Here is a 71,279-nt window from a genome sequence, read left to right as displayed (position 1 = left end):
GTGAGCCCATGTCAATTTTTAAAATATTTCCCGAACTATCTGCTAATAATGACACTACATTGAGCTGAAGACAACAAAAACATCTACCATTTGAAATATATAGCCTTACCCTTAAGTTAACATCACCAGTAATTAACCTCATCAGCAATACTAACTAATCACATCATGTGTTTCTAGTAAGATGCACCGGAAAGGCCACAATAGCTCTCAGATAGGACTCCTTCCAAAAAAAGCACGACCTGAATCCAGTCGTGAGGAAATCACCGATAAGCCCAAGCTGGAGAACATTCTACAAATAAATGGGTTGTACTCTTGGAAAATGACAGTCATGAAAGAAAAAAAGGAGAAACTGATCCAGATTAAAGAAAACTGCAGAGATGTGGAAAAAACTCCGTGCAACGTGTGATCCTGGATTGGATCTAGAACCAGGGGGAAAACTTGCTATATAGAACATTACTGGGACAACTGGTGGAATTTGCGTAAGGTGTACAGGTTAGATAATAATAATGTATCAATGTAATGTTCCCTGATTTTGATGATTGTACACGGTTGTGTAAGTGGATGTCCTTCTTCTTAGGAAATATAAAGTATTTAGGGGTAAAGGGCAATGTACTCAAGTGATTCAGAAAGAATACATAATTTTCATGTGTAGGGGGAGAGAGAATGTGCAAACATAGCAGATGTTAACAACTGGTGGATCTGACTGAAGAGTTTGTCAAAGTCCTTTGGATCATTCTTGCAACTTTTCTATCAGTTTGAAATTGTTTCAAAAATAAAAGGTAATCCATTAAAAAATGGTAGCCAGAAAGTCGTTCCAGGCTAAGATCCAGTCAAGTAATTTTTACTTATTCTTTTCTTAATGAAACAACATGTACCAAGACAAAAAAGAAAAAAAAGCATATTTACAAAGAAAGTAAAATCACCCACAATCCGCCTCCCTACCCTGCAGGCATCTCCATGAAGACAGTCCTCCTCCCCTGTCCTCACTGTCATGCATCTGCTGTCCCCTCTGTGTGGCTACCGTCACCTGTTCCAAGACTCCATCATCTGCTGGCCAAAGACTGGGGCTCCCCGCCTCTACCTGTCACCTCCCCATCTATTCTCACCAGAGCAGCTGAGGTGTGCCTTTTGTGTTTGGCACTTTCAACAAAGTGGTGCACATTCGCCAAAAAAACCTCACAGGAGGAGAGATCTGGGCGGCACACATCATGAAGTGTCTGGCTGAATATTCGTGCATTTGAAGACATCCAAGCTTTGTTTAATCCTAGTAAAATCCGTTCTCCTGTCACCCATCCCTAGAGCGCACCTTCTACCCAGTTGAAAAGAAGACCAAATGTCCCCAACTCCACTTTGTTGGTTTTTTTTTTTTTTTTTGCAGTACGCGGGCCTCTCACTGTCGCGGCCTCTCCCGTTGCGGAGCACAGGCTCCGGACGCGCAGGCTCAGCGGCCACGGCTCACGGGCCCAGCCGCCCCGCGGCACGTGGGATCCTCCCGGACCGGGGCACGAACCCGTGTCCCCCGCATCGGCAGGCGGACTCTTAACCACTGCGCCACCAGGGAAGCCCCCCAACTCCACTTTGGTTCTCCACCCTCCCCCCCCTGCATTTATCTCACACTATGGCTCTCTACCTGGGCATTTCCGAGGCCAGGTGGCGGTGTCCAAACCTCTCAAATTAGATCAGATTTTGGGCTCTGGACTCCGAGTGAACCAGAACCTCCTGGGTCTCACCGAAATCAGCAGGGCAAGGGTTAAGCGTCTGATCCTGAGTTTTAGGCCTGTGGCAAATTGTATAATCTTTCCTGTTCCCAATTTTCAATTAAGTAAAACAAAGGCAGGGTTAAATAACTTCTAAAATCACGCTTAATTCTGAAAGACTATGATCTATGATTCTATAGCCAGGAAAAGTAGAAATAATCAGATAGAAAATCAGGAGTAGAAAGATTTAGAAACGCAGCAGAATGGAAGATGATTATGAACAACACAGGTTTACTTTAGGACCTAGATGCAGAGAATGGAAGAAAAAGACTCTCCTTACACATACTGGTGGAATAGAATTAGAGACTGGGAATTGTACAATGAGATGATTCATGATTTAATAAAACAGTTGACCATGACTCTTACCAGCTATGGATGAATGACACATCTCCAAACGCTGTAATTAAATATCTCTGAAACCAAATTCTAGCGATGAGTAAGCTTTGCTTCCTTTATACTATCAGTAGCTTAGGAAGGAAATAGAGTCAGTTTTTTAGGTTATGAGATCAATGGTTCTCCAAGCATGGTCTATGAATTTAGACCAGAGATCAGAGCATTTCAGAGGGAGAAGGGTTGATGACCGCCAGCCCGACTTTTCAGTTACTGCACAAGGAGAGTAAAGACCAGGCTGGTTGAGTGACTTGTCCAAGGTCACACCGAACGGTGGTTCTCTCCCAAAACGCCTGATGGGCAGGGTGTCCTACGGCCACACGACCTCGTCCGGGAAACACTTCTCACTAGTCAGTATCAGACTGGCCTCTGGTGCTCTTATTGAAACCACGCCAGGCTTCACCTCTAGCGCTGCTTCACACGCTTCACCCCTCAGACTGTCAGGTTAGGCAGGTCGTGTACAAGGGGACCTTTTGCAGTACTGGGGTCCCCACCGCTCTGGGGTGGCATCCAAGATGCACACCTTCTGCCTGCCTCCCTGATGTGGGTCCCTCTGGCAACCGTCCAGGTGTTTTCAATTTTTGCGACGGCAGTAGGTGAAGGGCTCCACACTGCTCCAGGGGCATGTATCTCCAACAACGTGTCCTCTAGAAATTTGGTAAAGTTTGACAGCCAGTACATGTTCTGAACTCAAACGGACATGTTCAAGAAAAAAGCCAAGTCCACTTATAGGAACACCCAACAGTATGTCTCTTCTCCGGTTTTGCCCAAAACGTAAAGATAGAGTTAAGGGGGACTCCACGATAGAAGCTAATTCCTTGCATTACCGCTATTGGCAATAGTAAAGATAGTTTTCATTACTTGACATGGTGATGGTGGTTTCCACTGTGGGATAGGATGGAACAAAACAAGCAAGCGTCGTGCCTTTTGCTGGCCTTGCGGTGAGCTTTCCACAGCACCTCTTGTGTTAATCCCTAGACCCTGGCAAGGCTAGATGAGAGCGATGCTTTTGCAGTTCACCTTCCTCTGGGCAGGGACCGATCTCTGCAAAGCCTTGGGATCCGGAGAGATGGAGCTCCTGCCATCACACGTCGCCTTGCAACGTTTTCTCGTGAAAACAGACATAACGTTTTTTATCTGGTAGAAAGCATCTTCAGTACAGAAAAGAACGTCGTTCCTTGAATCTGTCAATAAAACCTCCCTAATCACCTGGAAGGTGTTTTTCTACACCTTTCCAGGTCTCTCAAGTTCTTTTGTAATCTGTAATATTCCAGAGGAATGAAAGTGATTCCTCACCAATTCAAAAGTTTGAGAATTCCTAGCCCAGAAACTTGGATTTCAAAGGACATGGATCCGAGGTCCTCGTTTGAGAGAATCTACACCTACAATTTAATTGGTGAGAGCATTCCCAGGAAGGGGAAGTGGTAGAACTATGGGATTCCATTTCCCTGTTTTTGTCAATCAGCCTGCCTGAATCTGAATCTCTATTCTTTAACTTACTGGCTGTGGGAACTCGGGCAGATCACTTCACCTCTTCAGATCTCATTTAGGTCATTTGTAAAAACAAGTTTGATGATAAACAACCAACGCATTTCAGATGTTACGGTTGTTATTATCATTACTATTAATTATTAGTTGTTCGGAAGGGAATGTCACATAAAATTTTGGGTTGTGGGTTCTGAAATTACATTGCCTAAGTAACAATCCTGGCTCCATCCCGTGTTAATTATGTGACGATGAGCGAATTACTTAACCTTTCAAGTCACAGGTTTTTCTTCTCCGGGGATGAAGGTTGTTATGAGGAATCAACGAGGAAAAAATGCAACATATCCACAAAAGTACACGCACAGCACTTGGTGTGTAGTAAGCATTTAAAAAAGATTAGTTATTGTTATTATTCGTGGAAATGCAGCAGCAGCAATGGCAGCAGGAGTGGTAGTAATACTGCTTTATTTGGGAGACAACTTGTAATTATTAACAATGGAATATCTCTGAAAATTGTTCTTGGCAGAATACATACTTCCATCTTTGACTGGAGCTCATTACAAATACCCATCTTCTCTGAACAGCGCAAGAAGCTTTGAAAGAATGTTCCGGATGAATTGGGAGTGCACGGCATCCAGTAATGTGTAGACAGGGAAACAGTTTTTTCCCCTCCTGAACTTTTCCATTGGACTTATTAAAAATCTTTCATGTGTTACTTTAATAGTTGGGATACTAATAAAAACAATAACAATTCCTGCCGATATTTATAATATAAAATTTTTCACCGGTCTGACACTCTGAGTATTTTAAGTATTTACCTGAAGTCCAATTTATTCTCGAGAGGCACTATTACATGAGACGTGCCCTGGATTTTAAGTTGAAACAAAACCGAACATACTGTGTATGTGAAATGCTCCTCCAGGTACTGTCTTGGGTAGAATATTCTGGGCCTGGACCATCGTCGAATATTTTTTCATCTTTTTCCTCCTCTTTAGTAGCTGCCCCTCCTGTCTTCCAAGGTGGTTATTGCAGATGGAATGAGGAAAACCTTGGATCCAATTGTAATTGAAGTTGTACAAATTTAAGTTGTTCTTATTTCGAGATGTGAGCTCACTGCACTCCCCCCCCACACACACACACACACTGGCTCCCGGATTCTGTTTGCACTCGCTGAAAAACAACTCATTTGGTTGGTACATTTCCTCCACCGTCGGGGCCTGAATTTGGCTCCCAGAAAGGAGGACAGGCTGTCTCAGAACTTGCTGGAAGGTATTTGGATGCACACCTATCTGTACTGGAAACAGGGAGGCCATGCTTCTGCGGCAGGAGCCTTTCCGAGACTCCTTTAAGGAATGTTACCAGGCCTTCTCAGAGCTGTGTGCCAGCCAAAATATATATTGACATGATAGACCACAATGGATTTAAGTGTTTAAAGTCAAAAATACACTTTTAAAAATAAGTACTTAAGTTGGCTGCTTGAGCAATACCTGGGTGCCAAAGTGAATTTGTTTAGAATAAACCACCAAGTATACTTTTTTTTTTTTTACATTTTTGCACGGAAGCAAGGAAAACCAAAGGGGAAAAAACACAATTCCGTGGAACACTTCCTTGTTTCTACATTATGGAACAATTGCAACTTGTAGCAGAGTTCTATCGTGAGGCCAGCAAATTCTGACAGTCTCTATAAAAATGTTTAGCTTCAAGTGAAAATTAAAGATGCTTCTATGCCCCCGGCTCTGTGCCCTTCTCACTTGTCTCACACGTGTCCCTTACACTTCCTGTAATCCCCTTCCTGACGGCCAGAAAATCTGCTGCAAAAGAATCTCCCAAACTTGGGAAAAAATTGCAAAAATGCCGGCTGCCTGTTTTCCACTGACGTGCCTGAGAGCGCGCAGACCCCGCTCTCCCGTCCTCTGGTTACAGCGCACAATCCCCATCACTCTCCCCGGGGGTCTCCGGTGTTCTAATTTGGGTGGAATATTGAGACATATTTTGACTTGGGCAACGTCTTGTGCGGGCGGGCTATGTAGAGTGTTCTGAGTGTAGAGGCGAATCTGTCTCATTCATCCGGTTCCTTTTGGGAGACACCAACGCCTCCAGCGTACCCTGAGAAGTGCTGCTTCACTCTTTTGTGAGGTTCCAAGCACCAGCTTGAAGCGTCGGAGGGGAGAAACCGTGCTGACCTAGGCAGGCGGTCAGAGCATCCCCGGTCGCATCATGTCCGCGGATACGCAGACACTTGGGCCATCACACTGGGGGGCGGGCTGCGGGGCGGCCCTGGGAAGGTCTTGGAATTTGCCACAGGGTTTCTCGCTCCTCCACTTCTCCGGACCCGGGTCTTCAGTCCAAGGCTGGGAACTGCGGAGCAGGGCCCGACTCCGGCGTAAATGTATAGCAGGAGGTCAGAGGCGCTCAAATTCTCCCCCTGGCTTAGAGGGGCCCTCCGCAACTGAGACTCAGATTCATCACGTTTGCTTGCCGCTGTCAGAGGTGAAGGTCCAATAAGTAGTGCTTAGCGAGGTCCCCGGCAGCTAGGACAGGACACAGCATGGTTCCTCAAAGGGAAAGAAGTTCTCCTTCCCTCTACCTGAGATGACACTCCTCCAACCTCAAATGAGAATCCTGACCGTCGTCCACCAGCCCCCGACCACAGCTCCGAGCTTGACCGCGGGTACGCAGCGCCCTGTCCTGGAGGAGAGAGGGACACTGAGGCAGCCACGTAGGTGCTGGGAGGCACGTCAGCAGGCAGTTAACTGAGTTTCTCACTTAGGATCTTAGAATCGCCTGTGGGAAGAGATTTTCCTCAAAGGCGTTTAGCGCTCTATAGATCCAAGATCCGAAGCGTTTTTGAATCCAGAACCTTCCTGCGGAGCCTCTGTTTGTTTTACGTGTGACAACGGCTCTCGCTCCTCGCTGCGTGTGGCGTTTGAGCTCACGGCACACACTCACTGTCCTGCCTGCCCTGTTGTCCTTGGCTGCCTGGGCCCTGGGAAGCTTCAACACTACTTTTCGCTGTGCGTTTCCATTACCTCAATAAGTGTGATTTCCAGGTTCTTTAAATGCCTGTTGCTGCTCTCCTGCTCTCCCAGGGACACTCGTATGACCTCTTTTACCTCCATATCCTAAAACCCAGGAGACGTTCATTAGAAAAGCAAGGTCAGAACAGCAAGAAGCAAAGTCACCCGTTGTGCGGTGGCCCCAACTGCTGCTGGAGGTATAAGTACACTCAGCACATCCGCATCCTCTCCCCCTCCAGCATCCGCTGCTCCTCACCCCTCTCCTCCTGCCTTAATAATCCCTTTGTTCACAGCACTTACAGATTTCTAATACACTAGTTCATTTATTGTGCTTATTGCGAATTCATCGTCTCTCTGTCTCTCTCTGCACTCATATAAGTCCCATGAGGGCACAAGTCTTTGCCTATCTTGTTTGGTGATGAACCTTAATTTCCAAGGACAGTGTGGCACATAGTAAGTACTCGATAAGTACTTGCTGAAAAACAAACAAAAAGGTTTCTGCTCTACAAATGAGTGAATGCCAAAAGATAGATATTTCTCTAATGCTCAGGTCATAAAGCATACCCTATAGACCGCTAAATCTTTTCCTTGCTTACTTTCCTTATCTCTACGTACAAAGCTTTGGCAAAATTTTAAACTTTGTCCGTGTTTTTCTTCTGCGCTCTCTACATCCTTCCATAATCCCTGTGGCCTAGAACTTTTATTTAACCTAAACAAAACCATTTCTTTCATCCAGGCTGACCCATATTCTTCAGAACCCCATGTCCCGACATATAATGCGTTCTCTCTCGGTTGTTCGCCCCTTCTAAGTAAATCCATCCCATCATTTGTTTTATTGTTTAGAGAAGTACTCAAAACTTCAGAGCCATAAACATTTCAGGAGGAAAGTCTCTTCAAATTAGAAGATTGTCAGACTATCTTTGTAAATATGCTACTGCCTTCTTGAAGATTACTAGTGCCAAATCATACACCCTTATGCAGCTGGCCCTCTCCCTTAAAGATACCCAGATAGTAAAATTACTATAATTAGTTTTGCAATCACTCAGCACTAAGGAACTCTTAGTCAAGACTAGGATGCTATTTTGAGGGTAGGAGGGGAGTTCAACAACATGGAAACAAGTGGTACTGATCTACTATATTCCCGCGAAGTAAAAACCAAAGGTCTCTAATTTTCAAAATTTAATCTCCTTGAATGGAGATTTCATGAGGATATTTACTTTTCCTTCTCCTCAAAAGGGAGGGATACAGAATAAAAATAGCTGATACTCATTGGTGCTTCCTATGATCCGGTTACTGTGCTAAGCTTTTTACAGACATCATCTGGCTCGATGCTCACAGGAACTATAAAATGTTGGCATTTTACAGTTGCAGAACTTGAGGTTTCTGCATCTAAGTAATTATCCAAAGCCCACAGCTTAGGACAGCTAGAAAGAAGCGGGGTTACCAATCGAGCCAGAACAAAGCAGAGCCCTCACCTTCAACCACCAAACGCACCCCTCCCACCCTGTCCCTGAGTTCCTCTGCTTTCCACATCTTCACCCCAGCCCCAGCGCCACATGATACAGGGGTTTCTAGAGACATACAGGTAACGACCCAGGCACTGCTCTAAGCCCTCTTGCGCTGGATCTCGGGGGCCACGCAGCCATGAGGGGCTGGAGCCGCGCCCAGCCGGGAACAGGACTCAGGAGAGTTAACTGGGCGGGGTTCGCTGCTATTCTTGGAGTTGTTTGGTCTTGTTTTCCCAAGACGTAGAGAAACAGAGTCTATTGAGGTTGTGAAAGACATTCTTCAAGAGTGGGAATTACATACAGAAGCTGTCAAGGCTCTGGAATGCTGCTCTACAAGATGACATCTACGTTGAAAGGGAGAAGGAAGCAGGGAGACAGATGACCACTCCAGCAGCCGAGCCCATGAACCACGAATTGAAAACGCCCCAACCCCTGGCCACAAGTCCCCAGTCTCTAAGGGGCCTAGGTATGTGTCAGGAAGCACTCTGGCACAACAAAGTGACAAAACCCACCTTTATAACCAGGAAAAAAGTCTGCTTCGCAGATGACCCAGACCTTGGCCTTCCTCCTTGTTCTTCACGACAAAGAGCACGGTCATCTCAGCTATGTCACCTCCCACTGTCCCCTCGAGAGCCGAAGGAGCAGGTAGGGTTGACAGGGCAGCCGGCACCAAACGTTTGAAAGATCTCTTAGAAGTTTAGTAAAGGACCAGTCACACAGGCACAGACGCTGATTAGTTTGTAAATTTCTTCCTAGAGCATCAACCCTCATTCGCTTTTACATCCCGCGCGGAAGCCTTTTATTTGCGTCCGAGCCTCACTAAGTACTAGCTGGTGAAATGAACAGTAATTGGAATACCGGGCCGAGTCAGGAGCTGCAAAGGAGCTGAAAGACGCTGAGGAGGCCGGGTCCACGCGGGAGAAACGCGAGCGTCGGTACCAAACCGCCGTTCATAAGCGGCAAGTCTCACTCCTGCATCTGCGAGCCGGGAAGCCCACCGGCTTCCCAGGGGTGGGCTGCGAGTTCAATACGACCGTGTTTCTGACGACACCTTGCAAACTGCAAGGTGCTGCGCAAGGTGTCATGGTGGTCCCTGCTTTTGCAGTTTTGTGCAGGACGTGACGGGGACAGCCTAGGTCTACGATCAGGGACGTGATGGAAACCAGCATCTAATTACGGACAGAGCGGACTAGGGCTGCACTTGGCGCTCCGGCACCAGGAGGTGCAGAGGGTGAAGAGCAGCTTCCGGAGCGGGACTAGGACTAGTGTGAGGGCAGAGCTGACCCGCCAAGAGGCCAGGGCGCTTCCTGAGGGGAGCAGAGGGCAGCTTTGGAAGAGAAGAGGAAGGAGAGGGCTCTCGTGCGCCGGCAGGGCGCCATCCAGCCCGCGGTCAGTTCCGTTCACGCAAGTCGGGCCCTCAACACCGATGCCTAGTAAGTTTCTTCCGAGTGACCTGGTAAATGTTTCCTGTTCTTCTAACCCGACCCCCACCGCCAAGATCAATTTTTTTGTACTTGTTCTTGCTTATTAGAGATTTCACGTATACATGAAGTGACTAGGATAGCGGTAGAGTGTGAGAAGAAAATTAAGAGGAGAGAACATTCTGGGCCAAATTACATAGTAAAACTGTAAAAGTGAGGGCGTGAAATAAAACAATGATCAGTTTGGCTTCTTGCAACCTCTTCTAGCACAGGTGGAGTTTGGGGTTATTTTTTAGGGAGGGATTGAGGGAGGCGGTCAAGTAAGAAGATTGTAGTCGTTGATATTATGGTTTTCAGAGGAGACCAAAATTAGCCAGACTTTTGCTGATTACATATAAATCCACTATCTATCTTTATCAGTGCATTTCAAATATTAATATTAATATTAATAATACCTACTTGCACAACACGCGTGAAACCTGCTTTGCGTTTCACAACAACCTACAGGACGGTTAGGGCACATTCACAGTACGAACGGCTCTAGAAGGGTAAGCGATTTGCTCAGGACTCGCGCGGGCAGTAAGGGGCAGAGCCCAAACCCACACCCGGATATCGTGACTGCAAATGCAATGCCGTTTCCACACCGTGCTGTGTCTCGCTTCTGGGTATTAAGTGAGGATTCTGGTTTAGGCCCTGGCATTGGAAGCTTTATTTGCAGTGTGAACGGTCCTCACCCTCGGTGCCCGCTTCACTGGGCAGCTCACTCTCTCCTCCCCCATCTCAACGCCCTACACTCGCCCCTTCCTCTTCCTGCCCACCCTGAAGACGGGCTGGGAGACAGTCCTGACTCTCCTCCTTCTCCGGGAGGACGGTCGGAACTGGTGGAGGAACCCGAGTGGGTACCAAGCCGACATATCTGTGGTCTCTAAACGCAGTGACGAGATAAAGGGAGAATCTGAGCACGCAGGCCCACCATCTCGAGCTTCGAGTGTGGACACAACCAATGACAGAGGCAGCTCCTGATGCGGACGCCTGTCCACGAAAGCTGTCCCTGTGTTCATAACTCAAAGCACAACCAGCTCACCTCTTTCAGTCTCCATTTCAGAATAAAGCATTTCACACTTAGGAGACATTTCTCTTACTCTGCTTCTGCAAGATAAAAACGAAAGGTGAAAAATTAAAAGCCCATCCGGGTGACTTTATTTGCCTGGTTCTACCTCGTCTGATCATACATATGAACTCACGAAGTGAGAACCACCGCAGTGGGGGGTTGAGGGGGGCCCGATGGGCCCTGACCGGGGCGGCAGGGAGGCTGCAGAGGGGGCCGGGGGCTGAAGGCCCTTTGAGACCTGACTGCAGCCCCAGGAGGCCTGGGCGCTCGGCGGGGAGGACCGGGCCGCCCAGGGGCAGCGATGGTGCAGGGAAGGCACTGTGCCTGGAAGGTATTTCCGTCTGCCTCCCTCTCTGAAGTCTGAGGTCCTCGAGGACAGAGCCTGGGCCTCGTGTGTCCAAAATCACACCCTCCGCAGCTTGCTCAAGGCTGCACCCTTTCCAAATGTCGCCAGATCTAAAGGACCTTGGAAAGCAGGGGAAGGAGCGTGGATGTCTATCCTGAGGTAATGGCAGGTCTTGGGAAGTTTGAGCAGGGGGCTTGCTGGGGCCGCACTTAGGGAGGTTCCCCGGGCCGCAGTCCCAGGAAGGACCTGGAGCGGGGCGAGGATTCCCGAGGGAAACGGCGTAGACGGTCGCAGGAATCCAGGGTCATCGCGATAACCTCTGTCTCAGCGCCTCCAGAACCCTCCTTCTAAACACACGTGGGACTTGACCTTCTCCATCTCAGAACGCTGCAGAGCTTTTCTTTCTGTACAGAGGGAAGTTTAAGCCCCAGGAAGAGCATCCAGGGCCACACACAACGAGAGCCAAGCCCACCTGTCCAGAGCCCCTGCCGCATCCCCTTCCCCTACCCTCTGCTCTAGTCAGTGAAGAGGACGTGCCCCTTCGTGTCTGTCGAGGCCACTCACCCTCTGGGAAGCTTGCTCTGGCTGCTCCCGGGAACATCTTGACGTCCCCTGCGGCCGGAGGTGCCTTGCTCCTCCCGCACCGTTACCCCAGCGCTTTGCACCTTGCGGGCACCTGGCGAATGTTCGTGGAGCAGAAGTGAACTGCAAGTGCAGTGCTTGTACTTGGATTCATTTAATATTTATTGACCACCAGAAACCACAGGCAAAAAGACTGATCTACTTAATTACCTTAAAATGTAAAACACTGCTCAGAAATGAAAACACAAAGTTAAAAGACAAACTGGGAGAAATATGCAGAATACACTTGACAAAGAGGTAATTAATTCCCTTACTATACCAAGAGTTCCCCAAATTGCTCACACCAACAATCTAAAAAAAAAAAAAAAAATGAGCAAATAAATACGCCCATTCCATTTTCCACTCATCAACTTACAAGGATGAAAGTTTTCAAGTGCCCAGTGGGACTGAGGAACGAAGATTCTCGGGCTTTGCTTCTGGGAGTGGGAGTGTGCTTCCTGTGGGAGGGGGTTTAGCAACATCTACACGATGCAAACTACCGAAACCTTCCACTCCTACACACGCAGCGTGCAGATAAAAACGGAGCAAGCAAAGAACCGCGGCTGTCACCTCGTCACTAAGAGGGGACCACTCAGCGGGAGACTGGTTCCAGGACGGTGTACCTGCACAATAGGCGTGGGGAATTGCTCCAAACTATATCGCTCAGTGCGAAAAGCAGAGGGCCTCCATCGTGCACCATGATGCACCTTTTGCGCACAACAAATACACAAATAGACAGACATGCCTGTACCTACGTATAAAACTGCGAACACCCTTGACGTTGGCTGCTCCTGGGCAGATTTATTTACACTGTAAACCCGGTGGCATTGTTTGAACCTGCGTTTCTTTTTTTTTTTTAATTAAATAAATTTATTTATTTATTTATTGATGGCTGCGTTGGGTCTTTGTTGCTGCGCTCTGGCTCCCTCTAGTTGCAGCGCACGGGCTTCTCATTGCAGTGGCTTCTCTTGTCGCAGAGAACGGGCTCTAGGCGTGCAGGCTCAGTAGTTGTGGCACGCGGGCTCAGCAGTTGTGGTTCGCCGGCTCTAGAGCGCGGGCTCAGTAGTCGTGGCGCACGGGCTTAGTTGCTCCGCGGCACGTGGGACCTTCTTGGACCAGGGCTCGAACCTGTGTCCCCTGCACTGGCAGGAGGACTCCTAACCACTGCTCCCCCAAGGAAGCCCTGAACCTGCAAGTTTTTCAATGTGTTCAATTTTAAAAGCCTTCCCTCCCCAAACATACACAGGTGTTGATCCTTTATTACATACTAGATGCTTGCCAGGCGTTACGGACAGAACCACAAATGACATTGCCGCATCCTCCAGGAGCTTTCAGATAGATACAGTGATTCTCAAAAGGACTGCTTTTGCATACCACACACACATGGAACCTGCAATGAGACGCTTCCTACCAGCGTGAGATGCACGGGAACACAGTAAAATACCTTCTATGCATCTTGTTAGCCGACAGTTGCTTCCAAAGGCCTGCCTGACTCCCAAATTTCTCAAGGCACCTACTCACATCCTGACACAATTAATTTATTAGCTTCAACTCTCCCAAAGTAGAATTGTAGAAAGAGAAATAAAAGGGTGGCAAATTTAACACTGATGGGGAGGGAAAGCCCTGGGCCTCTGTCCCTTCAAGTGGTGCAACAAGATCTCTAACAACCAGGTTACAAGGAGAGTGTCCTGAAGTCAGCAGGGTGTGTGCAAAGCTGTAAGCAAGAAATTTCTAACTCTTTCTCCTGAAGAGAGAGTTAGAAATGAACAGTGTTGCCTGGGTAGAGCCCCATGATGCTCACATGTGTTACGAGTTTGCTGATCAGAAATCCCCAGTTAGTCTGTCTTCAAAAGTACTGCACGGCAAAAACACCTACAGATACCGATCATCAAGGAGCTGCACCACCACTACAAAACTACAGTGATCAGGACAGAGCACTACTGGCGTAAGTATCAACACAGAGATCAGTGGGACACAACTGAGGTCCAGGAACACTTTCACAAATACAATCAGCTGCTGTGCCACAAAGGTGCCAAGACAATTCAGGAGAAACCACAGGCTTTTCAACAGAAGAGGCAGGGACGACAGGCAGGACAGCCATGTGTGCAACAGAAGGAAGTTGGACCCCTACCTCACACCACATTCAAAAATTAACTCAAAATGGATCAGACGTCTAAATGTAAAAGCCAAAACCATAAAACTCTTGGAAAAAACATAGATGTAAACCTTTGGACCTTTTCTCAGATACGTCACTGACAGCTACAACAAAAAATGAATTGGGCTTCATCAAAATTAAAAGCTTTTGTGTTTCAAAGGACACCACGAGGTGAAAATATAACGCACACAGAATGGGAGATAAAATTCACAAACCATGTATCTTACAAGGGACTTGTATCCAGTATGTAAGGGACTCTGACAACTCAGTAATAAAGATACACAACCTAATTTAAAAATGAGCAAAGGACCCGAAAGAACCTTTCTCCAAAGAAGAGATACAAGCGGCCAACACGCAAGTGAAGATGCTCAGCATCCTAAGGCATCAGGGAGATGCAAGTCGAAAGCACAGTGACAAACCAGCTCACGCCCACTACAATGGCTGTAACCAAAGGCAGATAATAAGGGTTAATGAGGATGCGGAGATATTGGAACTCTGATACATTGCAAAATGGTGCTGCCGTTTTGGAAAACAGTTTGCTGCTTCCTCAAAAGGCTAAGCACAGTTACCATATGACCCAGCAATTCAACTGTTAGGTATACATCCAGAAAGAAATTAATGTCCACGCAAAACCTCGTACACGGAAGTTCAAGAAGCAACAGGACTCACAGAATAGCCAACAGTGCAAACAACCCAAGTACCAATCAACTGATGAGTGTATAAATAAAATGTGGGACATCCATACAAGCGAAGGTTACTCGGCAGTGAAAGGGAATGAAGTAATGATACATGCAACAGGAATGAACCTTGAAAACATGAGGCTAAGTGAAAGAAGCCAGCCACCAAAGACCACATGTTGTATGATTCCATTTCTGGAAATGTCCAGGATAGGCAATTCTAGAGACAGAAGGTACACTGGTAGTTGCCTAAGTGTTGGGGAAGTGGAGGAAGGGTGATGTTAGGAGGAAAGGAACAGCGTGTGCTAACAGGTACAGGCTTTCTTTCTGGAGTGATGCCTCCTAAAATCCATTGTGGGGACAGCTGCACAACTCTGTCAGTACACTAAAAACCATCGCATTGTACACTTTAAATAGATGGCTTATATGGTTTACAAACTGCATCTCAATGAACCTGCTGTTAAAAAAAAAAAAAGGGGGGGGGCTAGGCCAGGACAAATAGCTACCGGATGAATGCTGCTGTTGGTACGTACCTTTAAAAGGGTGACATTAAAATTCCAAACCCTTGAACAAGCTTACTAGTACTGAAATGCTTCTTACACAGTATGTATTAGTTTCTTGTCAGCTCCTATTTTAATCCATCATTTTAGAGCAATCAGTACAAATCAAAGAATTTCTGAAAGAATCCATCTTTTACTCAAATAGAATCACATTTGGAAATCAAGATCATATGACTTAAAAACATCTGACCTGGGTTTTGGATTCAGACCAACGAGATGGATAGTCTGTTGTCAGCATCCGTTAAAATAATACTCTTGCTCCGGGACCAGAGGAAAAAAAGGGACACAAACTATTTGTTTTCACTGACTTTATAAGTACATTAAATCTTATCAAATAATGTTATCTTGTACAATTCTGTAAATGAAACAAACTGGATTTTAAGAGGCAGTGAGCGGGAGAGCTGCTACACAATCCACCCCGGTCACTATACTGAACGTTCCTGCTTTCACATCATACACTGAAGCTGAGCTCCAGCCTCATCCTGTGTTGCAGTCACCTGATGAGCCCCAAACCCTTCTTGTCCACCTCATCCTGCAAGTAGAAATCCTACTTCTGAAAGTATCACCTTTTCTTTCCATTACTGTGGTTCAAGGATACCACCCCTTCACAAGGTTGGCCAGTATTCACAGATCTGAGTTACAGAACCCTTTGACTAAGCCTTTCCTTAAAGAAAGAAAATGAAGAAAGCCAGTTCTTTTTCATGCCACTTAAGCCAACCCTGCCTTTCCCCTCTGCTCCCCTAACCTTTTTTAACCGAGGTACGTGAGTGAAGTCAGGGCAGGGATCTTACCAACGCACTGGTATTAGACGCCCACCACGCACCCAGCCTGGATTTACCTTCCCGTCTTCTCCCCGCCACTCAGTGCCCCACCTCACCCTCCAGGGGAACCGTCTACACAGTGCTCTCCAGATGTGGCTCCAGCTTTCCCTCCGTCATGCTGTCACTCACATCACAAGCACTGCTTCCCTTTCACCCCCATTAAGTCCTTCCTCGTTCACGACTTACTTCTCTTTCGAAACCCAGCAGCAAAGCTCAACTCTTCATGGAGTCTTTCCTGACGCTCCCTTGCCTTCAGGAAGTCTTGTAAACTTGGTGACACAGCACAGCCAGAGTGGCCTGCTCTCGTTATGGCACTGAGAGCAAACACAGAGGACACAGGGCTTCCCCTGGTGGAATCTGAGATCTGTCTGGGTAAGGCCTGGAAGGTCTTAAGAAGTTACCGTAACCACTTATTAAACATGTTCATCTGCTTCTGAGTTAAATAAACCACTTTAATGCAAACACTCAATAGGGCATCTTGCCCACTGCTCCCAAGATTACGTCTCTCTCTGCGGCTGTAGGCATAGACGGCTTCACTCCATTCCGTCTTCTCTGGATCATGACAGAATTCTGTGTGTATGTACAAAAAAGAAGAAACCAAAATCAGTCAAGTACTAAATGCTAATCAATTGCCAGTAATCTGCTATTGTGGTCTTCAGAGAGGAAACATAAAAAACCGAGTTTAAAAAAAACAACAGAGAATGAATTCTAGGACTCCAGATACTGTTTTCAAAAGATTATCATTAAACAGAAGTGATTATTCCCACAGGAACATGTTAACTGTAACTGGGGTGGGGACACACTTTGTAACTTCAGGCCCATCGAGAGGAGCTACGGAATAACAGCCAAATGAAACCAACAGGTAATCTAGCAGAGGGACAGGAAGTAGCTGGACCGAGGGCTCAGAGAAACAGAAATTATACGGCAACGCCTGCCAAAACTGGGACTGCGTGTGATGGCGGGAGAGGAGGAAGAGAAAAGGAAGCCCGATGCGTGCTGTGACGGGGTGAGTCACCCATTCCGCTCACCTCCAGAAAACTCCAACCGCAACGAGGCTATCACTTTAGGGCCGCAGACACTTATGCACGGAGGAAGACCCACCTCTATTAGAGCTGCGTTACACGTCGGCGGAGGGTGAGGCAGATAACGAGCGCGCCCAAGGATCCGTTAGGGCACACGGAGGACAAAGTCGAAAGGGTAAGTTTCCGACAGCCATCACTAAGGAAGGATTGTGGGTGCGAACAAACCTCAGGCTTCAGTTTCAAGCCGAACAGATGAGTTTTAACATAAAGGTAACCAAACTAGGCTTACCCAGAACTTCCGGCAGTTTTTGTACTTCAAGAAGTGAGTGGAACACTTTTCTCTGTCATAGTTATTTTCATCCATACATCTGGTAGAAGCATCAGATTCCTTAAATATGTAAGATAGGTATCATTTAAGAGGTGGAATGGCATCTAAAGAAAAACAAACTTCTGAAGCTGCTTCCCCCCCCCACCAGAGCAGGTAATGTGAAATAGCTCCTTTTTGTTCATTTGAACGAGCAGATAACGAACAGGAACAGAATGATCTTTCCAACTATCCCAGCATTCGTCCTGCTCAAAGCAGACATCTTCCTTTTCACAGTGGCGTCAGCTTTCTGAACATCTGATCACAGGAATTTGAGTCGAAGCACTGACTGAGATCACTTAACGCAGTAACCGTTCAATGAAGAGGCCGCGGCAAGGTGCAACGTGCTCAAGATCACGATGCAAGGAGCTCCCTGACGGCCCAGTGGTTAGGACTCAGCACTTTCGCTGCCGGGGCCTGGGTTCAATCCCTGCTCTCGAAACTAAGATCCCACGAGCCACGCGAGGCGGGCTGGAGCGGGGAGGGAATCACTGCTGTACATGGAAGCAAAATTCAGTCTCCCGACTCGGAGGGCAGCTCTCCACCCCTCCAAGTTCTCGCTTGGACTTGAACGTTTGAGTTAAGGTGGTTTCGAGAACCTAGGTAAGTTGCTGATGACTGGTCTGCATCAAGGCTAACTTCAATTAGCGACATTCATCTAAACGTATGTTGGGCTATCATTTGCTCCATTATGCACGTAAATACACAATTATGTAAGCAACTTTAATAGGTATCAGAACTATCACTTCAAAACCACACTGAGCAACACAGGGCTAAGAGTTCAGAGGAGGGAAGCTGCCACTTGGGAGTTAAATTGCAGCTATCTGAACTGGAAGTAGATTGGAGAACAAACTTCAAAGTGAAAGGCATGATCCTGAGACTCCAGCTAAAGGAAAGCTTTAAATAAAGGGGGGGGCTTCCCTGGTGGCGCAGTGGTTGGGAGTCCGCCTGACGATGCAGGAGACACGGGTTCGTGCCCTGGTCCGGGAAGATCCCACGTGCCGGGGAGCGGCTGGGCCCGTGAGCCGTGGCCGCTGCGCCTGCGCGTCCGGAGCCTGTGCTCCGCAACGGGAGAGGCCACAACAGTGAGAGGCCCGCGTACCGCAAAAAATAAATAAATAAATAAATAAAAATAAAGGGGAAGGTAACTTGCTTCACAGATCTAAGAAATATGGTCTAGCTGAAGAGACCTAGTAAAGCTGTTAAACAGATTTCATATGTATAGCAAACCTAATTTTCTAAGCCAAATTTTTTTTTTTTTTTTGGTGGTACGCGGGCCTCTCACCGTTGTGGCCTCTCCCTTTGCGGAGCACAGGTTCCGGACGCGCAGGCTCAGCGGCCACGGCTCACGGGCCCAGCCGCTCCACGGCACGTGGGATCTTCCCGGACCAGGGCACGAACCCGCGTCCCCTGCATCCGCAGGCGGACTCTCAACCACTGAACCACCAGGGAAGCCCTCTAAGCCAAATATTTAATGAATGTGTATATTTGGAAAATGCATATAGGATCAGGAATATAATTTTCATAGCACCAGTCCGATGACTGCATTATTCAAGGGTGACAATGCCACAAGAACCACTAATCTTACCAAATAAATGCCAATAAAACCTTATCATTACAACAAAATGTTCTGTTTACATGATACCTTTGTGAAAACCTTCAGGCTTTAAATAGTCTAATTCAGTTATCAGCCCTTATCCTCAGCCAGGCTGTCTCAGGGACATGATGAAATCATTGCTATCAAATCATAAATTTCAGTGACCATTTAAAAATACCTACTTTCCATCTTTGCATGTTTGGACTCAAGAATTTCCTCAGTGTTACACATGCTTGTCTACTATAACAGTGATGTTATACAAATTAGGGAAACTTAAGAGAGATAAATCCTTGTTAGCTAGATTATGAATATCTAAAAATGCTCTAGTGAAATAAGGACACACAGGCCAGGAATATTTCTTGTACAGAAATAACTTTATTTAAGAACTGCAGAAAACTGACGCCCACAAAACCAGAAGAAGCCTGTTTTTCCAACTTAATACTCATGACAATTAAAAGCGAACTGGCTTACCAACAAGCAAGGATTTATGTCAGGATCTCTCAGCCTTCCAGTTACCACAGACATCCTAACTGTCTTCTTCCTGCAGGCAGATGTTGGGGAAGAGTTACACAGTGGATGACAATATAAGCCAGTAAATCTCATCGGCTCCACAAGTACCTGAAAAGTTAATTCTGGCATAATGGTTATCCAGTGAGGAGCTCATATAACTTCTGTATTTTCAGAGTAAAGACTTGGATGTGATTCTCCTTTGCACTGACGTGTGCCTCAGCACAAAGGCCTTATTTAAGTTACTGAAGTGCATCTACTGAAATTTGATTACAATGTCCAGAAAGAAAGATAGTTGAGCTAAAATTTGGTTTTAGTTCACTCCCATTTCTAAAGGTTAAGCAATTAAATGTATTAACGAAACCTAAGAATACCGCATGCGCTCTATTACTTCCTTATTATACATGGATTAGCACACAAAATCAGGGTGGAATAATTTAGTACAACCCAACTTTAGCAAAAACATTTGTTAACTAAAGTACGTGAATGTCTACTCCATGGCCGGCCCCGGGGCGGCCAATATACCAAAAACAAAAACAAAACAAAGTTATTACTTAGCTGATGTTCTGAAAAGTTAAAAAAAGAAATCTGAAACGTAACTTCCAGGGGCATCTTCTATGTAACTGATACTTGCCAGGCTTGAAGGAAGTCAGGGAATGCTACTGTGGAGCATTCACCCTCCAACTACAGCCGTACACAGACACAGCTCTGAAGAAGCCTTTATCCATTAAAGATGATCACAGTTCTCTGAGAGCCAATTAGTGATTCCAAGTCAAGTCATATACTCATATAACAAGTATGCCGACTCTATCCCAGGAAAACTACTCCCTATAATGAAGTTAATTGAACTTGGTATACTATTATCTTCAAAGACATGTCATAGAAATGAACTAAAAGAGAAAACTTAAAAAAAAATCAACTAACTGTTAATTACTAAAAAGTAATTTTTTATTTCAACGTATTGGCATACTATCGATTAAGCCACCCACAAATATTTTTAAATACTCTGCACTAAGTTTAAGGAAATTACTCCTGAATGGTGCTCTAGCTTAACTGTCTTTTACCTAAAGATCAAAGGAGAAGCCAGCAAATACTGCAGTATGACTTACCAAAAACACCACTGAATAAAAACTGCATCCGTATAACCAGACAGAGCTCAGAACTTTTGTACAACGTGGTTTCTACTTTCCTTGTCCAAGATGGGACCATCAAAAAATATCAGTCATGTTAAAAGAAATAAAGTACATTCAGGAAAAACAATCAAACCCCACAAGCTCCTGAAAGGTGAAGGTATTCTGAATCTTGAGTCAACTAGTTCCGTTTCTCTATTAAGAGAAAGATCAGGATGTCCAGGCAAAAGGAGATAACCTTTGCAAAGAAGGATGGAAAAAAGTCTAATCATTCGGGGGTCTTTTCAGTACCCACTAAGGAATCCTTCTATTTTATGATCTTCACTGACCAATACATGAGTATACCTAGCTAGCGGAAACATCTTAGCAAAAAGGAAATTCAAGATGCTGTTCAACTATATGTAGAAGCTTCTTCCTCTCCTGAATACAATTCCTTTGCAGGCTTCACTTCTTCTTATGAGAGGTGAGAGCACTAAGTAAATTCACAGCCTTCCTTTCTACATCTGTCCTGTGCTGTGAGAGCAGACAACTCTGCTTAGCTGTTCATATGCCTTGGATATAATCTCAACAACGATCAGACGCAGACACAACTCAGGTTGCCTGCCTTCTGTGAAAGTGTTCTGCTTCGCATTTTATCATTGTCATGGGTCAGAAATTCTTTACAAGTAACACCGAGGTAACATCACATATACCGAAGCAGGTCTGCTGTAGGAGTTTATCCACCTTTCATTTCCTTTCCCTTCCGGATTCTAAATACAAGTCAATCTAAGTTTGGATTTCCGACTGTCACCTTCTTTGCATGAATCCTCATGTATCAACTGGAAATGAAGAGGAAATGTCAGTTTACAGTGAGGAGCGGGGCTGAAGTCAAGATCGAGTGTTCCGCCAGCGAGGCCTTATCTACTTAGTTTCTGAAGGTACCAAACAAACGTGACGAAAAGTTCTACTTGCAGGGGACAGTCAGAAAGAAACCAACGATTTGAGAGAGGGGCCGCAAAAGCACAGCACGTTTGAGGAATAGCTCTAAAATCTTTTCCAAAGGGCAAACTGCTTTAAAAAGTATTTCTTGATTTCCCACCCAGTGGTTCAGGTCGCCACTCCGAGCAGCTCTGCAAGGAAAGGGGGACGCGAACGCTGCTGCCCCGTCCAGCCCACCCCTCCCATGCTGGTCCTCGCCCAGGCAGGGGTTGCGGCCCTCCCAAACCGCAGGGCAACCGTCGGGAAGCTGAAACACGTCCTGCGAGGCCCTCGAGTCTTCAACCCACGGCTGGGTGCAGGCAGGCAGGGTCAGGAAGTCGCGGTGGCCCTGCGGAGGGGGCAGGGAAGGCGAGCGGAGACCCTGGAGTCAGGCAAGCCCCAGGCCCCGCTGCTTCCAACGAGCTGCCCGGCCCCCCGACGGCGCGCGCAGGTGAACCCACTTTGCTCCGACCTTCACCTTCAACGGCGCTCAGAAGGGCAGGGGGAGAGGAAAACGCAGGGAACTGGAGGCAGGGCTAGGCAGTTACGCTCCAAAGGCTGGGAAGAAGGGTGAAGGAAGGGCCGGGGGTGCCCAAGCAGGGGGCAACTTCCTCGTCCCCGGCCCGAGGAGACCCGTGTTACGGGGAGGATGTGACGGGAAGGGGCCCGCGCCCAGGCGAGGCCTGGTGGAAGCGGCCTCACGCCGGAGAAGCGGATGCGGGCCCCGCGGCGGCCCAGGCGCGCCAGTCCCTTCCCGCAGCCCGGCAGCCGCCGCAGAGGGAAGGGCGGGGAACTACTCACCTCGGTCGGCCGCTTCACCAGCGTCCAGGCCGTCTCGAGCTCCAAACACGTCAATGGCTCACGCAGCGGGACCTTAAGTAGCGCGCATCCCAACGTGCTGCCCCCGCTCCCCGGCGGCCGCCGGCCCAATCGGGGCGCGCCGCCGCCTGACTGACAGCCGAGCGGGGCCTGGCGCGGCGGGGGCGGGCAGGCCTCGCCCCGCCCCCGGCCGGCGGGAGGAGGGCCGAGGCGGGAGGAGTGGGCGGGGCGGCGCGCGCGGCCCCACCCCCCGCGCCCCCACCGCGCCGCGGCCCGCCTCTTAACACTTCGTCTTGATGGGCGGCGTGGCGGGCCAATAGGCGGGCCCAGCTGCGGCGGCGGCGGCGTCCAGTGGTCGACCCCGGGGCGGAGCGTGCGGGGGGGGGCGGGCGCAGCGGCGGGCGGGGGCAGGGGGCGGGCCGGCGGGAGGCGGGGGCGGCGGCCGAGCGGGCCGGGGGAGGCAGCGGTGGGCGCGACGTCGGCGGCGGCGGCGGCGGCGGCGGCAGCTGCAAGTTGGGCTGCAGGGGCAGCGCATACACTACAATGGCTGCTGGAAAGAGGCGTAAGGAAACAATTTCCAGGCCCGCCGCGTCCAGCCCGAAATATGAGAAAAAAATTTTTAGAAATTCCGCGGGCGGTGTAAAGGCGGCGGACGGGCCGGAGGGAGGATGTTAAAGCCCCGCGGTGAGTTCTCCCGGGGTCCGGGGCGGCGGAGAGGCGTTTAGCGGGAGAAATATCAGGGTTATTTAAATTATGGGACTCGCCGAGGGGGCAGAGGAGCCGCGGCGGCGGCAGGAGGAGGAAAAGTTTGTGCTACTCTCAGCCCCTGCTCAGGACCCCAGAGAGAAAAATAATAATAAAAAATAAAATAAAATCATTCAGCGGGGGTGCGAGGACTCCCGGAGTCGCTGCTGACAGGGCAGGGGGCGATGCGGCTGGAGACCCGAAGGTGAGGTCGGTGGGAAAAAAAAAAAACCCTTTATTCAGGGTCTGGAAAGTTTGAAAAGTTTTCCTCCTCCTCCTCCTCCTCCTCCTCTCTGGTGCTGTGAATATTGTGACAGCGGCAGCGGCAGCAGCGAGAGCGGAAGACATTAGAGACCCGAAAAATAAGGGAAAAATTAATATAAATTCAGTTTTACGAGTAAACTCTCCGCATTTTCCACCAAAACATCCCGGGGGAAGGTCGCTTCCCAAAGGGCCTGGCGGAAACCCGCAGTCGGCAATATTTGGGGGGCACTTTGAGTGACTTGGGGGAACTTTGCCCCTTTTTCAAAAGAGGTTTTTCTTTTTTGGAGAAACGGATTTGTTTTTGCCCTTTCCTCAGGTGGGCGAGTCGGGGTCGGGGTGCGGGGTCTACGGGGAGGTGTGAGCCCGGGGTGTGTGCCTGCGGGAGGAGGGGTGGTAAATGAAAGCAGGAGATCTGCACAGAGCAGGGACAGCTTGTTGTCAGTATCATAAACAACCAAAATGGAGGGAGAACTCAGGCATATAACCAAATAAAAATTTTTTAAAAATCGCAAAAAAATCCCAAAAAATCCTGGATGCTCCCCCTTTTCTCGCTCAAGGTAGAAGGATGAACCGCCTTTCCCCTGAAGCCCATTTTGACTTTGCAGGGACCAAGGAGTTAATATTTATTTATTTTTTAAAACTTTCGAAGGGCAAAAGCCTTTTATAACTCAACCGACAATGAGAAAACGTGAAAATCCGATGCTCGAGAAGGAGGGGGAGGGAGGGGGGAGGTGGTAGTGCAGAAACTGCTAAACTTATTGGTAATGTGGACTGATCTGAGATAAGATAAACACTATATTTGCTATTTTATAACTCTCTTTTAATGATCGTTGCGGGGTTTCCCCCCCCCTCCGTTGGAAAAAAAAGTGATGCCATTTTCTTAATAGAGTTAATATGTGTGATTGGAAGAATAAACCTTTCCGGCTTTAGATGGCATTTTCGTCGCATTTATGCTTCAGGTTTTGTTGGTGGCTCCCTCGTTTCTTCAAACTAGGCTCTACAGAGGAGGGGTGGAGAGGTGATGCTGCACACAGAGGCTGGTGTGCGAGACTGGAGCACCTTTTGGGGTGGGGTGGGCAGTTGCTGGGTTTATCCCTTCCTGACACGTTTGCTTCACCTGCTCATCCTCAGGAAAGAATGTTCAGCTGAGGTTTTCTGGTTTTACGTATAGAAAAGGATGGTGCCTCTTGCATCACATTGAAGTTAATGGGAAAGTGCTGCTGATGTTGGTTCCACGTGGGATATGGGACAGAGCAGGGCATTTTAAAGGGACAGCTTCTCTTTTCTTATGGTTTTCATCACCTACACAGAATCCCTGCATGAGGACCAGAAGCAGAGGTTCTGGGAGGGTGTGGTGATGGAAGAGTCTCCTCTCTCCATTACTCAAATGCACCCACCTTTAGCAGTGATGGAGGGAAAGGAGGGGTGAGCAAGCCCAGCAGAAGATGGATATTGTGAAGATCAGTTTGTATCCAAGCTGTTCTTTTGTGTAACAAGCCCTCCCAGGAACTTTGCATGTTACATTGCTTTGCTTTGGAAGCTGACTTTGGAAGGAATTGTGGAAAAATGGGACTAGTTTAAGGTGTGTGGTGCAATGGTATATAGCATTATTGAACAGCTATGAATTCTGTGCAGTGAGATCAAAGAGCTGTGTATGCCCATAATGTGATTTTACAGCCATTTTGTAAAAGCTGTAAAATACCTAATATTCAATTTGGCTTAAGGTACATAGAGGACTTCTGGTTGAAAACTGCAGACAGAGTGGTGGAGATTCTTTTACACTGTAAGCAGGAGACATTTCTTTAAGGGAAAAAAAGCACATACACCAACACCATGGAAAAGTTTACGCATACCCATTTTAAAACCCCATCCTATACATGTGCTGTAACTCTGCGCCTTTGAAATGGAAAGGTTTTAAAGTCGTGTGACCTACCAGTTTGCATCTTTTAAGTTGAATTTATTTGTGTTATTTAACAGGAAATGTTTACTGATCATAAACTACTATTGACTCTAATGGCTTAGATTTTCACAGTATTTCCAAAATTTAGAATGTGTAGGTTGTTTGCTGTCCTCTATTGGAGATTGAGGTTAATCTCAAATAGAATTTACTTGTGTTCCATTTTCCACAGGTATATGAAGTTTCTGGAATAGATGCCTATTTTCCCTTGTTTTTATGATTTATAGAAATGGATTAAAATTAGGGCTGGATTTTTAGACTTCTTATACAGAATATTTTTTCTTGCCATACTGTACAAATTATTATTTTGAAGTCCAGTTTGTGTTAACCTGTGTTCACCTCTGAGCTCTTATGTGCACCTTTCTGTAAACATCTCCATGACAGCATTACATTGCTGTAGTGTGGTTTCTGATTTTGGAAGCAATTGCAACTTTCTAAGAACTCATTAAAAAATTAATCCCATGAACCACTGTTAAATCAAAATTGATTGGAAAGTGATTAAACTGTCAATGGAGAAGAGAAACTCCCCCCGCCCAAATAATCTTTCCAGAGGTTTCAGAATGCCATTAACACTTATAAAACCTTTGAAATTTATCTTACATTTTCATTGTATTTTGGCTCCAGACAGTTACATTGACTATAAATGGTCAGAATTCAGCTATGTGTTTAAAATAAATGAGACTTTTAGATCTTGAATAGTTACCACTTTCACAAACTAGATACTAATATCAGTAAATTCAGTTTCAGTAAAAGTGAAGGGAAAGTATTTCTTCCAGTTACATTAGACCATTGAGTTATTGAGCTTGTTTGGACACTTCAAGTTATGATGAGTTTATTGTCAAGCTAAATAAAAGTGCTGGTATTGTGATTTGTTTTCTATCTCACAAAGATTGGTATGAAACTTACTTCATGTTTGGGTTTTACACAACTAGTCACTTTTCTGAATCAGAAAATGCACTCAGAGCACACAAGTATAAACCTGTAATTCCTCAGAGTCTTATTTAGATAGAGCATAGCATGATTACTAATTTGAATTGATTGTACTGAGCTTTTTTAATGCCTAAGAAATACTACCTGTTGAACATCTTTTTTCTGAAGCTACCATTAAATTGTACCAATTTACAGAAATAAGCTAAAGTTATTGTATACTCAAAATCTTTATTTCAGTTAGAATCAGAGAAACCTCATAGGCTGAGATTCTTATTTGAAATTTATATGCCTAATTTTGCTGTTCGAAATTCTAGAAGGTATTTAGCTGCTGTGGAAGATGATTTATAAATGTGGGCTGATTCTGACAAAATTCAATACCTGCATATTTATTATAACCTAAATATTTTACTAAACAGACATCTTACAGTTAAATAAATTAAGGAATATATTTTTATCAACATAGTTTCAACATTTTAAGGCTACTCTCTGTTTTAATATCATACAAAGGTGTTCTTTTTCTTTCCTTTGTTTTTAACATAATCCTGGTTGTCACTGTATACATTTTGGTTTGGTATTCTGGAAATTTTCCTTTGTAAGGATTAAATTGTTATTTGCTTAATGAAATACAAGGCTCCTGTCATTGAGATTTGAAAAGCCTGAGAACTGAAACATGTATCTATAGCTATCTTGGAAGTTTTGTTTTGATATTCATTTGCCCCTTAAGCTGTGTAATCAAAATATTGGTTCCTTCCAGGAATGTTTTAATGTTTTTTATTTAGAATCTTGTTCTTTGGAAAAATAATAGATATAAAAAATTACCTGTTACACACAACGTGCACACACACACACACACACACGCACACACACACCCAAGAAAAAAGAACAAAGTTCTACTGAATAACTTTACTTACACAACCTGGGATACTTGTTCTTTTTGATGTGTTTCCAAATGTATAGGAAATAAATAACAAATTGTCCTCTTTATGTTGATAACCTCTTAGATTCTTAAGTTATTTGAGTAGGGAAGAGTTTCAGAAGAAGGAAAGAACAACTGAATCTGTTCAACACAATCCAAGATAATGAATATGTTAAAGGTAAAAGGGCTAAAAATTGTCCCTTGAGCCATTTTCTGAATGCTTTCAGAACCTGATAAACACCTTATCTGAAACATCAAATACTTTAAAAATATAGCAGACACTGAAAAAGAACAAAAATGGACCTTTGATTTCTTTAATTTTAACAGGAATTAATGTAGGCAGCATATTTAACCAATTAGTAACTGTTTAGGTAGCCTTGGAAAAGTATTTACAAATAAGTTAAATGTGAGGGCAGGGTACATTGGATTGATGAACTGTAAAGTTAACTATGATTTTAGAATCCACGCAGGGGAATTCTTTCCCATTGTACAATAAGACCACTTTGGAGGCAACTAATTTTTACTTCTGTATGTATTTCAGTCCCTCATTTTTTTTTTTTGAAAAGCCTGAACCTGACATCTACTGTGTTACTACTTTTCATTTATACAGGGCAATTTTTATATCTCATTAGCAAATTTAATTTTTAAATTTAATTTGAGAAATTAAATGCAAAATTTGAGACCATAACATTTTATGAAAGTATTGGTGTGTACTCCACATTTGAAGTTATGAGAAATATACATGTGTGACAGCCTGGCAGAAATGATTGCAGGGCCATGATTTGATTTTTACTTTGAAATCACTTGGCCTACTGCCCAGGCATTTGCATTATAGTCTGGGTGCCCACCTGTCTCCACCTTGTCCACCAAGGGTGGTATTGACAAGGGTATGGTGGTGAGGAACTGCCAAAGGTGCTTTGGTATTTTTGTTTTCTGGTTTTGTGTATGTACTGGTGTTTGTTGTTGTTAAAGTGTTAAGGTTTTTGCTCTTTTTTCTTTAATGCTTATCAGAAAACAAAATCACAATTTCAGAAAACAAATAATATCTCATTTTTAAAAAGTGAAGTGATGTGATACTGCATTAAAATTGTTAGTGTTTATAAGTCCCTGGATGTCTTGTAAACAGAGTTACTGCAGGGTCATGGTATTAAAACTAACCACAGTGTGTGTGTGGGGGGGGATTTGAGATGGCAACCTAAGAAATGGGTATGCCTGCACAGAATGAATGAATTCAGGCAGTTATGTCCTAGCTTAATAGGAGGAGCAACTGGCTTGAAATGTTTCCCTGTATTTTTTTTTAAGTGAAAACTTTTCCTAATCTAAATACATAGAAAACCTAGAAATATGAATGTGTTAGAGAGCAAAAGTGTTCTTTTTTGATGTCTTCAAAACAAATGAGTTTTCAATAATGACAGTGTATTACAAGAACATAAGTATGGACTAAAATGTCCAAAATTAATGGGGAAGAACTAGTGGATGAGAATATCAGATTAAATAATAATCACGGTAAATTTAAAATTTGACTTCTGTGAATAAAGAATAACTAAATACAAAGCAAATAATAATAAACTTACCCCCCCAAAATGAGAGTGATAATTGGGGGATCTATAAGAGAGTATTTGTAATACAAATTGCTGGTTTTATAACCTTTTAAAAATAGATTCCCCCAAAGTTTTCCCTCCACATCTTTAGACTTGTATTAAACTAAATTAAATTCTAAGAATAATATGTAGTTGTTATTTGGAATTCTTTGTTTTTAAATAAGGAAAAACGATTTTTTGTTATTTTTTTTAAAAGATTATTTTAAATGTGTACCTAAGTGAAGTGTTCTGAAAAATCTTAGAAACTGTTGAAAATTGTTTTCTTCATTCTTCATCAGAAAGTTTAAAACTTTCCGTTAAGTTAGTGAAATAAATTTTAAAACCTTAGTGTAAGAACAGTGTACTTTGTGGACTTTTTTAGGGCAATTTAAATCATTTCTTACAGACTTCATAACATTTAAACAGCTTCTCACAAGGTAAAGATAAGAACATTCACAAACTTCTTAATTTCTGGAATGTTTTTAGGTGTAGGCTGACAATTAAGGAATTCTCCTTCCCATTTACTAATTAGCAATTGATTTTGTGAAGAAGAATCTAGACCTATTACAGTCTTATGTTCGGGAGTGGGCTTTTCCTTCAATATCAGAAAATATTTTGAGGGTAGGGGAGGCATCTTTTCTTTACGGGTCTCTACAGATTGTGATGATCTGCCATTGCAGAGTCTTGAGCGCTACCTTTTTTGTGAGAGTGAGAGACTCATTTTAGGCTTTCAGATATTAAATGTTTGAATTATTTTCTCAAACCAGTATTGGAATTGCACATGTGTTTATCGATTATTTATGATATCCTATCTTTTAGTTTCTGAATTTGGGAATGTTAATTCTCAGATGAAGTGCTACAACTAAAGGGCTGCCACCTGACTTTTTAAAAAATTATCTTTTTAATCAATAGTTTGACCTTAGAGCCTTTAATTTTGAGATACATTTTTGGAGACTGTTAAACTAGAAATTAGAGAATGAGGAATGTAGTCCCTTTGTCTAACAGGCAAAATTAGAAAAAATGTTTTAGTCAATTTTGTTCATTTGAAGATACTTTAGCAAAAAGTTGATTGACTTCTTCTTGATCAGAAGAATTTTAAGAAATTGAACCTGAAAGCTTGAGGTAGTTCAAATGTGCAGGTTCAAAATAGCACCAGTTGAATTTTAGCCTGCTAGATTTTCTCAATCACTTGATTTTATTTTCTTGTATTGTCTTAATGCTGGACTTACACAGAGCCCGCATCACTTTTCATCATACTCCAAAGGAGTTACAGTAATAGGTTTTATTTTTATCAACTTTAGGCAATGAAATGAAAATATTGTTTTATATAAGAGAGCATTACCTGTTTTAAGCTACTTTGTGCAAATTCCCAAACAGTTTCTATAACTGTTCCATTCCAAAGAAGAGAAATTATCTCCTTTACCTTAAAACTAAATTTGCTCTAAATTTACAGTTTATGGGAGGGTTGTCACTTTATGTATTTGGGTAAGATCTATTATAACCTCAAAAATAAATATTAATATAATCATCACATCTGATTATAAGCTACCTCTCAAACATGAATTTGCTTCCCTCGTACTTCTAAAATTATTTTCTAAATAAAACTGAGAAAATGTTTTTCATGTGTTTTTCTAATTTGTTATTGTCTGAAGTAATTTAATTGGGAAAAATTTCAGTTTCAATTATGTTTCTCTTCTAATATGATTAGAATTTTACTTGAAAATTACTATTCAAATGCACAGTGTTTCAGCACTAAAATAGCATTAGATATATAATAAAATAGGTGTGTTGATTATACCAAGAGTGTGGAAGCAGCCCTAGTCGTTCTTATTTGGAATAGTTTAAAAATGTTTCTAGCGAAGTGCCTATGAGTGTAAGGCACACCTCTAACAGCAGTTAGTGATATTTTATGCTTTTCTTTTTCTGCTTCATAAAATTTGAGCATCCTCAGAGCTACTGCCATGCAAACAAATAACTGATTTAACTATGCCCTGTGTAAAGTATACATATCAGGTTTAGCTTCTAATGTAATTTGCTTTAGCTTTCTTATAAGAAAATTGTATAAGACAGGTATTCCTTAGTAATAATTTGGTATACATCACATCTTAAAAGATATTACAGGTAAAATATATTATCATAATCATTTACCCAAATCAAAATGAAAGTAAACTATCAAGTAATCGTTTTAATTAGACATAGAATGAAGGTTTTAAGTATTTAACAGGATAACTTGATGTACTGCTGAAATACAGGGAATTTTAGTTGAAAGTTGTTTTTGTACCCGAATCTATTTTTGTATGCCTTGAAGTTTGTAAACAAAAGTGAACACATATAAAATCTGGCAGTTTATAGAAGTTCCTAAAATCTATCCTTTGACAGTTAACGAAAATGTACTTTTCAAATACATGGGCAGAATTACTTCAAAAATCATAACATATTCAATTATTATAGTTATTTTTCAAAGAAAAATGGAGATGAATGGTTTAGTATTGCTTTTATCTACATCAGTTGAATATTCATTGTATTTGAATTCTTTAGTCATTAAAGCATTTAATACTCTTAGGGATTTTTTTTTTTAAGTAGTGTAACACTGTTTTCCTTAAAACCCTTTCTTTTTTGGACATTATAACCTAATTAAGACAGTTATTTCAAAACTTTAACTGCTTTTATTTAATAAGAGAATTCCTGTTCCCTAGATCATATTATTCTTAAAAGAAGTTCCTATCCTGAAGCACTCTTAATCTAGCTCAGGTTATCTTTTTAAATCTATACTACATAGAAACTCTTCTTCTTATAGAGTTAGGCATTTATCGCTATGAACTTACCTCTTAGAACTGCTTTTGCTGCATCCCATCAATTTTAGTATGTTACCTTTCCATTTTCATTTGTCTCAAGGTTTTTTAAAAAAATTTCTCTTTTAATTTCTTCCTTGACCCATTGGTTGCTCAGTAGCATTTTGTTTAATCTACATATCTATGAATTTTCTGGTTTTCTTCATGTAATTATCTTCTGGTTTCATTCCATTGTGGTCAGAAAAGATGCTTGATATGATTTCAGTTCTCTTAAATTTGTTGGGACTTGTTTTGTGGCCTAACATATGATCTGTCTTGAAAAGTGTTTCATATGTGCTTGAGAAGAATGTGTATTCTGTTGCTTTTGGATGGAATGTTCTGCAAATACCTGTTAATTCTATCTGGTCTAATATATCATTTAAGGCCAGTGTTTCCTTATTGATTTTCTGTCTGGGTCATCAGTCCATTGACGTAAGTTGAGTATTAAAGTTCCCTTCTATTATTGTATTGCTGTCTATTTCTCCCTTTAGGTCCATTAATATTTGCTTTATATATTTAGGTGCTCCTATGTTGGCTACGTAAATATTTACAGATGTTATATCTTCTTGTTCAAATAAGCAACCTAACTTTTAGGGATATTTTAGGAACTAGAAAAAGAGCTCAGGGAACTAGAAAAAGAAAGGAAGGAAACATCAAAGATTAGAGAAAAAATTGAAATAGAGACTACAAAGATAATAGAAAAGATCAATGAAACTAAGAGCTGGTTCTTTGAAAAGATAAATAAAGTTGACACCTTTAGCTAGACTCACCCTGCCCAGAAAAGAGGACTAAGATAAATAAAATAAGAAATGAAAGAGTTGGTACAACTAATACCACAGGAATAGGAAGCATCATAAGAGACTACTATGAGAGAATGGACTTGAGGACACGGGGAGGGGGAAGGGTAAGCTGGGATGAAGTGAGAGAGTGGCATGGATATATACAATACCAAATGTAAAACAGATAGCTAGTGGGAAGCAGCTGCATCACACAGGGAGATCAGCTCCGTGCTTTGTGACCACCTAGAGGGGTGGGGTAGGGAGGGTGGGAGGGAGACGCAGAGGGAGGGGATAGGGGGATATATGTATACGTATAGGTGATTCACTTTGTTATACAGACAGTTATACAACAACAAATGGACAACCTAGAAATGGACAAATTTCTAGAAACATACAATCTACCAAGACTGAATCATGACAAAATAGAAACTCTGAACAGATGGATTACTGGTAAGGAGATTGAATCAGTAATCAAAACCTCCCAACAATCAAAAGTCCCGGATCAACCAGACACCCTCACTGGTGAATTCTACCAAACATTCAGAGATGAATTACAGGCATGCCTCATTTTATTGTGCTTTACAGATACTGTGTTTCTTACAAATTAAAGGTTTGTGGCAACCTGCATCAAGCAAGTCTATTGGTGTCATTTTTCCAACAGTATTCACTTCTGTGTCACATTTTGTCATATTCTGTGTCACAATATTTCAAACTTTTTCATTATTACTATATTTGTTACGGTGATCCATCATCAGTGATCTTTGATGTTACTATTGCAAAAAGATTACAACTCACTGAAGGCTCAGATAATGATTAGCACTGTTTAGCAATAAAGTATTCTTTAATCACATTGTTCATTAAGACACGATTCTATTGCACCCTTAATAGACTACAGTATAGTGTAAACATAATTTTTAAATGCACTGGGAAAACAAAAAAAAAATCATGTGACTTGCTTTTTGCAATATTTGCTGTATTGCGGTGGTCTGGAACCAGTCCTGCAATATCTCCGAGTTATGCCTGCAATTCCAGTCCTTCTCAAACTCTTCCAAAAAGTAGAAGGTGGGGAACTCTTCCAAACTCATTTTACAAGGCCAGCATTACCCTGATACCAAAGCCAGACAAGAATGCCATAAGTAAAGAAAATTATAGGCCAACCAATATCTTTGATGAACATAGATGCAAAAATCCTCAAAAAAATATTAGCAAACTGAATTCAATAATACCTTAAAAGGACCACATTCCATGATTAAGTGGTATTTATCCCAGGGATGCAAGGATGGTTCAACAACCACAAATCAATATGATACATCACGTTAACAAAATGAAGGACAGAAATTATATGATCATCTCGATAGATACAGAAAAGGCATTTAACAAAATTCAATATTCATTTATGATTTAAAAAAAAACTTTTAACAAATCAGGTATAGAGGAAATGTACCTGAACATAATACTGACCATATATGACAAGCTCAGCACTAGCATCATACTCAGTGATGAAAACCTTTTCCTCTAAGATCAGGAAAAAACAAGAATACCCACTCTTGCCACTTTTATTCAACATAGTATTGGAAGTCCTGCCAGGTCAGTTAGGCAGGAAAAAGACAATTGGCAAGGAAGAAATAAAATTGTCACTACTTGCTGATGACATGATAACTTTATATAGAAAACCCTAAAGAATCCCCCCAAAAACTATTAGTACTAATAAATGAATTCAGTAAAGTTGCAGGATACAAAATCATTACAAAAAATATCTATACATTGCATTTCTATATACTAATAATGAACTATCAGAAAGAGAAATTAAGAAAACAATCCCACTTAAAATTGCATTAAAAAAATACCTTGGAATAAATTTAAGGAGGTGAAAGACTTGTGTGCTGAAAACTATTAAGACACTGATGAAAGAAATTGAAGAAGGCACAAATAAATGGAAAGATATCCCATGCTCATGGATTGGAAGAATTAATATTGTTAAAATGTCCATATTTATTTGTAGATTATAAAGCAACCTACAGATTCATTGCAATCCCTATCAAAATTCCAAAGGCATTTCTCAGAAATAGAACAAATGGTTTTAAAATTTATATGACGCCATAAAAGACCTGGAATACCCAATGGAATCTTGAGAAAGAAGAACAAAGTTGAAGGCCACACACTTCCTGATTTCAAACTATACAAAGCTATAGTAAGAGAATAGTATGGTATTGGAATAAAAACAGACACATAGATCCATGAAACAGAGAGCTCAGAAATAAACCCACGCATTGATGGTCAATTAATACATGACAAAGGAGCCAAGAATATACAGTGGGGAAAGCACAGTCTTTCCAATAACTCGTGTTGAGAAAATTGGATAGCCACTTGCAAAAGAATGAACTTGGATGACTATTTTACACTACACACAAAAATTAACTCAAAGTGGATTAAAGACTTAAACATAAGGCCTGAAATCATAAAACTCCTAGAAGAAAACATAGGCAGTAAGCTCCTTGGCATGGGTCTTGGCAATGATTATTTTAATCTGACACCAAAGGCAAAAGCAACAAAAGCAAAAATCAAGAAGTGGCATTACATCAAACTACAATCTTCTGCACACCAAAGGAAATCATCAACAGGATTAATAGACAACCTACTGAATGGGAGAAAATATTTACACATCATATATCTGATAAGGGACTAATATTCAAAATATATAAAGAAGTCATACAACTCAAAAGCAAGAAAACAGTCCAATTAAAAATGGGCAAAAGACATTTTTCCCAAGAAGACACACAGGTGGCCAACAGGCTCATGAAAAGATGCTCAACATCATTAACTGTCAGGGAAATGCAAATCGAAACTACAATGAGATATCACCTCACAGCTGTTAGAATGGCTATTCTCAAAAAAATAACTAGAAGTAGCAGGTGCTGGCGAGGATATGGAGAAAGGGAGCCCTTGTGCACCCTTGGTGGTGTGAACTGGTGTAGCCACTGTGGAAAACAGTATGGAGGTTCCTCACAAAATTAAAAATAGAAATGTCATATGATGCAACAATTCTACGTCTGGGTGTTTATCCAAAGAAAACAAAAACACTAACTCAAAAAGATATATGCACCCGCATGTTCATTGCAGCATTATTCACAATAGCCAAGATATGGAAACAATTTGTGTCCATCAGTGGATGAATGGATAAAGAAGATGTGGTGTGTGTGTGTGTGTGTGGGGTGCATATGTATATGAATATCATTCAACCATAAAAAAATGAAATCTTGCCATTTGCACCAACATGGATGGACCTCGAGGGTATTATGCTGAGTGAAATAAGTCAGACAGAAAAAGATGTATACCATATGATCTCTCTCATATGTGGAATCTAATAAATATATTAATTTTTTTAAAACCCCAAGTTTATAGATACATAGAGCAGATTGGTGGTTGCCAGAGGCAAGGGGTAGGGGGTAGGAGAAATGGATGAACTGTTTTTGGTTTTGGTTGTGGTTTAGTTTCAATGGGAAACAAAAACAAAACAAAAAATATATACTAGAGATCCAGTTGGAGTACTTAAACATTGGGTCTGCTGTGATGCTTAAATGTCATCATATACCCAGTTCACCTTTTATCAGCCAGTGAAGGAAGAGGACGAGAAAGCAATTTGTTTTGAGAGAAGTGCAATTGATCATATTCAGAGGCCGACTCACAGAGCTTTTCTAAAAGGCATGATACCTCTGCCAGAATTAAAAGGAATTTCTTAATTAAAACCATAATACCCGTGTGTCTAAGAAGTGTTTTCATAATGAGATTTCAGGCACACTTGTGTGCCTGCACTGGCCATTCCAAGTGTTCTGCTGTTTGCACGTATTTTGCTCTCAGTGCTGCCACCCTGTGTATGGCAGTGCCTCGGTACTGTCTGCACTAATTTTCTGTGGGTTTGTTTTTTTTTTTTTTTTTTTTTTTTTTAATCATTAAGCGATAACGTCCAAAACTACTTCTGGAAAATAAGCATGCATATTACAATAAATTTTAAAGATATTTTAGTATACTGTGCTCTGTGTTTAACGCTGTACTAAACCTAGATTTTTAAAGGTTACACAATTCAGAAGTATGGTATTCAACTGCCAAAAACAGAATTTGGGAATTTTTACAGATAAATACCTTTATCTGTTTCATCTGTCACTTCACTAAAGGCGGAATTGGACTAGTATTCTAAATACAGCTTGAAATTAATCAAATATGAAAGAAGAGGGTTTGATCCTTTAAAGACGAGAAATATTATAAGATCTTTTCTTTTAGCCAAGTTTTAGTTAAAAGTTCTTCCTAGTAAAAGCAAAACCAAAAATGAGCACAAAAGAGACTGTTTCTGTTTAAAGAAAAAGAAACTAAACTTGATTGGTTAAATTATTCCCCGAATCATTAGCCAACATGACTTTTAAATTATATCACCCCAAATATTTTGAGTATTAATACTGTGCGTCAGCCATAAAATACTTTGGCTGGATAGCAATCTCTGTTTTCACCTATATTATCTCACTTAATTTTTACAGCAATCTTGTGAGATAGGAAGTGCAGGCATAATGTGTATGCAAGGAGCAGTAATGATTTCAGAAACTGGAATTCTGTTGCTTTTTATGAGTAAGTCTTTAGACTGGACAAGCCATAGAAGCTAAATACATTAATTTGCTAGAGTAAACCTAAATTATCTCCATATTAAAGTTTAAATATTTATTTTAAAAATGGATTTGTTGTAAAAATAAAAATTTCAGTCATAAAGTTGACACCGAGTAACTCAATTTAGAAAGTGCTTGCATGTCCACTTAATTTTTAAAAGTTATAGATAAGGGGGATGTTTTTTATGAATTTACTAAGCTAAGGAGATTTTTAAAGATATAAACCTAAGCTTCCTTTTTTTTTTTTTTTTTTTTTTTAAACATAGTAGACTATCTTTTATTTATTTATTTTCTTTTTGGCTGCACTGCCCGGCATGCGGGATCTTAGTTCCCCGACCAGGGATCGAACTTGCGGCCCCTGCGTTGGAAGCGCGGAGTGTTAACCACTGGACCACCAGGGGAGTCCCTAAACTTTCTTTTTTAACGATCTTAAATAGGTACAGTTTTACTAATTTTTGCTTTCAAGCACATTTAGGGCAAAGCTTTCTGATTTCAGAATGAGCCTCTCTTTTTGCATTTTTGAATAGTTTCCATTCAGTAAATACTGTGATTCTGTATCATGACAGCTGAAAATATTGACAGTAAAAATTGCAGCTCTTCAAGGGAGGGGGAGAGGTGGCACCTGAGGTAGGCTTTGAACAAGGTGTGAGTCAGGAATAGGCAGGAAGGAGGGCAGACACGCCAGTGGAGTGAGAGCGCTCTCAGCAGGGGTTAGGAGGCAGAAGTGTCCAAGAGGACCAGTCCGACTGCAGAGGATGGTCTGTTAGGGGGCCTGGAAAGGTGTGCTGCGGCCTGACCGCGAGCCCCCTTGCCTGCCAGCCTGAGGCATCTGCGCTCCGTGCCTCAGAAGGCGCTGCAGCTTTTTGAGCAGGGGAGGGTGTTCGGAAAACTGAGTCGATTCAGAATCCAGAAGGAATGGAGGCCACGGGTGTGAGACTAGCGTTACAAAAACGTTAGTATAATCCAGGCTTGAAGCGGTGCTGCACGGCTGGGAGGATGACCCGGACCTCTCTCACTAAGCCCATTCTCACCAGCAAGTTCCACACCTCGATTTTCAGGGGCCTCTTGGCCATAACCACCAGGCGTGGACAATTGGCGGCTCAGACTCAGCACCCTTACTACTGGCGGCTCAGACTTCAGTCCTTTCATGATCGGCCCCACCATTCTTTCAGGGCCCTGGTCAGGAAGCCATCCTTTCCGCGTTGAGCTGGAACTTCTGTTGTAGGCTTAGTACTTCTGTCGTAGAGACACGCGGCGAAGTGGACGCGTAGGGGAAGGAGTAGATCCCGCCGGTGGGAGGGTGCCGTTGGCACGGAGGTGGCCCTGGCGCAGGGAGTCGGGCTGCGGGGGGGCAGCCAGGAACGAGGGGACCGTGAGGGTCCCGGCCGGGCGCGCCCCTGTAGCTGGGGCCCAGCGTGTCGTGAGTGAAAAGAGCGCTGGTAGATGAGGTGGAAAGGGAAGCCGGGCTCGGGGTGGACCAGATCTCCGCTGTGGAGAGATCGACCCCTGAGGGTCAGAGCTGGGTCCGCAGGGATGTGAAGCCATCACTCCGTGAGGCCTTCGCTCAGCCCTCTCGTCACCGATTCCCGGCACCTAACGTTCTCCTGAGCCCCCCTCCTCAGCCCTCTCCCCAGGTCACAGAGGAGCTCCCCACCCGGGGCCCCCGGAACTCCGGCTCTGAACTGGCGGCCTTCGGCCTGGGGTGAGTCGGTCTAGCGGGGGGCCGGGCCGCTCGCCTCGTTCCTGCCCCCGCCCCTCCCATCCTGGGGTTTCCACCTACACGCTGCGTGCAACCCTTCCTCCCCAGGCAGGAACAGAATATGCTAGAAGCCCTCCGCCGTCTTCACACCCCCTCCTGAGTCGCCCTTCTGTCGCTGCCAGGCTCCCGGGAAGAGCGGTCTCTGCTCTCCGTCCCCTTCACCGCTTCCTGCTTGAGCTGTCCTGCCCCGCCGATCGGAGGCTGTCTTTGGAGGGAGCATCCATCCGTAGCCCCCAGGCACCACAGCCAGTGGCACCTTTTCCTCTGTGCCCCCCTCGGCCCTCCTGCAGCAGGAGACGCGTCGTGCTCCCCTCCCCTCCCCTCTTGCTCCTCCGGCAGCTTGCACGGTGGCCACTCTTCCCCGCCGGCCCAAGTCACCGGCGTTTCCGCGGTCCCCGGGCGCCCCTGGGCCACCTCTCCTCCCTCCGTGTCCACTTCTCCGCACCAGCGTCCGCTCCTGGGACATCTCCACGTCCACGCCCGTGTACAAGACACTTTCCTCCGTCTCCTCCCGAGTCAGCAGATTGACAGGCCAGGCACCGTGCCAGACTCTGAGCCAGGTGCCCCCCACCCTGCACCTGGGCCCTTCCAGCGCGTACCCCGTCTGACACCAGCAGGCCAGCTTTGTAGTGGGTCTGCAGAGACAAGGGCACGTACCCCCGAGAAGTCCAGACGACAGACTGGGGGGAGGTTGCACACCCCCCCGGAACTGGGGGAGACCCAGAATCCCAGAGAGAGACACACACACAGAGCCACAAGGGTCCAGGGGAGACGCGTACACCGGGGCTGCTGCATCTCTCTGTCTATAAATTATTGTTTGTACTTCTGGAGAGACGGAGGGAGGAGAGAGCACACCAGCTCAGGCCCGGGGAGGGGACAGACGCACAGCAGGGAGAGATCCATGCTCCCACGGGGTGGGCTGGGGGGAGACTGGTGATGCAGTGACACGCATCCAGAAGGTGGAAGACGGGGGACAGAGACTCCCAGAAAGGGGGGTCAGTAGACCAGGAAGGGATGGGTCACTCACCTTGGGGGGTGAAAGGGAGACACGCACACAGGCAGAAGGCGGGAGAGTTACGCTCACACCAGGATGTGAAGGGAGACTCGCCCTCATACGCAGGAGGAGCTGGACACCCACAGAGGCACCGGGAGCCCGGCAGAGACACGCGTACACACACCCTGCAGGAGACAGACAGACGCCCAGAGAGGAGAGAGGGACACACACGTACCCAGAGCGGGACAGAGGAGCGTGCGCACACCAGGCGCGGGAGAGACGTGTCTACGCCCCCGGTTGGGAAAGCGAGACAGAGTCAAAAGGGAGTTGGCACGTGGCGCGCGTGCACACCCGTGCGTGCACACCCGTGCGTGCACACGCAGAGATGGCGTGCGGAGAGGCGCACGGACGCCCGCTGGGAAGAGCATGTGCGCGCACGTAGGCCAGGAGGGGAAAAGGGCAGACACGAAGGGGGCGCACGCAGCCCCCCGAGTCACGGAGACGCGCGACTCACCCGCGCCTCCCGTGGCTGTGCTCGCACCCGGGGCGCCGGGTCGGGGGTGACGTGTTCTGAGGCCCCCTGGGTTTCCCCGGAGAGAATCTCTGAGCGGACGTTATCACTTGACCTCTGTGCGGAGCTCACACGCCAGGCCGCCCTCAGGTCACAGGTCCACACGAAGGCCAGACTTTAGTGCCCTTGACCTCGGGAAAGGACTGAACGCTGCCGTACGTTCCCGTCCAACTTGCACTTCTCCGAGGGTAACGTGCGTGTCATCGCAACCGCCTCCCGGGTCCGGGAGTAGCATCGCCATGGCTGTGGCAGGGACTCCAGCCCGGGCCCCGGGCCCCTGCTCGCTACCGGCTTCCGGCCCTGGCGCGCAGCTGGCTGGCACTTGCAGTGGCGGGGGTCCTTGTCGCCCATTCGTGGAAGTAGGTCTGATTTGTCATGAAATCGCCCCTCACCCCTGCCCAGCGAGCGCGCGGGGAAGCCGCGGGAGATGCCAGCTCCTGGGCTGATGCAGTCAAAGCGGAATCTCAGGTCGCGGCTTCCCACGCGCCCATCGCTCCTCGGGGCCGCCCCTCCCGGCTTGACCCCTGTCCCCACCGCGAGCCAGGCCCCCCTCACCTCCCCAGCGGGCCTCGCCCGCCACCTGCCGCCCTGGGCTGCTCGCATCTCATCGCGGGGTCCAGGGAGCCTGGAAGCTTCTGTGGGAGCCCCGTGGAGAGCCAGGTGGGGAAGTCGGAACAGCAGCATCACCTGGCGTTACCGAGCGCCCCCTCCGCGCTTCCAGCCGGCGCGCTCACACCTGGCCGCTCTTTCCAGCCTCCTCACAAGGCCGTAGATGGGTACTGAGCTCCTCGAGTTCCAGGAGGGAGAAAAGGAGGCTCAGAGGAGTAGCCAAGTACAAGTAGTGAATGAGGGGATGCACGGCAGAGACTCAGCATAGGACCTGGTTCAGATTCGTGCTCAAACGGTTCTCATTGTCTGTCAGCCCTGTCGACTCAGTTCTGCGGAATTCTACCTGACGATGGTGACAGCGATAATAGTTCCTCTGATAGAACTAGGACCTCTAAGAGTCTAATAGTCTAGTAATGGACAAGTATTAATTTATTGCATGATTCACGTTTTCCTTTTATTTCTATCCTGCTGTAATATTTGATAGAATAGGAATATCTATTATTTTATGTTCTAATTAATACTAGCCTATTAATAGCTAATAGTCGAATAGAGAGCTAATTAGAATTTATCATAGACATTAGGTAACTTTGCCCAGGTTCACCGAGAAGACCGAGTCTGTCGGGCTTGCCTGTCAGCAGCCTGTTCCCTGACCACCAACCCCATCTGCCCCCTCATCCCCTCTTTTCCTGGCTGCTGAGCAGCTGTGTTCTCCTGCCCAAGGCTCACCATCTCTTTTCCTGTCCCACTGAGCATGGAAATGTGTTCACCCCACTGGCTCTTTTTCTCCGGCCAGTGGAGATGTTCGAGATTCTCCAGACCAAGCGGTTGGAAGCTGGACTCTGCCACCTCCATCCATCCCGCCGTCCTTTCTCCTGCAGACCTCCGTGCCTGCACCTCCTTTCCCAAACCTCGCCACTTCGGGCTTCCACGTGCGTGAGCATGTCTGTGCACGCGCACCACACACACACCCCCATCGCCAAGCCCGGCAGATGCTCCCCCCTGGTGCTGTGACTCGGGGCCCTTCCGCTGTGGGGCGCCTGCCGCCTTCGGGCCACTGTGTCCAGCCCCCTCCCGGCCCGACGACGCAGTTCTCAGATCTTGCTAGACTGATTTGTCCTCTATCCTCATTACAGTTAAAAATGACCCAGTCATTGTATGCTAAATGATCACTTGAAAGCCTGAATGCTGAAAACCCTCTCCCAGAATATTTATTTCTAGAAAATAATTTACATAGTTGAAAGGCCGTGACGAATAAAGGTATTTGTTCCTGTTACTTTTACATCCTCTCACACTCCGAGCAGTAATTGCCTGGCTTCAGTAGAGTGTGGAGAACGGTTGGTTGGCCTGTGACCCTGTGTCAGGATTTCGGAAACGATCTCATGAACTCCGTCCGTCACTGAAATTGTGAGAGTCTGAAACTGCATGTAAGTCATTTCTGACCTTGTCATCATCGGCCAGGTTTTATTAAGCACCCACAGAGTTTGTAGTATACCACATATAGGTTTACTGTGGAGGTTAAGTTTAGAGATTTTTTGGTAAAAGTTCTTATTGTAGAGTATTTCAAAAATACTGAAAAATCAAAGATGGAGAGAACAATAGAATGGGTCCTCGCCTACCCATAATCAGTTTCAGCAGTTATCAGCTCAGTGACTAGGTCCTCCTACCCACCCACCCCCTTCTCCTGCCCACTAATTTAACACAAAATTATTTCACATCACTTGTATATTTTTGGTATGTATTTCCAAAATGTACAGACTCTTTTTAAAGATATAATCACAATACAACTGTCACACGCCAAAAGAACAATAATGCCTTCATATCGTCAAATATCTAGTTAGTGTTCAAATCTCCACAGTTGTCTCTTAGGTGTTTTGTTTTGTTTTTTTTTTAACAATTTGCATGATTCAAATCCAATAAGCCTGTTTATATAATCAGTTGACATATCTCTCAAGTCTATTTTGACCTACAGGTTACCTGTTCCCTTCCGCCCGCCTCTTAAAATTACCTTGTTGAAGAAGTGGGTTTTTCAGTTCCGTCTGGTGTTGGTTTTGTCCTGTAGAGTTTCCCACAGGTCTGGATTATGCTAATTGCATCCCTGTTGGGTTACTCGACGTGCTTCTGTGGCCCCTCGTTTTGTGTAAGAATCAGGTTCTGCCTTTTTACCTCCAAACACGTTGAAGTCTCCTAGAAAGAAAAGTGGGGACGCTGGAATGCCGAAGAAGTAAATATTGAATGAAGTGCTACAAGCAATAAGAATGACACTGATATATGTGTGGTAAATCTAGATGTGTGATCCCTTATTTCTGGTGAAATATTGACATTCACGTCATCAGAAATGATGTTCAATAATACTAACAGGTATTTCCTTCTGGTATTTTTTTTTCTTTCAGCCTGTGTAATACTTTTGTAAACCGAATTGGGATCTTCCTTGTTTTGTATCCTAACACTGTATAAAGGTTATCTCCCGTGTACTTTTACGTTACTCCTACGTAGTCCTCAGAAGCTGGACTCCTTTTGCGTGAGCAGCGTATTTTACGTAGTCGTCCCTGCGCTCGGCCAGGTAGTTTATTTCTAGTCTTCACATGATGCAGTGCTGGATGGTCTTGTGCGTAAAGCGTTATGTGCATCTCAGGTTATCTTCTTCAGCTAAAGTCTTAGGTATGAATGAGTGGAGAAAATGGTAAGTGCCGTCTTTTACTCGGCAGTCGTGTGGCCAGTTTGACTTCTGGACGTCGCCACGGGAACGCCCATTGCCTTAGCCCTCCCCAGCGTGGCCATGACCACTGCCCATGCTTTTTCATTTCTCTCGTGTGTATTTATCTTTCATTTCTCTTCCCCACTCAGCAGTCCCCTCTTGCCGCCATCATTAATTTGCCTTTGACACCTGAGGCTGCTAATCTTCCCTGGGCCCCAGATCTCAGCAACCCAACCTGCTGTGGTTTTGCCTGAGAGATTGGCCCTGAGTGAGGCAGGCCCAGCGCCCACCTCCCTTATGAAGTGTGTGATATGCGTGCAAGTGGAACAGTCACTTTGGCTGTTCAGAACCTGTGTTCCCCCTTTCTCTTTCTCCCCCTCTGTCTTAGGGCATGAATGTTGCAGCTTAAATGAAAGATCACTGTGTATTAATACTACAAGTTCATGTTAAGCTGAGGGGGGAGAAACTCACCTGCCAAACTCTGAATGAATCGGAATTTGCAAAACACGTAAATTAAGGGAGTAATTATTCACATTACCCGACAATTCCTTTTCTAAAAAAATAAGGATTCAAATCGGCGCCTCTTTTGGTACCTTTCACTATTTTACTACGTGGGGGGACGTCAGTGAGAAGTCTGAAGCCTTCGAACCATTCAAACGTCCCAATCCAGATGCTCTGAAATGACAGTGCATCCGAAGACTACCTCCCGTTTGCAGAACGCTCTACCACGTGTCGTTGGCCCTTGAACCGCTGGCCTCTGCGACCAGGTGACTCAACGGCGGCAGCACGTGAGTGCAGAGTCGCCCTGAGGCGGCAGCGGAGTCCCAGGCCCGCCCCCTCTGTGACCTGGTGCCGCAGCGCGGCCCGGGTCCCGCCCCCCGGCACCGAACCGCCGGAGCTGCTCAGGCCCTGCAGTCTGGGTTCCTGTGGCCCGGCTCCTGTCGGCGGGTTTTCCTCGCTGTTCTAAAGGAACCGGTCAGTTTGGGACTGACGGGCGTTGCCTGCGGCTCTTCCGTGGCAAAGGACTTGGTAAGTCCACACGGAGGCAGGGCGCACAGGGGAAACTGAGGACCAGGATAATCTTCAGAAACAACTTCAGCAAAACCTGCACTGGGATGTTTTATATTCTTTTTTTTTTTTTTTTCTGCGGTACGCGGGCCTCTCACTGCTGTGGCCTCTCCCGTTGCGGAGCACAGGCTCCGGACGCGCAGGCTCAGCGGCCACGGCTCACGGGCCCAGCCGCTCCGCGGCACGTGGGATCCTCCCGGACCGGGGCACGAACCCGCGTCCCCTGCATCGGCAGGCGGACTCTCAACCCCTGCGCCACCAGGGGAGCCCCCCACTGGGATGTTTTGAAATGCCATGCCCTCTGCTGGCTGGCCCTCGGGCACGTTCTCACCTCCTTTGCCCACGGGGCCGGCGCCCGCTCCTCCTTGCAGACTGTGCCCCGGGGGTCCCCCCTTCCTGCAGCAGCCCTAGCTTCTGTCCTCTGCCAGGACACCCGGGTGTCCTGGTCTGGCGTCTGCACACACTCCGCCCTCCTGTGTGTCCTTGTGGTCGGGGTGCCACCCCCTCTCCTCCGTTGTTCTTTTTCTCCCAGCCTTTCCTTCTCTACCTGGTCCTTCCTGTCAGCCCTTAAGGCGTCAAGCCTCTGCTGTTGTAAAAACAATAACACGTGGTGACAGAAAGCTCTCTCTTTGTCTACCCGCCGCCCTCCAGCTGATGCCATTTCTCCAAAGAGCAATACTTGCTGGGAGCCTCGGATTTCTCAGGTGCAGCTGACTCCTCAGCCTCCGTGATCCAGCCCCGTCCCTCCATCCCCTGAGATGGTTCTTCGCAAGATTACTACAAGCCTGCATATCGCTCAAGCGAAGGGGAGTAGGATGCAGTCCTTACCTTGACCACTGTCTGCATGAATCAGTCTCTTCCTGGTTTTTCCTCCTATTCAAGGATGTCCCCTCTGCAGCCCACCCTCTTCCGTCCGTCCTGAAAAGGAGGAGCCCCTCCTCGAAGCCCTGTGTGTTGTAAGCGGCCTCCCTGCTGGGCCTGCCCTCTGTCCTCGCCTGCCCTTCGGAGCCTTTGCTGTTTCTCCCTTGTCTGTCAGACGAGCTGCCGGTCAAGGTGTTCGCCCGACAGGCTGTCTCTTAACATGGGTGGTGTAGCCCTTGCTGAGTGCTGGTCACTGCGGTACGTGCTCTACACACGCCATCACTCATTCCCCGCAACAACCGTGTAGGGTTTAGTTATCTCACTTTTCAGCTGAGGACACCCAAGCTGGGAAATGGTTAGTCGTTCGCCCAGGGGCTCACAGCTGGTCCCCTTGTCCCCGTAATCACAAGCCTGCCTTTCCCTCGCCTACTCGGCCTCCTAAAGCGGGGGCCCTTCGTAACCTCCTGGTGTCCTCCCAGCCCTGCCTTTCCCTCAGGTACCGTCGGCTCCAGGCAGGAAAGCAGTGACCGCGCCTCCCTGTAGCCCCTGCTCTCCCCTCTGGGCCACGCTCCAACCTCTCCAGCCACGCTCGACAGGCCCACACCTCACCTCTCTCACCCCCAGTTTTTTTTTTGTTTTAGAGACATTACTTATTTTACATTTTTAAAATATTTTTTATGGGAGTAGAGTTGATGTACAATGTTGTGACAGTTTCTGCTGTACAGCAAAGCGACTCAGTGCTACATCTACACATAGCCACTCTCTTTTAGATGCTTTTCCCTTGTAGGTCATTAGAGAGCGTTGAGTAGAGTTCCCTGTGCTGTACAGCGGGTCCTTATTAGTTGTCTAGTTTATATACAGTAGTGCGTATTTATCGGGAAGTGTGTTCGGACATCCCATTCCCCGCTCTGTGCAGCTGGGGGGACTGCCCTCCTCTGTGGAGGAAGACGAGCTTTCTAGGCATGGCCACCAGGTGGCACAGTGACTGCAGCATCCTGGTGTCGGTGAGCTTGGGCCGAGCCAAGAAAGACAGCAGGTGCTCTTGACTGCTGGGCGCCCAGGGAGACCCGAGAGAGTTTTCAGATTTAAAGCATTCAGCCTATTCCTCGTCATTCACAAAGGGAGTCAAGGAGGGTGGACCACTGTGTTCCTTCACATCTCCTTGTGGCCAACAGGAGGGAAGGCTTCTCTCCTTCCCTTCTTCTCTTCCTCCTTTTATTCGTTCAGCAAATATTTGAGCACCTCCTTTGTGCATCCACTGTTCTCGGTAGGAGGGATATGGAAGCAGATAAGAAAAGGCAAGATCTCAGCTCTGAGGGTGCTGACCTTGCGGCCTTTGCTGGGATCCCATAGAAGATACTGGAGGCAGAACCAGGAGTCTCTTTGCTGTTTTTGTTACCCCCAAAGCCCCTTTTTCCCCTTGCCTCCGGCACGGATTGACCCCTAGTTTTATATTATCCAAATAGGTTTCAAGTTTAAAAAGCAGAAGGACCACCAGTCAGTGTACTGTTGTGACTACTGTTGTTTTCTTCATGATTTTCTTTGGCCACTTGTGACCCTACTTCTCCGTTGTCCCACTTAATCAAGAATTGGCTGTGTTCTCTTTACAGTTAAAGACATTAAGGTTCAGCAAGGCCACAAGGCATGTTAATGGTGCATAGGTGAAAGACATTAAGGTTCAGCAAGGCCACAAGGCATGTTAATGGTGCATAGGTTAATACACAAAGAAATACATACTCAGGTCTCGTCATCACTCCATCATGACCAGGACCAGTGCCAGTGAAGTTTTTGGTTTTTTTAATTTATTGAAGTATAGTTGATTTAAGGCGTTGTGTACATTTCTGCAGGACGGTCAAGTGATTCAGTTATACACATATATATTCTTTTTCATATTCTTTTCCATTACGGTTTATTATAGGATATTGAATAGAGTTCCCTGTGCTATATAGCAAGACCTTGTTGTTTATCCATCCTGTATATCATAGTTTGCATCTGCTAATCCAAAACTCCCACTCCATCCATGCCAGTAAAGTTTTTAAAAATACAACCGGCAAGTCCAGGGTTGTGACAGGTACCTGTAGATAAATTTGGCAAACACTGCATTTTTGCTGGAGGGAGCTTGACAAGGTGGGCCCAATGTAAATTATTGAGTTAAAATCACGTCTCGTGTTTAGAAACATTTCCTCTGCACGGGATGAGCCGGTGTGAGAGGAATGCACGTACGATCGCGTAGAAACCTCAGAGGTTTGAAGCTGGGGGAAGTTCCTGTCTGCCGGAGCAGCCTCCTTGGTGGAGTCAGCCCTCGTTGAGTACATGTGGACCGCCATCTCCTCCCGTGCCTTCCCTCCCTTCCTAATCCCTCCAGCCGCCTGGCTCTGCAGCACGGCATTCGGTTCCCAAACCCTTGCCAACCCTGCTTCGGTTTCAGCGGGATGAGGGGAGGGGACGAATTCAAGATGCCATGTGACAGGGACATTCCCCCGCTGCAGCATTCACAGTGTGGAATGTTGGTTTACTACGTACTTGGATAAAGTAGCTGTTTTCTCTGATTTTTAGTAATCGTCCCATTTCCACAGGTGGGTTAGCATCTTTGACCACAGCTCAGCCACAGGCAGGGGTCAATCTGTCCTCGGAAGGCCAGCAGTCACGTACTCCCTGAATTACCATTCAACACAACTCGCAAAGTGACTGCTGGCTCCTTACAGCTTGGTTTTGTTTATCAGCGATATGGGATTATCTGTGCCCCTTAAGCTACACCCCAGCTCTCTCACAGAGACGAGACGATCAAAAGTACACTGCTTCACCAAATATCAGTTTTCATATGAATCTCACATCACATGTGACGGGATACTCTTCTTCACTTGGAGTCCTGCACTTGTCTGTCCTTCAAAGATTCTGTTGGCTGTGATTCTATGTAGGAGCCTGTGCCAGAAAAGAAAAAAAAAAAAAGAACCCTTATTTTCAAGTACACATCTGGTCATTTGGGGGCAGCGCTAACTCCTGAGTCACCCACTGAATAGGAGAGTTTTGCATTTTGAGCCCTCAGAGCCCTGCTGGAGACCTCAGGTACGTCCCGTCCCCTCGGTGAATTCTCGCAGGACCGCGCGGCGTTCGTTCCCATCCTGCAGAGACACTAAATTGTCCGAAATTACACCTAGGTAAGGGTCCGGCAGGATTCAAACCCAGTTCTGATTCTCAAAAAGCAAGTCCTTTGCCTCTGTGCCATGGTTCCCCATCCTCTGGGCTCTGAACCGTGTAAGGCCTCACACTGATGCCTTTTAAATCCCTTCTTGTTAATTACCTATCAGCAAACACTGCAAAGGCCAAAGTGAGTTTATAATTGAGGAAGGTCACATTTCTTTTCTTTTAACTTTTTATTTTATGTGGGAGTAGAGCCGATCACCTGTTGTGAGAGTTTCAGGTGCACAGCAAAGCGACTCCGCCGTACGTATACACGTGTCTACTCTCCCCCAAACTCCCCTCCCATGCCGGCTGCCACGTAACATTGAGCAGAGTTCCCTGTGCTCTACAGCAGGTCCTCGTTGGGTATCCATTTTAAATAGAGCAGTGTGTACCTGCCAACCCCAAACTCCCTAACTATCCCTTCCTCCCACCTTCTCCCCTGGTAACCGTAAGTTCATTCTCTAAGTCTATGAGTCTGTTTCGGTTTTGTAAATAAGTTCATTCTTTTTAGATTCCGCATATAAGCGATGTCATATGATATTTCTCTTTCTCTGTCTGACTTACTTCACTCGGTATGACAATCTCTAGGTCCATCCATGTTGCTGCAAATGGCATTATTTCGTTCTCTTTTTTATGGCTGAGTAATAGTCCATTATATATATGGACCACATCTTCTTTATCCACTCCTCTGTCGATGGACACTTAGGTTGCTTCCATGTCTTGGCTATTGTAAACAGTGCTGCAATGAACATTGGGGTGCATGTATCCTTCTGGACCATGTTTTTCTCTGGATATATGCCCTGGAGTGGGATTGCAGGGTCAAGGTCACATTTCTCTTAAACAAACAAAAAATGCTAACCTAAAAAAGTTGATAGGAAAACCACCACTTAATTCTGTTTCGGAAGGCAACACGACACACGGAGGTTGGCTGTTTGCCGCATAATCTAAAAACGTGGCTGGGGATGGGAGTGGGGGGGGCACATTATTCAGGCGCCGCCATTTAGGAGAATGTGTAAATCGTGAGAACAATGTACAATGTTCAGCCCTCGGTAACGTGAGGCGTACAGGACTCCTCCACCATCTCCGGCTTCATTCTGTCTCTCTCACTCTTGGCTCCAAAAATAGCCAGTTGCCTGAGGTTACCCAGATCCACCAACAGTGTCCACCTCCCTACCTGCCATACCTGCCCAGGCTTGGCTAATTCTTACTCATTCTTTTGTTGTCTTGGCTCAGCAGTCACTTTATTTTTTTTAATGACTCAAAGGCAGGCCTACCAGTCAGCACGACACTTCTCTTTTTTAAGGCCACCACTAATTAACATATTTAAAAGATCTGGGGGCTTCCCTGGTGGCGCAGCGGTTGAGAGTCCGCCTGCCGATGCGGGGGACGCGGGTTCGTGCCCCGGTCCGGGAGGATCCCACGTGCCGCGGAGCGGCTGGGCCCGTGAGCCGTGGCCACTGCGCCTGCGCGTCCGGAGCCTGCGCTCCGCCACGGGAGAGGCCACGGCAGTGAGAGGCCCGCGTACCGCAAAAAGTAAAATAAATAAATAAATAAAATAAAAAATAAAAGATCTGTACCCAGGCTGAAGTGAAGCTCTCCAGTGAGGGCTTCCTTTGGTATTTGATAAATGGAACCCATCCCGGAAGTGTTTATTGTCTGTAGGTCTCAGTCCCGGCTAGAGTGTATTCCTGGAGCCTTTGGATGGTGCTGTGTGATGTGCCGGCGTGTGAGGGACAGGTGAGCCGCGCTGGCCTCCTCCGAGGACGGCAGCTGAGAATGCGGCTCTGAAAACTGCCTCGGCATCTATCCTTTCTAGGAAGGATTCAGTGTGACCCTTACAGTTAGGCCAGTAGCCCGCTCATCTCCACACCCCCCCCACCCTCCGCATGGCGAGAAAAGATTTTAGCCATTTTGAGTCACAACCCTCATACAGGATTTAGTTCATGAGTTTATCATCTCCCAGAAAAGTGGGTTTGTTTTTTTTTTTTTTTTTTTTTGCGAACTTCAGTAAATTCATAAGAAGATTTTGTTTCTTGGCTTCATTAATTTTAAGTTTCTCTCCGTATGAAAACTTGGCCTTTTTCATAACTTCATTGACGTATAATTGATATTTAATAAACTGCACATATTGATATTAAATATATTAAATTGATATTTAATAAACTGCACATATTTAAAGTGTACGGTTTGCCAGGTTGCGACATACGTCCCTGATAGCATCACCACAACCAACCCAGTGAACATGGCCGTCGTTCCCCAGAGTTTGCTCATGTCTCTCTGTGAGTGATGCCTCCCTATCCCACCCAGTCCCCAGCCGTTTCCCGTCACTACAGATGAGCTTGTATTTCCTAGAATCAAATATAAACGGAATCACGCAGTAGGTCCTCTCTGTTTCTGCCCGATGTCTTTCACTCAGCGTGATTATTTTGAGGCTCTTCCATGCTACTGTGTGTATCAGCAGAATATGCCTTTTCATTGCTGGTTTTCAATCTGTTGCATGAACCTGCTACAGCTTGATTATCCATTCACACGTTGAGGGACATTTGGGTTGTATCTAGTTTTTTACTGTGACAAATAAGGCTGCTATGAATATGCACGTATAAATCTTTGTATAGACATCTGTTCTCACATCTCTTGGGTAAATACTTAGGTGTGAAATGGCTGTGTCCCATACTTAACTTTTTAGGAAACTGCCAAGCTTTTAAAAAGTGATTGTACATTTTTACCTTCTTGCCAGTATGAGTTAGACTTGTCTCACATACTCACCAGCACTTGATACAGTCAGACAGTCACTTTTGTTTTTTTGGCTGTGTTGGGTCTTCGTTGCTGCGCGCGGGCTTTCTCCAGTTGCGGTGAGCAGGGGCTGATCTTCGTTGCGGTGCGCGGGCTTCTCATTGCGGTGGCTTCTCTTGTTGTGGAGCACGGGCTCTAGGCGCTGGGGCTTCAGTAGTTGTGGCACGTGGGCTCAGTAGTTGTGGCGCACGGGCTTAGTTGCTCCGCGGTGTGTGGGATCTTCCCGGACCAGGGATGGAACCCGTGTCCCCTGCATTGGCAGGCGGATTCCCAACCACTGCGACACCAGGGAAGTCCTATTTTTTTTTTTTTAATTGTAGTCATTCTAGTGTGTAGAAAGCAGTATCTCCTTGTGGTATGATTTGCATTTCCCTAATGACCAGCGATGGTGCGCATCTTTTATCTTTTAATGTGTTTATTTGTCATCCATATATCTTTATTGGTGAAATGTCGATTCAAATATTTTGCCCATTTTTTAACTGGGTTGTTTTGTTATTGTTGAGTTTTGGAAGTTCTCTATATAGCCTGAATACAACTTCTTTACACATGGCTTAGCAAAGTTTTTCTTCTAGTCTTCTAGTAGCTTGTCTTTTCATTCTCTTAACATTGCCTTTTGAAGAGCAGTTTTAAAGTCTGATGGAATCTAATTTATCAGTTTGTTATCTCATGGGTTGTGCTTTTAGTATTGTAACCAAGGAATATTTGACTAACTGAATGTCACAAGATGTTTATCTATGTTTCCTCTTAGCATTTTTATAGTTTTGGGCTTTAAGTTTGTGTCCACGATCCATTTGTATATGGACTGAGGGAATGGATCCAAGTTCCTTTTTTTTTTTTTGTGGTAAAAAGATTTTTTCTAATTATAAAAGTAAGACATTTGTAGAATACAGAAGAGTATAAAGCCTACATCTTGCTAATTTTTTAATAACTTACCGAGGTACATTTAAAGGTATTGTGGTGGGGTGGGAGGAGTAGTTCTAAGTGTGTACTTTACAAAATTGGAATCAGAGTATATTCCATGTCCTGCTTTTAAAAATTTTAGCATTATATCAGTGTTTAATCATGTGACTTAATGTTTTTTAAATGCATGTTTTTAATGGCTGCGTAGTTATCCTGTCGTATAGACATATGCTACTTTACCCCTTTTATTAGACATTATCAACTTTTATTCTTAAAATACGCCTGTACTTAAGTCTTTGTTTCTCGGCTTTTTTCCTTATACTTTTAGAAATTATGTATACGTGTACACTTAGCTTTGACTACCTATTTCCACAGTGTATTCCAGAAAAGTTTCAATGGTTTTATACTCCCAACAGCAATAACTAAGACAACTTAACAATTAATTTTAAAATCATTTTTTGAAGTATAGTTGATTTACAATGTTATATTGGTTTCAGGTATGTAACAGCGATTCTATATTTTTATAGATCATAATCTATTTCAAGTTAGTACGAAACATTGGTTCTATGCTCTGTGCTGTGCATCACGTCCTTGCACCTTAAGAAATTTAATTTTTGATGGCAAGTGTGTTTCTGTAAAAGCCTCAGGGACGCCCCCGGACACCCCTGTCTCGTCCTCCGCAGGGTCCCTCTAACCTTGGCTGCTGCTCGCTCGGCTCCGTGGGCACCGGCCACGTTAAGCAAACTCCTTGCATCGCTTTTACCCCTTTGGGCAGAAAGCACTTGCCTGCATGCGTGTGCGTCTCTCTTACAAGGTCCGTCGTCATGTACGAGGAGAGCGTGTCCGTTCTCCCGGCCGTGCTTGGCCGTGTCCGTTCCTCCCCCGCCTCCCGTCTTTCTCCTCCTCCGGCGCCCTGCTCGCTGCAAGGCCCCCGCGGGCCCCCCGCTGCCCCCCCCCCCGGGCGCGCCCCCTCCCCCGGACCCGGCGCCCCACCGTCCTCCCTGCCGGAGGCCCGCGTCCTCACCCCGAGCGGTGACCTCTGTGCAGCGGTGGCAGGGCCGTTCCGGAACCCTCGGCAGCCCTGGCTTTTTGTGAGTTTTGCCGCCTTTTCCTTCCTTCTCGACGCTCCGCCCGCCACCCCGCCTCTAAATGGCCTGGTTTGGTCCGACCGTGCTGGTCGGGCTCCGCCGTGAGCCGGCGGGGGCAACGGGACTGGCCCTGAGTGACAGGGGGCGGCTCAGCCAGCTCTGTCCCGCCCCCGCCCCGCATGGCCTTTGTCAGCGCCGTGGGCTCATCCAGCACCCCTCCCTGCACCCCACTGAAGTCCCCGCCCCGCCACCTCCCCTGTGTTTGTTCTCAGTGCCGGGGACCCCTTCGCTGTCTCACTTGCTTCTCATCGCTAGTACGTGAGCACGACGCTCCCTGCCCTGGGGCTCCCCTGCCCTTTTCGCATCGGAACCCTTAGGACGTCGGTAGCTACGCTGCACGGGTCGCCTTGGACTCTGTAACCCGCGGGGGTGACCTGTGAGTCCCGGCTAACTGGCATGCTCTCCACACCCCTTTTCCCGTCCATGTTGTACATCCTTCGGGGCAAAGGTCCATAGTTTTCTCCTTTTCTGGCCTTCTGTCACTTGTTTGTACCATACGATGTCGCTTTTGCTCTCGAGGGGTCACCCTAATACCGCCTTCGGGCAGCTTTTACTTTAACCGGCACGCTGCTCGCCCCGACGTAGGCGTCTTTCCTGGAGCCGCAGCTCTTGCGCACCTCGAGAACAGGGGGCCGTGCGCTTGCATCCCCGGTGACTCGGATCGGTGCCACGTGTGATGGAGGCTAGTAACAGTTATTACGTCGGTGTCAGCTGTCTGTCTTACTGGAGGGGTGGTCGCACGTGGCTGCACGCTGGCCGCGGGTCCAGGGGGTGAAGCAGGTGGTTTCTGCACAGAGCTCCCGGGGCTCCTTTCTGTCCTGGCCAGCGCCTGTAGGGGTAGGTCTTCATCACCTGCACGACGTAAGGCAGCTCAGGACGAGCACACATTGGGCGCTTCAGAAGTCACTGGGGGTTTTCTTTGTGTTGAACAGGGACTTGCTTGCCCCCTGCGAATTCACTCTAAAACCAATGGTAGCCTCGTCGGGAAGAGCAGCTCAGCAGCTGGGCCGTCGCCCCGTCCTTGTCCTGCCTCTCCTTCCGGGTGCTCGAGGTTTGCACCCCTCCCTGTGAACACACAGCCTGAGGGAAACACTCGTCCACCGGGATTTCTCCCTCACCTGTTATTCAGAACAAAATATACAACCCAAGAAGAGGTTTTTCTCAAAACTGTGTTACAGAGGAAATCACGGATGTGTTTAGAATATAAATGAAGAAAATAAGCAGCGATTTTGAGAAACAGCAGTAAAACTGGAATAATATTTTACCGAATAAAAATACAAACAACCCAGATAATTTCAGTGTGATTCGAGGGGAAGTATATACAACTAGGGATATTGATTTGTTTACTTTTCAGTTTTCAACGTACTGTACATATTTTATTTGCTTCACATTTGTTCCTAACAGAATTTGAGATAGATTTTCCAGTAAAGTATAAAGATGTGAATAAGTGATAATGAATTAAAAATACCAATTGGGTTCATATGCCATTAACCGAGCTGGGTCTGACTTTTGGAATTTCAAACTAACTCTTCTTTTCTTTTTAGGTTGCCTCTTGGTGCTGCCTTGACCGTATTTGGCACCCAGAATGCTTCATTCTGTGATGGTCTATTAATAAGGTTGCCTTGCTAGAGTTTGGAGCAGGGCCCCCAGGTAGGTGGCTTTTATCATTATATGGCATGGCTTTCAAAGTGATCGCTTATTCCAGCTTCTAAATAATATAAGATATGACATTAAAAGCTTTGAAAAGCCTGCCACATAATAAGCATGCCACTTACTATTGTAAGGTCCATCAAAATGTATCATGTTCAACAGGACTTCGTTAATAGTTACAGTCTAATGGAAGGACTGGAATCCTGGCAACGAGCAGGTTTTCCTTACCTTGTGCACGAAACGCAGAGCTGCTGTAAAAGCTTATTTGTCCGTGTTCCCCAAATCACCCGCAGATGAACTTAAACTCTTCCCTCTCCGAGTCTTGCCCAGCGTGATAGATTACCCCGTGGTACTACTGTATCTCTTTCTGTCCGCTGGGAAGGGTCTGGTTAACTCTGGGCGGGTGGGGAGGGGAGCTCGTTCCGCTGGCTGGGATGCGGCAGATGCTAGAACGAGGACCTCAGTGGGACAGCAGCAGTTTGCTGGCCTTGTCGGAAAGAGGACAACTCAGTCTGCTAGATTTCCCAGCCTGTAAGGTGCAGCTCAGTGGCACAGATCAAGGTGTAGCGATACTTGGAAATCCAGGCACACGTGGATTTGGTCCCAGGTAAGTTTGTCAGTGAGACCTCAAATACAGGACGGAGGTTTAGGAACCGGGGCCCGGGCCCGAGCCTGGGCTCGAGGCCCTGAACTCCACCGACGGCAGGCGGGCAGCACCCCAGGAAAGGAGGAGGATGCAGCCGAGGCTGAGAGCCAGGCAGGGTCTCACAGGGCCGAGGGGACAGAGTTCTGATCGGACAAAAGGCCCATAAACTGAGCTGGTTGGAATTCTCTAATCTCAGCACGCTATGAAGAGTAAGCATGAAAATCAAGTCAGAATAAACTTTTAGTTGTTCGTATGTTGTAAGTATTTTTAAATTATATATGAAGATGTTAATGGTTGTTTTAGTGTTACGGGTTATGGATTTTTTTCTTTTTCTATTTCATTGTAGTTTTTACCCTCTCTTGTAATGAAGCTGTCCTTGAGCAGTTAGAAAAAGAAAAAATGTTTTCATTACTTTTACTTGGCCAGCTCTGTTTATGCAGATTCTCTCCTTTCTCATTTCTCTTGTATCTGTAACTAGTCAAAACTTTTCTCTGCCATTTTCAGTTTTCATCCCCCCATTCAAGATCACAGGAAGAACATCCTCTTTAAAGACTTTGAACTTTACCGTGTTCCTTTTTCTTTCCCATAAAACCATTCATTTCCCAACAATGAATCATAACGAGTACAGGTCCCACGTGCTCGCCGAGCTATGGAGCGGAATGTTTGACAGCAGAATCGATCTGAAAATCCAGGCCGACTGAGGGCCGCCCAGGGGGTGGTGCCTCCCCGCCCGTCGGGTCCCCCAGGGGCCTGTGGGTGCACATGCCCACGCCTCCCTAGCTTTAGACACCCACGGCCTCCCAGGGGCTGCAGTGCTCCCCTAGCTTTCCACCCCTGTGCCAGAACTAACGACTTCATCCTATAGGGTGTGTCCTCTCAACTTGCCTTTAAACTCATTTGAGGTTTCCGGAACCCCAAAACATGTTTACCTGCTCGCTTTGGTTCCTGAAATTCCTTAAAGGGATTATAGTGTGTTCCACAAATATTCATCCAGGGTCACCACAGGCCAGGGCACCATGCCAGGTGATGTGGGGTGACTGACGGTCTCCCTGCAGATGAACTTACAGTCCCGGGGGAGAGACAGGTAATTTCAACATGAGCTTTACAATCCATGTTAGAGGTAAAAAGCTCAGAGAGGTAAAGTTCTGAAAAACTTCATTCTGAAAACAGTTCATCCTCACTCAAGTAAAATCGGTCAAGGAATATAATTCTCGGTTCTCTTTTACTTGTGACAGCTGGGGGGAGGGCACAGGTCCCCTGACTTGACAGTCTTGCCCAGAGCGGGTCCCATTCACCTTCAACTCCGTGGGAATCAGTAGAAGTGGTCTTGCCCTGGACAGTCACACGGGTGCAGCTCGGGGAGGACAGGGTGATGGCACACGTAGAGCCTCCCCTGGGTGTGGGTTCCTCTGCCCTTACGTTGTCAGGTGCTCCTGAAGATTTTACACACGCACACACCTCACAACGGTTATGCCTTGTCTCGTGTACCACCGCACAAGCCTACGTTTAAAGTGCGCTTGACTTTGAGATGGCTTGAAACTAGTTCTTTGCATGAGCTTTTGTACCTAGGTGAAACTTTCTTGCCTCGCCCCTCTTGTTTTATGGTGCACTACCTCTGCCTCCTGTTAAATGTATAGGTAGAGACAGACTGAGTGTGTATGCTTGGGAAGGTCAAACTTGAAGCCTGGGAGGTGCTATATCTGTGATTTTAATAGCATTAGGCAGTTAGCCATTTATGAACAGAGGCACGCCCTCCAAATGTTTGGGGTCCTTCAGTGTGAACTTTTGGGTTTTTTTGTGTTTTTTTTTTTTTTGCGGTACGCAGGCCTCTCCCTGCCGTGGCCTCTCCCGTTGCGGAGCACAGGCTCCGGACGCGCAGGCGCAGCGGCCACGGCTCACGGGCCCAGCCGCTCCGCGGCACGTGGGATCTTCCCGGACCGGGGCACGAACCCGCGTCCCCCGCATCCGCAGGCGGACTCTCAGCCACTGCGCCACCAGGGAAGCCCCAGTATGAACATTTTTATAGTTGGTGTCAAGCGTTTTTCTTAAAGCCCCAGGAATTTAAGGGGTCAGTGGTAAGAAAAACAAAAACAACTCATCATAATTTGGGACACATGCAGTTTTCAGATTAGCTGAACTGCAAGCTGCGTACTTTACAATCCTGGCCTGAGCACCAGTATTTTGGAAATGCTTTATACAAAAAAAAAAAAAAAAAAGGAAAACCTCTAAAAATAGTTAACGTGTGATTAAGCACTCTTACTTTGTATTCAGATGTAATTGCGATTCTTTGTGCTCTGTCTCTGTCTCTCTCTCTCTGGCATCATTTCTTTTGCACCATTCTGCTCTCATTTCCTGTTTGCAAATACTAATTACCCATGTGAAGAGAATGAAAATACCCTGGTATACCACCCATCTGTAGTTTTCAGGGTTTTTTATTTTGAAATGAATATACAACCATAGGAGGAAAAATCTCCCACATAGGAGTTAAAAGGAAATGCCTAACTTCTAAGTTATGGATCCTTAAAAGAGCTTTTAAAAGAGAAGAAAAACTTTATAACCTAACATGACATTTTTGCTCCATAAAATAATTAACCAAGGAAAACATTTCTGAATTGAAAGATAAAATGTGTTTCTTGAATAGTCTGTCTTCATCCGATTGTCTCTTCGTTTTTCTGGGGACTCTAGAAAATGAAAAAAACAACCACACCCAGGCTCCAGGTGGCCCCCAAAGGAACTTCCTTGTCGTGCAGATAAGAGAACTAACGTTGGAATTTGTTGATTCCACCTTGGAATTCGTTGATTTTTTTCCTCTTGGTTCCTAAAAGCAAATAGGTCGGCTACTCCTTTCACATCTCTGTTGGCTTTCAGTATTTGTATATTAAATATAAGCCTTTCTAAATATTGTAAGGCTAAATTGCATGGTAAGTTTCCAAAGCGTTGTCCTAGAACTGCATTTTAATGAATTGCTCAAAGTTGAAAATATCACATACACAGTAATTCTAAAAAGGCATCCTTATTGTTGATGCTGTCAGTTAACGACATCTACCATAGGAAGATAAGTTCTGTAATTTTGGGTATTCCGGGTATGAGTCCTTTGGGCACCTGCTGACAACTTGGAAGGCTCAGGTCAGGTGCAGCCCCGCTCTTTGCCGCGTCTCCTGCTTCTGGGCGGGCGCCCTGCTCCTTGCTGTCCTCCTGCGGCATCAGCAGCCTCTCTAACCATCTAACCACCCAGCCACCCTTCCTGCTCTGTGCCAGGCATGGACGGAGGCTCCAGGCATGTTTGCACTTTAGAAATTTTTGTTAGGAATGAATGTGGAGCAAACTGATATTTTACACTTGTACTAACTGATTCCTTAGCAGTAAGGTCCATCAGAGGATGCTTGTTTTCTGAAACAAAAGGAGGATTTTAGACAGCTTTCACTGCAGTTACTATTGTTTTAAATCTAAGGCCTTACAAATAGCTGTTAGGTTTAGGGAGTCCCTTTCCAGTGACTTATTTAGTGTATTGGACCAAATTGTATCCTCACTGTATTATTTTTTACTTGAACTCAGATACATGGATTCTGTCCTGTGTCTACTCTGGGGATGGAGCCCATAGTTCACTTCCTTGCTGGAAAGCACTTGTCCTGCTTTAATTATTTTCATTCACTCAACAAAAATTCTACGTCCTTTTATGGGAAACGACAGCGAATGAAACTAACAGCTCCTGTCCCAATGCTGCCCGCAGTCTACTTTTAATGCTGTCTTAGATTTTTATACTTGCAAGATATGTTTTTTCCTTTTATTAATAAGTGATTTTACAGACCTACAAAAATTGAATGCTGTAAAAATTTCCACATTATCATACAGGATCAAAGAAGTGTTCTAAGTGTGCTGTTGCCCTTCAGAATTGACTTCAATTATGTTATCTTTCACATTATTCAAAGCTTTGTTGTATTTTATACACGTAAATTAAAGTATTAACTACTGGTAAATTTCCTTTTGCAACCCACCTATTTACTCTATATGAAAAACATGTTTTAAGCAAATGTTGACGTTTTCTGAATTGTTTACTAATGGTGTTTTATGATTAGCATGAAGGAGAATAAAGCTTTGATTATGATGGCACTTGCCCTTAATTTGCAAAGTATATGCCTGAGTTTTAACTTAAATATGAAAGAATTATTGATGCAGGTAAGTGTTGTAAAACTTCACAGCTCTTAGAGAAATGACTTTTAGAACTGTGAAATTTTAAGTACAGAAACAGTTTTAATTCAGGCCTGTTCTGTTGCCAGCATCCTCACAGAAATTCGTTTTAGTAAACCCTCTGATGTATGATTCATTTTGCTTGTTATTTTTTTGTGTGAGTCACCGTTTTAGAATGTAAAACACGGAGATAATAAACCTGTGTGTGTGCGCGCACACACGCTGTATCCCCTTTAATTATTGTTTTTGTGTATGCAAAGTTGCCCTAGGAAAAAAACATCTGTTCTGCTACCAGCAAAAACTGGGCAGGTATTCTGAAGTGCTACTTCATCCTAGGGCAATTTGAAATGGGTATATGTATATTTTCTATGTTGCTTCATGATTCTTTAGATCAAGACAAAGAACTTTAATTATTTGAAAAAGCATAGTAACCAATCTTTGATATATAAAAAAGAAAAACTGGAGTACAAATTTTGTTGCAGACTTTTCAGAATAGTAGTCACAATGCTTTTTAAAAGTTTTTCTTAAAAATCTACAAACAATAAATGCTGGAGAAGGTGTAGAGAAAAGGGAACCCTCTTGCACTGTTGGTGGGAATGTAAATTGATACAGCCACTGTGGAGAACAGTATGGAGGTTCCTTAAAAAACTAAAAATAGAACTACCATACGACCCAGCAATCCCACTACTGGGCATATACCCTGAGAAAACCCTAATTCAAAAAGAGTCATGTACCACAATGTTCATTGCAGCACTATTTACAGTAGCCAGGACATGGAACCAACCTAAATGTCGATCAACAGATGACTGGATAAAGAAGATGTGGCACATATATACAATGGGATATTACTCAGCCATAAAAAGAAACGAAACTGAGTTATTTGTAATGAGGTGGATGGACCTAGGGTGTGTCATACAGAGTGAAGTAAGTCAGCAAGAGAAAAACAAATACCGTATGCTAACACATGTATATGGAATCTAAGAAAAGAAAAAATGGTTCTGATGAACCTAGGGGCAGGACAGGAATAAAGACGCACACATAGAGAATGGACTTGAGGACACGGGGAGGGGGAAGGGTAAGCTGGGACGAAGTGAGAGAGTAGCACTGACACGTATACACTACCAAATGTAAAATAGAGAGCTAGTGGGAAGCAGCCGCACAGCACAGGGAGATCAGCTCGGTGCTTTGTGACCACCTAGAGGGGTGGGATAGGGAGGGTGGGAGGGAGACGCAAGAGGGAGGGGATATGGGGATATACTTATACGTATAACTGATTCACTTCCTTATACAGCAAAAACTAACACAACAGTGTAAAGCAATTATACTCCAATAAAGATGTTAAAAATTAAAGAAAAGTTTTTCTTAACAGTATAAAAGAGAATACACAGGTAATTTTAGTTGACATTTTAGTTGGGATTCCATGAATGGAAACTGTGTATTTATGTTTATTATACCAAGCCCAATAATAATGAACTCTAAACAGCTTCTGGTTTCCTTTGTTTGGGGAAATAATTAGCCACTCATAAGAACTCAAAATAATTAGTCTGAATTTAGGGAAATTAACCATGACTTTGGATTATGTTTTGTGATAAACTGAATGAAAATGATATCTATTTATTATTTTATTTCAAGCTGTAAAATATGTAACTGGGGTCATTTGTAGACTATTGTAACATTTCAAATCGAGAGACATACAATTTTAAACTGTACTGAAACATTTTGACTCTAAAGGATTTTTATTACAAACGCCATTGAACAGTAAGCGTAAATAAAATTTTTATGGATGTATTTGAGATGCAATAAAATTCATATTGGTCAGGGGAAAAAAAAAATATGTAAGTTTATTGTTCACCAGTCAACTTTGGTTTTAGGTTTTTTTCTACCCAAATCACTATCCACTAAGACAGATATACTAGTTGTTCTTTTAACTGCTATTTAAATTACTTAAAGTTTACTTTACCAACCGTCTTTATTTAAAAGAAGCTTTTTAAATCTTAAATGTGTTTCTGTTTGGGGATCGTATTGGCAGCTCTGACAGAGAAATAGGTACTGTCACCTGTTCTTGCCTTTTAAGTGCAATGACAGGATTTATCCACGCTCAAATCGGTTTGCCAATCAGCCCTTCTCCTAGAATGCAGTAGAATAAGAGTGATGTTAGGGCACTAGCCCCTTCTTGACCATATATGTGCTGTCGAGATGTTCAGCTTCTCTGGGCCTCTCACCTTAAAGTGGATATGGAGATAAAAGCATCCACCTCTCAGGTCCATTGAATTCCAGGGAGGTAATAGAGATGAAAACACCCTCCACTTGTAAGGTATTTACATTATCAAAATAACATAATGTGCAAAATAGGCTTTCGTATTCTTAATTAGCCTACCCAAAACTTAGTTTGTGCCCCGGGCAAGTAAGTATTTACAAAGTTAATTTTATTATCTTGCAATTTTGATGTGCAGAATTCAGTTCTTCCATTTATGCATGTCCTGTGCTTTACAAAAAAAAAAATGGAGCTTTTGCTTTAACTTTTAAAACATCCTTTATGAGTCTAAATTTTTATTTTTCTTATCTTTTAAACTATGAGAATAATGCTACTTTCCAATATACCCTTAGTATTTTTGTAATGATGCTTGAATGCCCTCTGTTAAATATTTTATTTACACATCGTCAAATTCTTAAAGTATGTGAAAATTTGATTTCAGGGGAAATTAATTAGATTTGTGTTTCGAATGTTAAGTAAAATTATTTTCATTTAACCTGTCATTGGTGAATCTCACTCTAACTATTTGATTTGTATTATCCCTCTCAAGTTGTCAGAATCATGACTTCTGAATGGTCATCTTTAAACTATTCAGGGTTTACTACCCTGTACTCTCTATAATAGATAATTCTATTTTTTTTCTGCTTTTTGACCATTATTCTTTTCACATGTACAGTCAGAATTATTAGCAGATTCTTTTCTATGCACGTTCTTCGTCTACTGAGGATCATGCTACTAATAGCATTCTTTAAGATATTTTAAGATGTTTCAACAATGATCTCTTAAAACCAAATGATGCTTTCTTTCCTCCTGACACCCCTTCTCCTGTAGCAAACCTATATTTAACTTCCCTTGCATGCTTTTGAAATCGAAGGAGCACAGAGTTACTGCTACATTTCAGCAGCGCTTGCAGCATTTTGAGAACTAAATTGGCGGGTATCGCAGGTAACACAAGTGTAGCCCAGAGGAGCCCACGTTGCACAGTCGTGTGCCGCGTGAGCCTGGGAGGTGCTGTCCTCGGGAGCCTGCGGGGCTGCGGTCGGGCGACACGTGTGCCCTCCCCGAGGGAGAACTGAGCTCGTCTCTTTCCGAATATCGTTTAGCTTAATGAAAACTTGATCCGTTCGGTTTACAAATAGTAACCCTAATATCCATTTCTCTCAGTAGGCGAGTTAGGCTTAAAAAAGTAAATTGAATTTGGGAAAGAAGTGGGGAGTCATTCAGCATCACCAAATGCCCTTTATCTAGGTAATACTGTTTTACTTTTTGTTTCTGCCTTAATTTGGTCATGTACATGTGCTTTGAACTAATAAAGATTTGCAATTGGTGAAAATCAATGCATGACTCTTCAGCAGAGTACGGAATGAAAGCATGTGTCATGAAATTGCCATTCTTTGATCCCGTATTTTCCATCACTTGCGGACTGGTTCCGTTTAGAGTGTAGTCCATTCTTATTTTTTGTTTCATAGATTGGCCAAAATGGGAAGGACTGGATTCCGCTCTCTTCCACGAAGAGTCAGTGGAACTGGCTAAGATCAAGGTCTGACGCTTTTTCCATCTGTCATCAGGTATGCATTGAACAGAAATCACTATCGTTTTATGCATGCATCTTTAAAGTATTTGATTGCTATGAATATTATGAATTTGGATTTTTATTCAATGTTGAGCTCGCAACTTTATGTTTATCCTGTAGTTTTTAAATGCACCTATAAGTAACTTGAGTTTTGTAATATATTGAGATAAAAGATATTGTTAGCCATGAAAAAATTTCAGCTGGTCTTAGAAAAGTGTAATATTTGAAATCTGCAATCCTTCATTGCTCAGTCTGTACACCCAAAGATAACAGAACTCATTTGTTGCTCCACATTGAGTGTCACCAGTTTTCCTATATGATCAAATGTTTGTTGTTTCATGGTGCCCTTTTAGTGCATTCTTTTCAATAACTTCGAAGTCGTTATTTTTCTCAACTGGAATTCTCTGCCCAGTTATGGTTGGGCCTCATAACACAATAATGGCAAAATACGACCAGTCTTTGAAATATTTTCAGATATTAGCTATATACGGGGATTTAGATACTCTGCATTCCATGTTGATTTTACAGTTGAAAAATTTATCAGCTTGTTTCCCACAATGTTCTAAATAGGTGCACACAAGCATCATGTTAGGAAATGAGAGAGTCAAAATTATTCTTTTTTTCCTGCTTTGGCAGAATGCTTTATACCAATTGACAGTGTCATTACTGGTTACGGCAGAATAGCTGTCTAGATATTTCTGAGAGAGGCAGAGCAGCTGTCTTTTGAATGGAAATATAACAGGAAAAGAACAAGTCCTTGAGATGCAGCAAAATCTAAAACCAGAGGGAACAGACTGTGTTTGCAGCAGTAATGTCAGTTGCATTAATTGTGTTAATGTCAGCTTTAAACTGCAGAGGAGACTTAGGCAATTTGAACAGCGTGAAACAAGGCCTTGCCTGTATCTCCCTACTGAAGAAGAAAGGCTGTGTGAACCAGACACTAATTAATTTACCCATATGCTGTACACTTTAATCAAACGAGTGGATAATTGCCATATTTTGCCTGTTTAATGATGGCCTCTACATTAAAATGCAATAGGATCTGTTATAACGTACACTTGATTTTACAAAAATGTAGGTTAAATTTGGAGCTCCTGCAAAAGGATAGCTGGAATCTGCAAAAGTCAGATCATCCATCTAGCTCGCGAGGGCAGGTGTCAGCCTGCTGCCAAAACACAAGTGAAACAAAGAAATTGGTTTTCATTGTTTTCTGAATATTAATAGGATGAGAAATCCAATTGATCAGTAGTTGATGACAGTCATTTAGCCACATGCCAATTTTCCATTTAAAATCAGATCTTTTTCAAAGAGGTTGCTGGTATTATTTCTGTGTCTCTTAAAAATAAATACCTTGCTAAAAACTAGCATTCATGAGCCTTGAGGCATCATTTAACTTGTTTATATCAATTGGATCTTTGGGGAGTTGGTTTCTTCCTCTGAGAAATTCAGTTGATAATGTTTCCTATCTCCCGTCCACAAATTTTCAAAGGTTTCAGTCAATTTGTTTTTGTTCAGGTAGACATACTCTTTGCCATACAGTACATACATTTCCTTCTTTCTCACAGCACCGATAATGAATCGGAACTCTGACACACCTTTTACAACCTGACACACCTCTACACTGAGGCATCCCCGCACAGGTATTGTGCTCTGAGCCACAAGGCCCACTGGTGAGCTCACACCCACACGGGTCACAGGTGTGTCACAGAGCGGTCCCCTAGCCCTGGCGCTTCCACTTACCTCGGGTGCCCAATGAACAGCATCATTTTCTGTGATGTGAAAAATGGTGGGGAAAATTCCTTCAGCCAAATCATTGCTTCCACCCTCCACCCAAGAGACAGGGAGCCACGATCCTCGTCTAATGTAACACAAAAGGTTTTAACCACTTCAAGAACGCATGTTTGTCACAAAGACAGGTCATTTCTGCTCTTGCCTCAGAAATCCCTCTGTGTGTGATGACACTGGTATAAAGAATCAATGTTCAATTCGGGCAGTGCGGTCAACTCTTTCAGGCCTCTGGTGTCTGTGCCTTGAGTACTCCTTCCCTGGACCAAATGGTTCACAAGGTGCCTGAAAGAGTTCTTGGCTGCTAATCTATATTTTCCTATAACACGGAGCGTGACTAGACCTGGCTTGCACAGATGATTTCTAGATATTAAAATATTTGCGGAAACATTTTTATGTTCTTAGCGAGATTTATGTTCTCTAGTCCCTTGTAAAACGTGAAGCTTTAATAATGCCACTCTTGGTATCATGTCTTGATGCCTCCTGAGAGCTCCCGACTGCTCTCCCTGAGCACCACGTCTGTCAGGTGGGATTTCAGGGGATCTGTGAACTGTTCATTCTGAGCAATGCGTTAATATGTGTTTTGACAAATATAAAGAAGCCTACAGATATTACATTAGACCAGCTGAATCCATTTTATGGTTTCTTTTTTTTTTTTTTTTAATTCAAAAGCATCACATAGCAAATAAAACTTTTAAAAATTAAATCTAGTTACAAACTAGTTGTTTCTTATTTTTTTTTTCCAGTCCCTTTTTGCTTTCTTTTACGACCACATGAAACTTGAGAAGCCACCTAAAGCTAAATCATTTAGTGGAGCTGGGCAGTTCCCAAGTGTCCAACAAGAAGGCCTGCTTTAGGCTGCGATGGCCACTGTCATTCCTGGTGATTTGTCAGAAGTAAGAGATACCCAGAAAGTCCCTTCAGGGAAACGTAAGCGTGGTGAAACCAAACCAAGAAAAAACTTTCCTTGCCAACTGTGTGACAAGGCCTTTAACAGTGTTGAGAAATTAAAAGTCCACTCCTACTCTCACACAGGAGAGAGGCCCTACAAGTGCACACAACAAGACTGCACGAAAGCCTTTGTTTCTAAGTACAAATTACAAAGGTATTCAACTCTATTTGTCTTTCAGATTCTATTTTCTCTTATGTTGGCCATTTGAAGCCACTGTAAACGTATATATTTGTATCCACATCTTTCCGCTGACTTGCAGAGAGAAATGTTAAGTAGATTAGACGTTGGCTAGTTTTAGCATTCTAAGTCACAGACTTTTATGTGTTAGTGTTTTTGGATTTTTTTTTTTCTTTTAATGCAATGCTGAATGAGAGTAGCATTTCCGTTTGTACAAAAAGAAATTGCAAGAAAAGGGTGTGGACATTAACGTGAGTATTATTCAGCCTTGCTCGTTGTTAACGTTTGTAATCGCTGAAAACCAGTGAAAACTAAAGTGGCGACTTAGATGGCTCCAGCTCTGCAGTGTGTAGGTGCCGTAACTACCCTCGTAGCAGATGCGTATTAAGTTAAAAGAGCGTCCGAGCGGAGGGCAGTTCTGTGTTAGCCTAGCAGCTTAGCTTCCGTTTGAACAGTGAGGTCGGGCGGTTTTTGTCGTGATGCTGACAGAATATGTCTGTGTTCAAGGCACATGGCCACGCACTCTCCCGAGAAAACCCACAAGTGTAATTACTGTGAGAAAATGTTCCACCGGAAGGACCACCTGAAGAACCACCTGCACACACACGACCCCAACAAAGAGACGTTCACGTGCGAAGAGTGCGGCAAGAACTACAACACCAAGCTCGGGTTCAAGCGGCACCTGGCCCTGCACGCGGCCACGAGCGGCGACCTCACCTGCAAGGTGTGCCTGCAGGCGTTCGAGAGCACGGGCGTGCTGCTGGAGCACCTGAAGTCGCACGCGGGCAAGTCGTCGGGGGGCGTGAAGGAGAAGAGGCACCAGTGCGAGCACTGCGACCGCCGCTTCTACACGCGCAAGGACGTGCGCAGACACATGGTGGTGCACACGGGCCGGAAGGACTTCCTCTGCCAGTACTGCGCGCAGAGGTTCGGGCGCAAGGACCACCTGACGCGGCACATGAAGAAGAGCCACACCCAGGAGCTGCGGAAGGTCAAGACGGAGCCCGTGGACTTCCTGGACCCCTTCACCTGCAACGTCTCGGTGCCCATCAAGGACGAGCTCCTCCCGGTGATGTCCCTGCCTTCCAGCGAACTGTTGTCGAAGCCGTTCCCGAACACGCTGCAGCTGAACCTCTACAACGCTCCGTTCCAGTCCATGCAGAGCTCGGGGCCCGCCCACCAGATGGTCACGACCCTGCCTTTGGGCATGACGTGCCCGATAGACATGGACGCTGTCCGCCCCGCTCACCACCTTTCCTTCAAGTACCCGTTCAGTTCTACCTCATACGCGATTTCCATCCCCGAAAAGGAACAGCCGCTGAAGGGGGAGATCGAGAGCTACCTGATGGAACTGCAAGGCAGCGTGCCCCCCGCTCCCCAGGACTCCCAGGCATCGTCGTCGAAACTGGCGTTGGAGCCGCAGATCGGGTCGCTGGACGACGGCGCGGGGGACCTGTCCCTGTCAAAGAGCTCGATTTCCATCGGCGAGCCCCTGAACCCAGCAGCGTTGGACTTCTCTCAGCTGTTTAATTTCATACCGCTCAGCGGGCCCCCCTATAACCCCATTTCGGTGGGGAGCCTTGGGGTGGGCCCTCCCCCCCAGGAGGAGGCGCATTCTTCCGCGGCGCAGCTCCCGCCCCAAGCCCAGGAGCTTCCGGATCCTGCCAGCACCATAGGTCTGGGCTCTCTGCACTCACTGTCAGCAGCTTTCACCAGTAGTTTAAGCTCGAGCACAACGCTGCCGCGTTTCCATCAGGCTTTTCAGTAGAGGCTCCACGATGCGGACCCGTTTCCGAAGCGTGTGTGTAGCCCTGCCTTAGGTGACCATTTTTACTTTAGTGCCTACTTTCAGACGCTATAAGGCTTCCTGCTTCTGTATAGTACCAGTTTTCATTAAGCCAGTGTGAAATAGAAACTAGCTTTTTAAATGAGCTTCGGAACCATTTGCGTTCAAGTTATGTTTACCCGGGTATTTTGTCCTGACTCGCTGCCAACTGCCACATTTGAAGATGATTTCTCATATAGGAAAGCCATTAGTAGTAGTCAAGTCTTACCGACCCCGTGTTCCAGTTACTGTTAGATCTTAAGTTTTTCATTTTTTGTCCAATAACAGTGGCTCTACCTTTTGACGTTTGGCTCATTAAAAGGTTTTGCAAGAGAGTTAAATTTTCTAAAATGTATACGAATGACCTGAGAGTTGTAAAACTTTTACTAGCCTCTAAGTGGATTAATAATCAAAAAGCTTCAAATGAATTAAGAAACCAGTCTGGGGACATGACATATGTTTCTTAGCTAGACCATAATTTCAGGTCAGTATATTCTGAAGACTTGCTATCGTCTGGCTCAGATGTTTGCCGTCTTTATTATGCACTTATAAGAAAAAAAACAAAAAACAACAAAAAAAAGAAACACAAAGCACCAGTATCTGTAGCAAAAAGAGACCCCTAGTAAGGTGACACGGCATTCCACGTTACTTAAGAGTTGGCCTTAATTAGTACACAGGATGTTTGCCACGTTTTATACTTCTTGCTCTCTTGCCGTTCGATTCATACTAAGAGTGTATATGGCATCAGAGTCTTCAGTCAGTCTCTGGATCTCGTTCGTCTTTTCCGCCTTACACGGCCAGAGGGTAGGTCAAGCATAGCCAGCAGTTTTCCTCGGATTGTCGGTGCCCAGTCGGTCCAGAGCCCAGAGCCCAGAGCCCAGAGCCGTTGGGGAACGCAGGTGTGGTTATCCCGGCAGGGGACGGGGTGGAGGTGTCTCCGCTTCTAGGGACGGACCTGCAGCTCTGCCTGGGAACTTGTCTGGGGATCGCGTCCCCTGTCGCCAGGGTGGAAACGAGATCCCTTAGGAGTCAAGTCAAAGCACATCGCTTATGTCACTTCTTGCTAAATTTGAGGCAGTTCGTGGTCCCTGAGCACCAAAACCAGAAAACACAACAACAGCCCTGCTCCCATGGCATCTTTCTTATTCAGTGTTAATTCATCTTTCCTTGCTATTTTTGGACGGAGACTTTAAAGTTAAATGCCTTCGAAAACTATTTGAGGAATGACCACACAGTCTTAAGCGACTAAAAATATATACAGTAAAACCCCACTTTTACACGCCTCTGGGAAATGGGAGGAACGTTGCAAATAAGTTGAATTTGTAGAGGGAGGGAGAAAAGTAAAGCAAAACAAGCACTATCTCAGTGACTGTGAGAAGAACAATCGAGAACATTGTGTTCAGTGAATACAACAGTTACTATGGGCTTTCTTCACGTTAGGCAACCAGCATATGTTCTCAAAGGTCGAATTATTCTTCTGTTTTTCTAATAATCAGTTGGGGTATCAACCTAAGAAACATATCTAGTAAGCACTTGTTAACACCTTATTTGGGGACCCTGTCTGTTGGGGTGGGTATGAGGAGGGAGGGTTTATAGACGAGTATATGTCTCTTTAAAAAAAGAGAGAGAAAAATATTTCTGAGCACTCATCTGCCCTATGTGGAAGCTTCTTTTCCCTTTTATAGGGCCAATTATCACTGCAGATTTCGATGTTTACCAAGAATTCCTAAAAATGAGTGCAGATTACTGAATAGAATACATTATTTAAAATATTGGGGAGTAGTATAATTTGTGGAGAAATGTAAATTGTAATAATGTAAATGGGGGTTTCACTATATATATTATATATATGTACACACACATCGCACTTCATAGACTCAAAGTTGCTCTCTTAAGGAGCTTGGGCTCCTGATATTTTATCATGCTCCTATTTTTTTTTTTTTTTTAAATCCTAGGAGCAGTAGTTTTTATACGTATGTATTTAAATTTTATTATTAAAAGTTACATTTTATTAAAAAAAGTGTGTTCCAAAGGCATTAAAATTATATATGTTAATAAGGAAATACATTTTTAAATTTTTCAAACTGCTCCTAAGCTTTTGATTAGGAGAATATTTGCTCTGAAAGTAGGCGTTTAGCTCTGCTTTATTACCGCCTCCTTTAGTTTCTATGAAACAGATTGCTTACTTAAATCACTAGTTGAATGATTAGTGTTCAATATTGCTTTAATCACCATTGGAAAAAAAAAAAAAAGGAAAAGGAAATCTGGTGACAGAGCACAAATAAATAGAAAACCTATTTTTAAATAGAAATCACAAATACAAGTGTGGAAGCACTACTTTATTTTGTCTAAAATTCGCTTAAAGAGGAGTCGGAATAACGAACTGAGACGTTGGCCTTAGTAGGCTGTATTTCACTGCTAATTAAAAAAAAATTTAAAAAGGGAGTACCAGGATTTATTAAATAAAGCATTTTGGAAATGGGGAATGGTGCCACGTAGGTATATATATTTTTAGCCTAATTCTCGCCCTGCGTGGAATTCAGATACGTGGAGGCATATCTTCCAGGGCACCAGTGCTAAACTTGTGGACTCATATTTTCATATGTATACCCCTTTGCCTGTTGCTGCCCCACAGACTTGAAATAACACTTCCAAGTAAGAGGGAATTCAGCTAATTTGTTTTTTAAATTGACTGTAGCGGTCACTAAACCCCTTTTGAGAGAATCTATA

At 44.8% G+C, this 71,279-nt stretch overlaps 2 protein-coding genes across 5 annotated transcripts; one reads left to right on the top strand and one right to left on the bottom strand.

The window, feature by feature from the left end:
* Positions 1 to 16,300: 16,300 nt before the first annotated feature.
* On the bottom strand, positions 16,301 to 22,442 carry CHCHD7 (coiled-coil-helix-coiled-coil-helix domain containing 7). 2 transcript variants are annotated; one of them, XM_059043405.2, is made up of 4 exons: positions 22,248 to 22,442; positions 19,324 to 19,393; positions 17,181 to 17,279; positions 16,301 to 16,439 (listed from the first exon to the last, which is right to left on the bottom strand). In XM_059043405.2, the coding sequence occupies exons 2-4, from the start codon at positions 19,375 to 19,377 to the stop codon at positions 16,335 to 16,337; spliced, it is 258 nt and encodes an 85-aa protein (XP_058899388.1). In that variant the 5' UTR covers positions 19,378 to 19,393; positions 22,248 to 22,442; the 3' UTR covers positions 16,301 to 16,334. The 2 variants fall into 2 exon arrangements, with proteins under 2 accessions (XP_058899388.1, XP_058899387.1); XM_059043404.2 differs by lacking the exon at positions 22,248 to 22,442 and having other exon boundaries at positions 19,324 to 19,506.
* Positions 22,443 to 22,713: 271 nt separating this feature from the next.
* Positions 22,714 to 69,099, top strand: PLAG1 (PLAG1 zinc finger). 3 transcript variants are annotated; one of them, XM_067017043.1, is made up of 5 exons: positions 22,728 to 22,949; positions 55,044 to 55,149; positions 63,707 to 63,805; positions 66,342 to 66,700; positions 67,232 to 69,099. In XM_067017043.1, the coding sequence occupies exons 4-5, from the start codon at positions 66,459 to 66,461 to the stop codon at positions 68,490 to 68,492; spliced, it is 1,503 nt and encodes a 500-aa protein (XP_066873144.1). In that variant the 5' UTR covers positions 22,728 to 22,949; positions 55,044 to 55,149; positions 63,707 to 63,805; positions 66,342 to 66,458; the 3' UTR covers positions 68,493 to 69,099. The 3 variants fall into 3 exon arrangements, with proteins under 3 accessions (XP_058899372.1, XP_066873144.1, XP_058899373.1); XM_059043389.2 differs by lacking the exon at positions 55,044 to 55,149 and having other exon boundaries at positions 22,714 to 22,949; XM_059043390.2 differs by lacking the exons at positions 55,044 to 55,149; positions 66,342 to 66,700 and having other exon boundaries at positions 22,740 to 22,949.
* Positions 69,100 to 71,279: the final 2,180 nt, after the last annotated feature.

This window comes from Kogia breviceps, chromosome 17 (genome assembly GCF_026419965.1).
Source record: "Kogia breviceps isolate mKogBre1 chromosome 17, mKogBre1 haplotype 1, whole genome shotgun sequence".
NCBI classification, from domain to species: domain Eukaryota; kingdom Metazoa; phylum Chordata; class Mammalia; order Artiodactyla; family Physeteridae; genus Kogia; species Kogia breviceps.
This window is presented reverse-complemented; position numbering and strand designations above follow the sequence as displayed.

Excerpts from the sequence above, each read along its gene's own strand:
- PLAG1 (XM_059043389.2), top strand. The coding sequence starts at position 66,459 with ATGGCCACTGTCATTCCTGGTGATTTGTCAGAAGTAAGAGATACCCAG. Across the intron at positions 66,701-67,231 it reads TCTAAGTACAAATTACAAAG|GCACATGGCCACGCACTCTC; the intron begins GTATTCAACTCT and ends TCTGTGTTCAAG.
- CHCHD7 (XM_059043404.2), bottom strand. The coding sequence starts at position 19,491 with ATGCCAGAATTAACTTTTCAGGTACTTGTGGAGCCGATGAGATTTACT. Across the intron at positions 17,280-19,323 it reads ACATAAATCCTTGCTTGTTG|GAATCTGATGCTTCTACCAG; the intron begins GTAAGCCAGTTC and ends TACATATTTAAG. Across the intron at positions 16,440-17,180 it reads AAAACTGCCGGAAGTTCTGG|AATTCTGTCATGATCCAGAG; the intron begins GTAAGCCTAGTT and ends ACATACACACAG.